This window comes from Anomaloglossus baeobatrachus, chromosome 10, assembly GCF_048569485.1.
Source record: "Anomaloglossus baeobatrachus isolate aAnoBae1 chromosome 10, aAnoBae1.hap1, whole genome shotgun sequence".
NCBI lineage: Eukaryota > Metazoa > Chordata > Amphibia > Anura > Aromobatidae > Anomaloglossus > Anomaloglossus baeobatrachus.
In genome coordinates this window covers 28,384,013-28,453,557 of record NC_134362.1, presented here as the reverse complement: position 1 = coordinate 28,453,557, position 69,545 = coordinate 28,384,013, and the positions used below count along the sequence as shown (strand labels likewise).

The 69,545-nt window shown below is 47.2% G+C and overlaps 1 protein-coding gene across 1 annotated transcript; it reads right to left on the bottom strand.

The window, feature by feature from the left end:
• Positions 1-9,761: 9,761 nt before the first annotated feature.
• TMEM86A (transmembrane protein 86A) lies at positions 9,762-50,764 on the bottom strand. Its single transcript, XM_075325543.1, has 3 exons — positions 50,632-50,764; positions 19,882-20,146; positions 9,762-13,133 (listed from the first exon to the last, which is right to left on the bottom strand). Exons 1-3 carry the CDS (start codon positions 50,650-50,652, stop codon positions 12,706-12,708), a joined length of 714 nt encoding a protein of 237 aa, XP_075181658.1. The 5' UTR covers positions 50,653-50,764; the 3' UTR covers positions 9,762-12,705.
• Positions 50,765-69,545: the final 18,781 nt, after the last annotated feature.

Below are 69,545 nucleotides of genomic sequence, written 5' to 3'. Positions count from 1 at the left end.
TCTGATATAGAAACGTCAGACTTCACAGTGCAGGGATCAGATTTTGCCTCTAAACTAAAAGTGCAGAATAGATTCTGAAAAAAAAGCGACTTACAATTCACACACCATCTGCACGACACCCACTTGTACCGACGCGCGACAGCTGCACAGAAGTACGTCCGACTCCCAGTGAATTCATACAAATTTAATAAATGATGAAATGTCAGCCTGAACTTGGAAAATCTGCCAGGAGCGCAGAGCGGGGGGATAAGGGGCGACCGGGAAATGTGAATTATAGAGAGCAAGGCGAGCAGAGAAGGTGCTGATCAGAGATTTCAAAAGTTCCTTATACGTTTTAATTGCCCGCCAAAGATTCTCAAGCAAGGGAATGGTACAATATTAAAAAAGCTAAAATTCCTGATCAGAATATGGTATATACCCCAATATGGTACCAATAAAAACTGCAGCTCACCACCCAATAAACACGCCCTTATACACCTCAACTTATATAAAAATGGAGACAAGCCAAATTATCATTATTTTGTACTACCTGTAGTACCCGGGCATTGCCCGGGATAGTAACTGTCTCTCTCCGAGTTTCTGTCTGTCTCTGTCTGTCTCTATAGCAGCCTCTCTGTCTGTCTCTATCTCTGTGTCTGTCTATGTCTGTCTGTCTGTCAGTCTTTTTCCCCGTCTGTCTCGTTCAAGGTATGTCTCTTTTCCCGTCTGTCTCTCTCGGTCTGTTTCCCTGTCTGCCTCTGTCTGTCTCTTTGACTGTCTGCCTCAGTCTGTCTGTCTCTCTCTGTCTCTTTCTGTCTCTCTATCCGTCTCCCCACCGACATCTTATTACCTCACACATAATAAGATTCTTATACTAACAATTTATTTTTGTTCCTGTAGCAACCAATCACAGCTCCTATTAATAACCTAATAGCTCATAGCTCCATTGACTTTAATGTAGGCAGATTTTTGGAGCGTAACGGTAAAGCGCGGGGTTCAATTTTCCCTTCCAAACATAGTCTATGACATTCCCTGAGTCACATGGGGTGTCCGTGCAAAATTTCGTGATTGTAAATGCGACGGTGTGGATTCCTTTAGCGGACACACACACACACACACACACACACCTTTATATATCAGATTTTTACATATTTCTGTTACTTTTTTCCCCCCATTGTTTAAATAATCCACACAAAAAAAATAGTATTTCTGTGATCTTAGTGACCTATGGGGTAATTTTTTTTTTACCACTGAATAAACGTTGTAAAACAAAATCCCCCCCCAAAAAAAGATAAAACTGAATTGTGTGGTTTTTTTTTTACTATTTCACCACATTTGGATTCCCTTTGTTTTCTAGTGCATTATAAGGTAAAATGCACAGTGTCATTCAAAACTACCACTCGTCCCGCAAGAAACAAGCCCTCATAAGTCTGTGTGGATGGAAAAAAATAACAAAAATTTACGGCTCTGGGAAGATGAGGAGAAAAAAAAAGAAAATGGGCTGTGATGTGAAGGGGTTAAAAAAAAAAAGGAAAAAGTATTTTTACAAAACTCTACACACCCTTAGGCTTCCTTCACACGTCTGTGTGTCCGGTACATACGTGGGAGGTCAGTTTTCACACGAGACACAGACACATGTAGACCCATTAAAATCAATGGGTTTGCGCACACATGCTGGTTTTTACACGCACGTGTGTCCATGTGGAGCATACACGTGCGCTCCACGCCGCGACATGTTCGTTTTTGTCCGGTAGCATGGATATCACACAGCCTGCATACTGATGTGGTCCGTGTGACACGTACAGGAGTAAACCAGTGTCTGTGCAATAAAATGATTTTCTATACTAACCTGTCTCCAGCGTCGATGTCTCCGGTGCTGCTGTCACTTGCTTCCGGGCCCGCTCATTATGCTCATTGCATATGCACTGCACCGTGGACCCGGAAGCAGCAGCACCATGGACAGGTAAGTATAGAAGATCACACTGTCCGTGTGCTATGTAGATGTCACATGGATAGCACACGCTGAACACACACAAGGACACATATACGCACCTACACCACGGACCATGTAAAACGTGTGCTTTGCAACGACGTGTGAAAGAGGCCCTACATAGTCACTTAGTGTGGGTTCCTTTCAGAGTTTCTTGTTGATGATGGAAACCATATGGGACGTTGCACTTCTGTCCTTATCTCCATTATTCAAGGACACATTGACCTCTGCTAACAATCTCAGGGTCGGGGGGGGCGGTGTATTCAGACCGGTTGTGAGTGATATGACCTTGGCAAATACTGGAATTGCATAATTCTCATTGTCCCGTCAATGTCATCACTGATTAACTCTATTATGGACTATTTCTCATTTCTGTCCGATTCTGGGATAGCTGGGTTACAAGCAATATGGCCTCCATAGAAGTTTCCACAGCTTTCCGAAAGTCTTCAACATGGCTGACACCTGGTAAAAGAATATTATAAACCACAAAGATTAGGGATCAGGAATCTTTATTAGAAATTTCGCATAGATATCACATTAATGAGTTCACGTCCAGCAGGTGACACGTCTGTAACATGGCACGGTCTGTTGTTGCATTATATTTTATGATTTCATCTCTGCGCTGTTCCCGTAGATACCCTGTTACATAGCGGGTACCTACGCGCCCCCAAATTATGGTGTAAACCATAGACATCATCAATCCTGGAAGGAGAAGACCCAATGATCAAAATGAGGAGTATGAGATTACCGAAACAGGGCTGCTCCCTCACAATAACAATGGAGGCGGCCATTTTGTGGGTGGTAATAATAAGATGGATGAAGAATGGGGAGAACTCTGAGGTAAAATATTGCTCAAGCCTTGCTGGCATCACTGGTCTCGTGCTGTTAAAAGTGGTCGGCGGGTCCCAAAGTGGCTGATAATATTATAACCCAACATCAGAAATATGTGAATGTATATTCAAGATGGCTGACAGGATGATGGCCGTGTGCATCGTGTAGAATCAAAACTCCTAACATCCACATCATTTCTACAAAACCATTTTTCAATAAACCTTGATATAATTAGAATAAAATTTCACCACAGTTTTTATTTATTTTTTTTATTCGGTGGATGCTGGCAGCCATTTTTAGTAGTACATTAGTACAATATCTCCCCTGTGATGAATCCTTATTAATTTCTTGCAACATTTTGATTATTGGGGGTAAATCCCAAAAAATACTGTATAGCACAATTAGATTTATTTTTAGAATTTCAAAAATATCTATATTACAGGCGAAAATAGTATATTTAAAAATTCCCATCCACAGAACAGGCCCGTATTAATTAGGCTGTGTGGACCCTAAAGGTGGGGGGTTTGAGATGTGGGCAAAGAGTCTGTTCACACGGAGTCTTTTTGCTGCATTTTTGGAGCAGAATTTTTTATGTTTTTGAGGAGAATTTTGGAGAGTTCCTGTTCAGTTTCTGGGCTGAAAACGCAGGAAAAAAGCAACTACTCCATGTGAACACAACCTAAAACCATGAGTTCCGTATGTAGAAACCATTTCAGGAAATGTTCCTTTATTTTTTTTCCAGGGGGAGATTTTTTTTCTGAAGCGGGGTCTTTCAGGATGTATACATTGAGTTTTTGGAGCAGAAACTTTCCAAAAACACAAGCTCTGATTGGAGACGGAGTCTGTTCGCAGTGTTTGGAACAAAAACTGAACGGTTTCTGCTCCAAAAACTGTATAAAAAAAACAAAACTCAGTATGAACATATCCTTTTTCTCCAAAAACTGGAAAAAAAAAAAACAAACCCAAAAAAACCCAAAACAAATAAGAACCCCAGTGTGAACAAATACAAAAGAAGTGACATGCACTTTATTTTTTTTTTTCACAAGGCGTTTTTTCGAACCCTGAAGTGGAAGTAGGTTATAAAAAAAATCCTCCATATATGTACAGTAAAACGGATTCCCATTGACGTGAATAGGAAGAGTCTTTGAAGCATTTTTTAGGCAACTTTGTAGTGTTTTTTGGATCATAGGATAGAAATTGTAATATTTGTGTTCCGTAAGGTTTTTGTTTTTTTTTCTGCTATTTGGAGCAAAACGCTCTGGAAACCACAAGTTTTTGATTAGAGAGCTTCTGCACTGAAAATTAAGCAAAAACATTAAAAAAAATCAGTGTGAACACACGCTAAATTAGTCAGTCAATGGGGTCAATGAGAGGGTGGATAAAACACTCCCCACATAACCCTTTACCCCCCCGAGGAGTACTCCCAACCATGGAGGTACCATCTGCTCACATGACCCTCCCTTATGGGCCATTGAAAACGGATTGGTGAGGATTTCAGGCATCATTTCACAAACAAAAAATGTCCTGATTATCTCTAAATACGCAAATTATTTCTTTCTGTTCCTGTTGCCTGAGTAGGAGGAACCTAAAACAAGTCTGTGCAGCATGCAGAGGCAGTCAATTGTATAGCATTCAGAACTTCCTGTCGCCATTCGCATGTAGTAAAATGGTGGTCACTCTGACAGGAAGTTAAGTGGTTGCTAGGAAACCTGAAGAATTAACATCCTGAAGAACAGGGAGGGACGCAAATATCAAAAACATGTACGCTTCGAGGAATTGTACAGATTAGTTGTCATGGAGTAAAGCGGAGTATGAAACTCAAGTTATTTTGGTCCGAGCAGCAGAAAATATTGATTGATCGCCGGACCTATTTGTCAGCCCCCTGCGCACCGTCATGGAAGGGGCCAATGTCAACAGATCTGTCACTTTACTATTGGTAGACAGTAACCCTGAGAAGGTTATACAGTATGCGTCAGAGGAAAACGTCACGGACACAAAGCGACACAGCGCCATTCCCATCTACTACATAAAGTGAAATATCACCATAGAAAATCTGATTACTAAGGCAAAGAGAGAAGTGAAACGCAAGAACCACCGCCAGGGCCCCTTACACCTCGTCTTACCCGGGTAAAACTGATTGCTATGTGACAGCCTCATAAAAATTGGTTGCTAGGATGTGTTTGCATAGCAACCAGACTGTCAGATGTTTATACTCAAGGCAGGATTACTAAAGCATTATGTAGATGATCAGAAGCCACAGCCGGCATTATTAATTAGATTTTTTTAAAAATAATATTTATTTGAAAAGAACAGGACAGGAAGTGATGTCATGATATAGTCAATTGTGTCACCACCGCCTCTTTGACAGCTCATACTTATTTATTCTAGATCTCAGCCGGCATTATTAATTAGATTTTTTTCTCAATTTTTTTTTTTTTTTTAATTTCCAAAAGCCAATGGATAGAAAGCAAACCAGGGTTAATGACAGGACATGAGGTCATAATATATATTATAACCATAGCCTTGCCATAGGCTCACGAGAGGGGACGGGCTGTGACTACTTCTCCCTCACGCTCATGAAAAGTAGGTTGTGTCAAATCCCTCTAATCTAATAGGGATGGTCGTTTTATTTGGACCCACAAAAAGGTCCCACTACTAAATTTAAGGAGATCAGTACAATGAATTACACTAGATATTTGGGGGTCCAGAAAAAAAAAAAATAGCATTGGAGTGTAAAGGGAGTTGTCCACATCTAAGGACATTTTTTTTTTTAACTTAAAATTTGGTGCTAAAAATATTTTTTTTTCAATTTGGTTTCATTAAAAATGTTGCACCATTTGGCATTTACATGTTTTCAGTTAAAGTCAACTTTGCTGTGGTCAGTGGTCATAAATCATCAGTGATCACACACCAATAAAAGTTAGAAGCTCACTAACAGATTCTAAGTTGACTCCTTCCTCTGCAAACGACAGACAGTGCAACACTGCGTCTATAAAAGGGTAACCGTGCAAACTTTTTCATGAAACCCAATTACAAAAATGATTTTTGGATACAAATAAATGCATCTAAGTAAGAAAAACAAATTGGCCCCCAAAAGTTGGACAACCCCTTTAAGTCACCCAAACCTAATAAGTAGCAATTTTTTTATGAGCATATACTGTATGCAACCGGTTCTGAATTTGTCAGGACTGTCCCAAGTTTTCAGGAACAGTCCTGGCAAACTAATAGCTTCCTGTTCCCAAAAGGGGGTGGAGCCTACAGTCCCCGCCTACAAGTGGGCGAGTGCAGTTGGCAGTGAAAATGGCTGCAAGTTACCGCATGAGGTTTAATAAGGAGGAAACAGAGGGGACGATGAGGGTGAATGAGGAGAGAGGAGCCTGTAATGTGGAGAGGATGCAGAATTCTGCGCCGGCTGCAGCTGTGACTCCGAGAACTATAGGGTAACTGAATGAGAGAGGACGCAGCGTCTCCCTGCACCGAGCCCCTTCCTTAAGTCAGGGGATTGATGGCGGCTTTTAATAGCTTTTATTTGCACCTCGCTGAAACCTTAGTACCCAGTTAACGGAACATCTCCCACCCAACAGAAACCAGTCCTGACTGGGAAACGTTCCAACGTCTACACTGGAAAGCACTGCTCTGTCTACCAGTATAATCATGGGTCCTCCAGTAATGTCACAGCGGGGTGGTTATGACCGCATTCATGTTTTAACCCTTTGTATGGCCAAGATGGAAAAAGTAAAGGCCCCCGTCAGACATTAATAAACTATCTCTGCAGGAAGATAACCCCTTTAAGACCTTAGTCAACACTACACCTGTTTATGGAGCTAAATGGGGCTGACTTGCAATACCAAACACAACCTGTGGACATAGGTGGCGCTGTTTGTTGGGTTTTTTTTGCAAGACAGCAGCCATGTTTTTTCTGTGGGTGTTTCTCATTGTCGAGTTCACAGCTAAAGTTGTCCACAGGTGTTTTCGCAGTCCCTTGAGATTAATACATAAAACCAGCACCAGATGTCTGTGAGGTGAGAGTGGTACAAATAAAATTCTAATATCTACAACATTTTTGCTTATTGGTAAAGAAATGCTGAATTTAATTGGCCGCATTGTCCATTTTTTTATCTTAATAAAGTTTATTGAAACAGACAGCAGGCCAAGCAGTTATCCATGTAAGTAGGCCTCAATCATTGCAGGTCCCTGGGATATCCGCTCAAGGATGGAGCATATTACACTGTAACTCCAGAATACTTGTTTCAATCAACTTTATTTACAAAAAAAGACAGACAATTGTATAAAAAGGGAAAGTCCATACATTTAAAAAATGTCATTTTGTGACATTTAAACGGGTACCCCAGGGGATGAATTTGGTCAGTCTTTCTGCTGCCATACGTCAGCAACTGGAGTACATTTATGACTCATTTTTTGGCCTCCTACTTAAAGGGTTATTTCCATTTCCAAGATCCTATCCCAATATGTAGTAGTAGTAATAATAATACTAATAGCAAATACCTCCAATTAGAAATGTAGTATAATTCTCCTGATAAGCTATGTCACTCACCTCATGTGCAGGGCATTGCAGGATCTTGGTCAGTTAGGAAATCACTTGCTAGTGGTTGTAGCCATGGATACCTAAGGTCCTGCAATGCCCTGCACATGAGGTAAGCGGCATAGTAAATCAGGATAACTATACTACATTTCTAATTGGAGGTATTTGCTATGTAATATAGTTCTCCTGATAAGCTATGTCACTTACCTCATGCGCAGGGCATTGCAGGACCTTGGGTATCCATTGTCACAGTTAGTTACTTGCTACTGGTTGTAACCATGGATACCTAAGGTTCTGCAATGCCCTGCACATAAGGTAAGCGACATAGTGAATCAGGAGAATAATACTACATAGCAAATACCTCCAATTAGAAATGTAGTATACTATATTTCTAATTGGGGGTATTTGCTAATATTCCTATTGTGTAAGAGGCCAAAAAAAAAAAAAAGTCATAAATGTACTCCAGTCGCTGATGTATGGCAGTAGAAAGACTGACCAAATTCTTTCATGGCGGCAAGGTGGCTCAGTGGTTAGCACTGCAGCCTTGCAGCACTGGGGGTCCTAGGTTTGAATCCCACCAAGGACAACATCTGCAAGGAGTTTGTATGTTCTCCCCATGTTTGTGTGGGTTTCCTCCGGATTCTCTGGTTTCCTCCCACACTCCAAAGACATACAGCTAGGGAATTTAGATTGTGAGCCCCAATGGGGACAGTGTTCCTGATATATGTAAAAGCGCTGCAGAATATGTTAGCGCTATATAAAATAAAGATTTATTCCCTGGGGCACAAAACGGCAGTCTTAATGAATCAGGGGTCTAAGTTTTGGGGGGGATTTCACTTAATTTTTCAGCAAAACTTACGTTTTCTTCCAATGCATTGTAATAGCGGAGATACTCACAAAGTCAGAGATAGCTAACTTATGTCACATGTCTGACAGTGGGGTGGAGCCAAACTATTGTCTGTTTCCAATGGCAACTAGCAGAATTCTGAAAACCGCTCTGAAGGTGAATGGAGAAAACAAGTCAAAATAACTCAAAACTGGTACAAAAAACAATAAAGCAAATTATATACAAAGTTATTCAACTTTTATGTAGTTTTATACCTTAAAGAAAAAACAACTTTCAAAGTGGAATTATGCTATTAAATGCCTTGCAAGTAAAATTCACCAAACGGAGCCATACACCGGCCAATGCAGATGTCCATATTGCCTCATACGCTATAAGGCTATGTGCGCACGTTGCGTAAATACATGCAGTTACGCTGCGCTTTGTAGCGCAGCGTAACTGCATGCGTCCTGCGTCCCCTGCACAGTCTATGGAGATTGTGCAGGGGCCGTGCGCACGTGGCGTTTTAGAGCGCAGCGCTTCGGCTACTGCCGAAACGCTGCGTAAAAAGAAGTGACATGTCACTTCTTCCGTGCGCTTTGCCGGCAGCTCCTGCTCTGTCTATGGGAGGAGCTGCAGGCAGAGCGCATGGAATCGGCGCTCACTACGGACATTTCTGCAGCGATCTAAAGCGCACATGTGCTCTTCAGATCGCTGCAGAAATTTCTGCAGTGAACTGTACGCAACGTGCGCACATAGCCTAAGTGTCCAAACCGTTAGGCCGGAACGGATATTGTTTAATGCAAATTTTCCACTTTTTTTCGTTTACAATTCACAGTTCTACAAAAAAAAAAAAAAAAAAAAAATCTACTCATAACATGAAACAATTGTCCGAACACAGAAAAAACAAAAAAATTATTGCACCAAAAATAGTTTATAAAAACACTAAGATCTAGAAATTATATACTGGGCGTGTGTGTATATATTATTATATATATATATATATTAATGGTCACCTACCTTTTTTTTTTTATTTATTCCTTTAGTGCTCACAGTTTTTACTGTGTAAAGTATGGTTAAAAAAAAATTAAAAATGTATATTATATATATATATATATATATATATATATATATATATATTTTATACATTATATATATATATTTTATACACATTATATATATATTTTATACATATATATATATATATATATATATTTTATACATTATATATATATATTTTATACACATTATATATATATTTTATACATATATATATATATATATATATATATATATATATATATGTATAAAATATATATATAATGTGTATAAAATATATATATATAATGTATAAAATATATATATATATATATATATGTATAAAATATATATATAATGTGTATAAAATATATATATATAATGTATAAAATATATATATATATATATATATTTTATACACATATATATATATATATTTTATACATTATATATATATATATTTTATACACATTATATATATATTTTATACATATATATATATATATATACATATATATATATATATATATATATTTTATACATTTTATATATATATATATATATATATATATATATATATTATACTGTTGAACACTAAACTTTCAATTCATGGGTGCAGGAATTAAGAAAAAAAAAAAAGATTTTGATCTCTAGTAATTTTTACGGATTTTTTGGGGAGGAACTGACTACACCGGTAGATGTGATATTGGCAATGCACAAAGTATACAAATTAGCTCTAGGTGGCACAAAAAAAGGATTGTTTTCTCTAATTTGCATACCTAATAAAAAAGGAAATTTATAGTAAAGGGGTAGTCCACTAATTTTATATTGATGACCCCACATCCCTGTTATATTGGCCATATCTTTACGATCGTAGTAGTCCTTTAAAAAGCAATTCCAGTCTTAAATGGCTTATCAAGGATTCTAAAAACATTGCTGTCCCTCTCTACAGGTTGTGTCTGTGGTTTTGCCGCTCAATGCCAATCATTTCAATTGAGCGAAGCAGCAATACCAGATATAACCTGTGAAGAGGTGGGGCGCTGTTTCTGGAAATAATCATTTTTAATATTAACAGCAATGTTGCAATAAATATTGTTAAAGGGGCTGTCCAGAACTTTTACAATGATGGCCTCCACTTAGGAGAAGTCATCAATATGACACAGCCAATCAGCTGTTCCCGGCAGAAGTCGGATAGGATCATTTGTGGAGCAAAACATCACAGCGCCATCAATTGTATAGTGGTCACAGAGGGTACTGCAGATCCCCTCCCATTCATTCAGATAGAGGTGGGTGTGTAGTACAAGGCTGCGGCCACTATACAGATAATGGTGCTGCTGTTCTGCAACTGATCAGCCGTCACCAGGAACAGCGGATCAGTGTGGATGCCGGCACCAGAACAATGGATTAGTGGGGGTGCCGGCACCAGGATCAGCGGATCAGTGGCAGTGTCGGCACCAGGATCAGCAGGAGTGCCAGCACCAGGATCAGCGGATCAGTGGAGGTGTCGGCACCAGGATCAGTGGGGGTGCCAGCACCAGGATCAGCGGATCAGTGGAGGTGTCGGCACCAGGATCAGCGGGGGTGCCAGCACCAGGATCAGCGGATCAGCGGAGGTGTCGGCACCAGGATCAGCGGGGGTGCCAGCACCAGGATCAGCGGATCAGTGGAGGTGTCGGCACCAGGATCAGTGGGGGTGCCAGCACCAGGATCAGCGGATCAGTGGCGGTGTCGGCACCAGGATCAGCGGGGGTGCCAGCACCAGGATCAGCGGATCAGTGGAGGTGTCGGCACCAGGATCAGTGGGGGTGCCAGCACCAGGATCAGCGGATCAGTGGCGGTGTCGGCACCAGGATCAGCGGGGGTGCCAGCACCAGGATCAGCGGATCAGTGGAGGTGTCGGCACCAGGATCAGTGGGGGTGCCAGCACCAGGATCAGCGGATCAGTGGCGGTGTCGGCACCAGGAACAGCAGGGGTGCCAGCACCAGGATCAGTGGCTGTGTCGGCACCAGGATCAGCAGGAGTGCCAGCACCAGGATCAGTGGGGATGCCAACACCAGGATCAGCGGGGTTACTGGCAACAGGATCAGTGGGGGTGCCGGCACCAGGAATAACAGATCAGTAGGAGTGTCGGCACCAGGATCAGCAGTAGTGCCGGCACCAGGATCAGTGGGGGTGCTGGTACCAAGAACAGCGGATCGGCGGGGGTGGCTGCTGTCGTACCCCATTGATTTGGTACTGATGACCAATCCTAAGGATAGCCCATCAATATAAAAGTACTGAACAGCTCCTTTAAATCAATGTTCAATAAAAAAGTTTCATAATTACAATTTCATTATAAATGTCCTCATCTGGAGTTTATATTTTCGGGATTCTGGGAGTCGCCCACTGCCGAAGGGACGTGACGAATCCAATAAAAGGTCCTGACAACCTGAGCGTCCTTACTCAATTAGCACTGGTATAATACTGCCCCCCATGGATAAAAATTCCAAATAGAATAATACTGTCCCCTTACGCCAAACACTTAGGCAAATTTTCCTTGACTGGAATTGCCCTTTAAGGGGAGTGAGGGGTAGGTAGTCCATAGTGGGTCAGTAGAGGAGATTCATCCAGGAAGAGTTATCCTAGGAGCATTTCCAGGAGGAGCCATTTAGGATGTCCTCTACAATTGCATTGCTTAAAACACCAACCCCCTCCCCTTGTACAATTAAGGGGCAGAATCGGGACCTAATAGAAAGTTCACGAAGTCCGGATTTCCGCCATTAAAGTGTCAGTAAACTGTCTGGGACGTCGTCAATGCCTGGACTTTAGACTTGAGCTTCTCTTACATTTGTGGCACCAGCAGGGCATACGGTTGCTATTAGTCCCATAACCCAAAGAGCCACCAAAATCAATGGCTCCAAACAGATCCAGGTACATGGTGGTCACTTTATCGCTACTTTCCACGTCGGTCTTGTAATGAACGCTGTAGGACGACCACCATTATCCCGGCATAAGTCCCTGCAGGTCCTGACTCACGAGCTACAGTTGATAACCTCGGAAATGGCCAATAACAGCACCAGATTGTCCTATGTAGTGGTCACAGTACAGAGAGCGGGTCAGTCCGAGGCTAGGACCTAACCAGAACTGACCGAGGAGTCGGATCAATACTTATCCAGGATTTCTCAGAAGGCTTCCTTCATATAAATATACAGCGGGTAAATCCTGTACATAGCGAGGGGTGTCCTGGACGCGGAGCCCTCTGAAATACATAGTATACAGTATAAGATGTGCATGAAATACGGGACATAGTGTCGAGAAGCATAGACCCAGCCTCAAGCAATGCAAAGAAGAGCGGGGACCTTCTCGAGGACCACCGCCAGCTATTGTCATTGTAGCCACATTGACCATTAAACCATATTTAAGGGGCAACCGGCGAAGCAGACGTCACTGCTTCAAAGAAGCAAAATCACGATCAATGCACTGGAGACTAATTCATCTCTCGGGTCAGTCAATGATTCACTTTACTTCTTCTTCCTATAATCTTCTTCATCCCTGCACTCCACGGCCGAGAGGGAAATCAGCATCTGGGCCGCGTAATAAGTCGCCATTATGATGGTTCTGGAGCAAGGGACGGGGAAGCAGAATTTATTGACCGCGATGGTCAGGTCAGACACTATGAAGAGCATGGACCCAATGCAGCCCGAGAGTTTGGTCCATGTCCATAAGTCATTGCACAGCTGCATGCCGGCAACGGCACGCCAGGCCATGAAGGCGATGAGAGCTGTATACACGGCCACCAAGTAGGTGAATGGACCTGAGAGATAAGAGTACAATAAAGAGTATAAAAGGCTGGATATAAAGGCCATCACGGCACCGGTCCGGAGGTCCAGCGGCTTCATTCCGAATGCAGAGGAATATAGGATGTGCGTGATGGCAAACATCAGCAAACCTAGAGAAGGAAACGGAAGAAAGGGTTAAAATTATACTTAAGATCACACCAATAAACAGGTCCAGAAATATATAGTCAGTAACACAAAATTTGTCATTTTACCTGTTTACCAAAACACTTTCAATATACAGTTATATAATCAGCAAACACTGTGAGTGCAGACTCTCAGATTTAATTTGAGGGTATTCACGTCCTAATTGGAGTAAGCGTTTAGAAATTACAGCTCTGCAATATGTAGCGGACCAAAAGTAAGTGGACAATTGTCTCAAAAGCTCTGTAATGGGCTGGAAGTCCCACTCCTTCATTAATCCACCATCAACTAAGCAGGTAAAAGGTCTGGAGCTGATTCCAGGTGTGGTATTTGCATTTGGAAGCTGTAGTTGTGAACCCACAACATGCGGTCACAGGAGCGCTCAATGGAGGAGAAACCGAACATCATTGGGCTGAAGAAAAAGAAGAAATCCATCAGAGAGATAGCAGTAATGTTAGAGGCGGCCAAAATCAAGAGTTTGGTATATTCTGAAAAAAAAGAATGAGCACACTGGAGAGCATGGGAACTCAAAGAGGTCTGGATGTCCAAGGAAGACAATGGCGGTGGATGAGCACAGAATACTTCATTAATGAAGGAAAACCCCTTCACAACATCCAACCAAGGGAAAAACACTTAAGAAACTGGGTGTTTCAGGATCTAAGTCCACCATAAAGAGAAGACTTCATGAGAGTAAATACAGAGGGGTCATCACAAGGAGCAAACCATTAATCAGCCCTAAAAATAGAAAGGCCAAATTAGACTTTGCCAAAGAGCATCTGAAGAAGCCGCACAGTTCTGGAAAAGCAGCAGAGGACAGATGAGACTAAGATCAACCTGTACCAGAATGATGGAGGAAGAAAGTCTGGATAAGGCTTGGAGCGCCTCATGACCCAAAGCACAACACATCCACTGTAACACTGTAACCGGGCATGCAGGGCTAACAATGGTCCTGGAACACTAGGGTTTATTGATGATGTGACTGAAGACAGAAGCAGCTGGATGAATTCTGAAGCGTACAGGGTGAGACTTTCTGCTCAGATTCAACCAAATGCAACAAGGCTGGTTGCATGGTGCTTCACCGTACAGATGGACAATGACCCAAAACATCCTGCGAAAGAAAGCAACCCCGGAAATGTTTAAGGCAGAGAAGTGGAATATTCTGCAATGGCCGAGTCAATCACCAGATCTGAACCCCATCGAGCTACATTTCACAGGATTAACACAAACAAGAAACAATTGAAGTTGGCTCCAATAAAAGCCGGCAAAGCATCAAAACTCAGCGATGGCGACGTCCGTGGCTTCCACACTTCAGGCCGTCATTGATTCTCTATGAAGAATTAAAAATGAACATTTTATTTATAGTAAAGCTACTTTGTCCAATTACTTTTGCGCCCCTGAAATGAGGAATCTTTGTAGAAAAATGACTGTAATTCCTAAACATTTCACAGGATATTTTTGTTCAACCCCTTTAATTAAACCTGAAAGTCTATATTTCAATTGCATCTCAGCTGTTTCATTTTTAAACTAAAAATATCGGCCTGCAGAGCTGAAATCACGAAGATTCTGCCACTGTCCAAATATTTCTGGACTTAATTGGATGATTTTCCACAGCATGACTCCTATAAATGAAGACCTGCTGGAAATCAGCTGATCGATGCACAGCGCCCACTGAAGGACACACATGGAATTGCATGACATGTATGATCACAAGTCCTCCGGAGCTGCGCTCTACAAAGCTTCTCTGTTCTGGGTAATAGGGGCCTTCCTTATGCTCTAAAAGGCCATATTGTTAGGGCTTGTTAAGGTGTATCAGAGCTCGATCTTGTAATGAAACTTGCACCTGTGTCACTTAGATGGACGTAAAAGAATGTTTCCATTCACAGACAGCAATAAATCATGATCTTTTATTGCAAAACCGTGAGCAAAAAGTGAAAAATAAACTCAAGAGAAGAACAGAGAAATGTATTGAAATGCATCGTGGGGGGAGGGGCAGGTTTATAAAACGCTCTCTCTATAAAATACCGGGCACAGAGGCCGCCAGCAATTATATTTCCCAATGGCCATTCATATCCCTAAATGGGTGAGGGGTAAAGAAAAAAAAACGTGAGAAAAGGATTTAGTGTCTGAGAGGAGTGAATGAGGCCTTTGTGGCTTCCAGACTATAGGGCTATGTGCAATGCAAATCTCCCAGCGCTGCACAGAGCCACGACGAGCCGAGCTCCAAAGGAGGACACCACCATACAGTATAAAGCCCCTGTATACATTCTGTAATAGACCTGCATTTACCCTATTCCTCTACAGTATAGTCAGGAGGGGTGACACTGGGGATCACAAAGGAGTTTTAAGGGGTAGCTTTCTTCCTAAAACAGCACCACTCCTGTCCATGGAAGTGAATGTGCACAGGTGTGGAGCTTTTCCTGGAAGAAAGCCACCATGTTTTTTGCAATTTTGGACAACCCCTTTAAGTACAATCTCTAATTAGCATCTTTATCAGCCCACACTAAAGAAAGACCCCTATATGGGTCTATACGTAGCGCCAGGACTGTAGATCTCTATGGACGCTGGCAAGACTCCTGGATAATTTGCAGCTAACTCTCCAGATTTAGTTGTTATTATCAGTTTTAATCTAATTATGGTCTAAGATCATAAATACTAATACCTACAAATTGTTTCTAGGGACCCCTTTAAATGACACTATATCATTTATGGCAGAAAAGGCTGAAAATGATGCAGTGATAAACTACTTTTCCCCCCAAAAGTTGCAAAGTGAGGTCTCCTCCACGTCCGTTAGTTACTGCAACTTTTCTAGGGCTATAGTGTGTCTCCGTGTGGAAACTTCACCAGGTAATGCTTTTTGGAAAAAAAGGTATGCAAATGAGCACTGTTCCAGGAGGAAGGAATGAGGCTTTCCAGTGTCTGGAGGTAGCCATCCTACAAGTCAATATCGGCCCATTTTAAAAGGGAAGGTGTCGTAAAAGAAAAAAAAAAAAATCAATAACTGAATAAATATAAAGTGTTAATATAATGTTATGTTTAAATAATATTTATTTTTAATTGAGAAAAATATAAGAAAAAAAATTAAAAGTTTGATATTTCCACTCTTAAACACTAGGGGGAGCAGCTGCTGAAATCCTGCTGTAGAAGTACTGTAGCACTAGCTCACTTTACAGCTGCAGTAAAAGTGGGCAGATTCTGCTCTCCTGTGCGTGATGTCACCTCCCCCTCCTGATCTGGGTGTGTCCAAAGGGATAAGAGAATTAAGTTTAGGATCACAGTGCGGAGCCATTTTGATGGTGACCGCAAAGTGATCCTAATAGGTCTAAAGTGTCACTAAGACCAGCAGCATAGTGCTCCACTGTATTCCACTGCCCCACTGACTGTTTCCCACTGCTCCACTGACTGTTTCCCACTGCCCCTGACTGTTTCCCAATGCCCCACTGACTGTTTCCCAATGCCCCATTGACTGTTTCCCAATGCCCCACTGACTGTATCCCAATGCCCCACTGACTGTTTCCCAATGCCCCACTGACTGTTTCCCAATGCCCCACTGACTGTATTTCTCACGAAAAATGTAATACAAGGAGAGCTCAAAACTGGTTCACAGACTAAAAACTCCTTAATATAAAAAATATCAATTTTATTAACAAAAGCATTTAAAAACACTTCCACATTATATAGAAAATATTAATTGGTGCCATACAAATATTCCAACATATATCCCCCTTATTATTCTAGTCCTATGTGTTACCCCAATTAAGGAGCAAGAACAAATGTCAGTAAGGCGCAGTATACAAGTATATCCCTAAACAGTCCAATAGTCAAGGGTCCTACAGTCAAGATCCCTAAAAGCAGCACTTTTTTTACCCTAAATTAGTCGGTTCTGCACTGAGATATAATTCTGTATATACTGCCACTTCCTATATTAGTGAGGAGGCTGTCAACCTTCTACCCCTAATCGACCCGACGCGTTTCCCCTTCAAATAGAAGGTTCTTCAGGGGTCATCAAAAAGTAGTATATAGAAATACAATTAATTTATACATATAATCGTCGGGTCGATTAGGGGTAGAAGGTTGACAGCCTCCTCACTAATATAGGAAGTGGCAGTATATACAGAATTATATCTCAGTGCAGAACCGACTAATTTAGGGTAAAAAAAGTGCTGCTTTTAGGGATCTTGACTGTAGGACCCTTGACTATTGGACTGTTTAGGGATATACTTGTATACTGCGCCTTACTGACATTTGTTCTTGCTCCTTAATTGGGGTAACACATAGGACTAGAATAATAAGGGGGATATATGTTGGAATCTTTGTATGGCACCAATTAATATTTTCTACCCACTGACTGTATCCCAATGCCCCACTGACAGTATCCCAATGCCCCACTGACTGTTGCAATGCCCTGCGAATGAGGTAAGCGCCAGTGAATCAGGAGAACTATACTACATAGCAAATACCTCCAATTAGAAATATAGTATATTGCACCAACTTAGATCTCGGTTGACCAATGCTGAATTCTGCACTGATGAGCGGCAAAAACACCGAAACAACTGCCTGCAAATAAGTGACTTTTACTTAACTCTGGTTTATTTAATCATCCTGACTTCAAGAAGACCTGTTAAGGATCGGACACTGACGTACAGGGTAGCTTCCTCCAGTAGGTGGCGCTAACAAGCCGTCTTTCTTCCTCCAGTAGGTGGCGCTAACGAGCCGTCTTTCGTCCTCCAGTAGGTGTTGCTAACGAGCCGCCTTTCTTCCTCCGGTAGGTGGCGCTAACGAGACGTCTCTCTTCCTCCGGTAGGTGGCGCTAACGAGACGTCTCTCTTCCTCCGGTAGGTGGCGCTAACGAGCCGCCTTTCTTCCTCCGGTAGGTGGCGCTAACGAGCCGTCTTTCTTCCTCCGGTAGGTGGCGCTAACGAGCCGCCTTTCTTCCTCCGGTAGGTGGCGCTAACGAGCCACCTTTCTTCCTCCAGTAGGTGGCGCTAACGAGCCGCCTTTCTTCCTCCAGTAGGTGGCGCTAACGAGCCGCCTTTCTTCCACCAGTAGGTGGCGCTAACGAGCCGTCTTTCTTCCTCCAGTAGGTGGCACTAACGAGCAGTCTTTCTTCCACCAGTAGGTGGCACTAACGAGCCGCCTTTCTTCCTCCAGTAGGTGGTGCTAACGAGCCGCCTTTCTTCCTCCAGTAGGTGGCGCTAACGAGACGTCTTTCTTCCTCCAGTAGGTGGTGCTAACGAGCCGCCTTTCTTCCTCCAGTAGGTGGCGCTAACGAGCCGTCTTTCTTCCTCCAGTAGGTGGTGCTAACGAGCCGCCTTTCTTCCTCCAGTAGGTGGTGCTAACGAGCCGCCTTTCTTCCTCCAGTAGGTGGTGCTAACGAGCCGCCTTTCTTCCTCCAGTAGGTGGTGCTAACGAGCCGCCTTTCTTCCTCCAGTAGGTGGCGCTAACGAGCTGTCTTTCTTCCACCAGTAGGTGGCGCTAACGAGCCGTCTTTCTTCCTCCAGTAGGTGGCACTAACGAGCAGTCTTTCTTCCACCAGTAGGTGGCGCTAACGAGCCGTCTTTCTTCCTCCAGTAGGTGGCGCTAACGAGCCGTCTTTCTTCCTCCAGTAGGTGGTGCTAACGAGCCGCCTTTCTTCCTCCAGTAGGTGGTGCTAACGAGCCGCCTTTCTTCCTCCAGTAGGTGGCGCTAACGAGCTGTCTTTCTTCCACCAGTAGGTGGCGCTAACGAGCCGTCTTTCTTCCTCCGGTAGGTGGCGCTAACGAGCCGTCTTTCTTCCTCCTGTAGGTGGCGCTAACGAGCCGCCTTTCTTCCTCCAGTAGGTGGTACTAACGAGCCGTCTTTCTTCCTGCAGTAGGTGGTACTAACGAGCCGTCTTTCTTCCTGCAGTAGGTGGTACTAACGAGCCGCCTTTCTTCTTGCAGTAGGTGGTACTAACGAGCCGTCTTTCTTCCTCCAGTAGGTGGTGCTAACGAGCCGCCTTTCTTCCTCCAGTAGGTGGTACTAACGAGCCGTCTTTCTTCCTGCAGTAGGTGGTCCTAACGAGCCGTGTTTCTTCCTCCAGTAGGTGGTGCTAACGAGCCGTCTTTCTTCCTCCCGTAGGTGGCGCTAACGAGCCGTCTTTCTTCCTCCAGTAGGTGGCGCTAACGAGCCGCCTTTCTTCCTCCAGTAGGTGGCGCTAACGAGCCGTCTTTCTTCCTCCGGTAGGTGGTGCTAACGAGTCGCCTTTCTTCCTGTGGTAGGTGGTGCTAACGAGCCGCCTTTCTTCCTCCTGTAGGTGGCACTAACGAGCCGTCTTTCTTCCTCCAGGAGCAGAGAGCTCATTTGCATGCCTTATGACTTATGCTAATTATAGATGTCCAAAACTAATAAACATTGTATTAATGGGCCAATGGCGGTGCTGGAATAAAAAAAACAAAACGTACCCATCTGTCGGACCCCTCTGCTTCCCTTGCCATGCTGGCAGAAGTATGGAAGAGAAGCAGGTTTTTCGTAAGTGGGCCCATTAATAAAAAGACCCCTTTAAATCCGCTAAAATCCCCCTGGCTGATAACAGTATAGTATTTCTGCGTTCTGGGATCGCTCTTGGAATGAGACCCTGACATTCTGGGACGTGTTGGGTTTCGGTTATTGCCGCCCCGGCGTCGCACTGAGAACCATTATATCGTGGTCACGAGAGCAGCGCGTCCGGCGGACAAAAGACGTTTTCCGTGCTTCACTCACCATGAACAAAGTAACCCTGTTCCTGCCATATCAGGAAGGCATCTCCCACCGCCGAGAATATTAATCCTGCAAAGATCCTCTTGGCACTGCGATGGCTGACTAGGAAATTGACCCCGTGGGCCAGAAGGAAAACCCAGAGGCAGAATATAGGTAGACACTTGATGAGCGCGCTGAACCAGGACGGGCTGGAGGTCGGTAACCACAGGACGAAGTACACGCAGGTGGCCTTGAAGAACGGGACCAGCTTCGGGCCCTCACACTTGACCTGTGGGAAGTCAATAAAAAATGACATTACAAAAGCGTAAGATTTTATATCCTCGCCCCCCCCCCCCGGCCCCCACCCTTTTGGAATGGATGGGTGAAACATCTACTTCCCACAATAAATATACTCCCTGGGTCAAGCAATTTTGCAATAATGTTAATTAAAAACGTCTTACCATGTGTCTACAGCTCCTGTACATTCCTATGTGTCTCCATGGTAACAGACTACAAACAAACCTGTGTAGTCTGATCTTATACTCCCGTCTATCTTTCCCTTACTCCTTCCTAACATGCATTGTGTGTTATGGCAAAAACAGAGGTGACAGCAGGGAGAGCAACTGTAGAATCTGACTACACAGGTCTGTTTGTAGTCTGTTACCATGGAGATGCATAGTTCTGCGCAGAGGCTGTAGGCAGAACATGGCAGAAAGTTGTATTTGCCATCATAAGATACATTGGAAAGTCAATATAATCTATAATGTGACTTTCCTGCGCACAAAGCCACAGCCCACCCATGTTATAACCCCATCAATAAGGATACTATACAGAAGACAGCAGGAGCGTCGCGTTCCCCCCCCTGCAAGCGACTTCATCCCGGCTGGATCAGGATGGACTGTGCATTCGGGAAGGATTCCTGTGACGCCATTAATAATTGATTATGGACACAAATGTCATAATGCATCTCACTCGCACTTACTGAAATCAATGGTTGCTGCCTATCCAAGAGCCGCAGCCAAACACAGCGCCGCGCAATAATGACCCCATCAATATCATTAATCCCGAGATTAAAAAAAAAACAAAAAAACACACAAAATAATCTATCTCATCATCATCCTTTAAATAATATCTCAGCTAGAAGGATATTTATCTGATGTGATCATTAAAAGGGTATGTACACTTTTGCAAACAATCATTTTATTGATACACTATCCAAAATGAAAAAATGTGAAGCAATGGTTACAAAATAGTCGTGTCATTTTTTTGTATACAGCACTTATACAGTCCCATATGTCTCCATGGTAACAGACTACAAACATCTGTTACTCTCTTCCATCGTCATCCGCATCCATTGTATGGAATTGATCAGAAGATACAGGAACAGACGACTGTAGGACCATACGACACCGTGTTTGTAGTCTGTATCTATGGGGGACACACAGGTCATGCTCACTACTGCTCCATTAACTGTCTATACGAGTGGTGGTTGCACATGCTCACTACTGCTCAATTCACTGTCTATAGGAGCGATGGTCGCACACGCTCACTACTGCTCCAGTCACTGTCTAAAGGAGTAGTGGTCATTCAGGCTCAGTACCACTCCAGTTACTGTCTATAGGAGTGGTGGTTGCACATGCTTAGTACTGCTCACTTCACTGCCTATAGGAGTTGTGATCACACACGCTCGCTACTGAGCCATTCACTGTCTATAGGAGTGGTGGTTACACATGCTCAGTCCTGCTCCAGTCACTGTCTATAGGAGTGGAGGTCACACATGCTTAGTATTGCTCCATTCACTGTCCGTAGGAGTGGTGGCCATACAAGCTCAGCCCTGTTCCACTGCTCCAGTCACTGTCTATAGGAGCGGTGGTCGCACATGCTCACTACTGCTCCAGTCACTGTCTATAGGAGCGGTGGTCGCACATGCTCAGTCCTGCTCCAGTCACTGTCTATAGGAGCGGTGGTCGCACACGCGCAGTCCTGCTCCAGTCACTGTCTATAGGAGCGGTGGTCGCACACGCGCAGTCCTGCTCCAGTCACTGTCTATAGGAGCGGTGGTCGCACACGCGCAGTCCTGCTCCAGTCACTGTCTATAGGAGCGGTGGTCGCACACGCGCAGTCCTGCTCCAGTCACTGTCTATAGGAGCGGTGGTCGCACATGCTCAGTCCTGCTCCAGTCACTGTCTATAAGAGTGGTGGTCGCACACGCGCAGTCCTGCTCCAGTCACTGTCTACAGGAGGGGTGGTCATTCAGGCTCAGTACCACTCCAGTTACTGTCTATAGGAGTGGTGGTTGCACATGCTTAGTACTGTTCAATTCACTGCCTATAGGAGTTGTGATCACACACGCTCGCTACTAAGCCATTCACTGTCTATAGGAGTGGTGGTCATACATGCTCAGTCCTGCTCCAGTCACTGTCTATAGGAGTGGAGGTCACACATGTTTAGTATTGCTCCATTCACTGTCCATAGGAGTGGTGGCCATACAAGCTCAGTCCTGTTCCACTGCTCCATTCACTGTCTATAGGATTGGTGGTTGTTCACGCTCAGTACCGCTCCAGTCACTGTCCATAGGAGTGGTGGTCGTACACGCACAGTACTGCTCCATTCACTGTCTATAGGAGTGGTGGTTGCACATACTCACTACTGCTCCAGTCACTGTCTATAGGAGTGGTGGTTGCACATACTCACTACTGCTCCAGTCACTGTCTATAAGAGCGGTGGTCGCACACGCTCAGTACTGCTCCATTCATTGTCTATAGGAGAGGTGGTCGCACATGCTCACTATGGCTCCATTCACTATGGGACTATGGGGCCTGAATTCAGCCCAACCTGTATGAAACCACAATAGGACAACAATGTGTTTCATGTCTCTGATCTCATACGATGCCTCTTCTAGCAGATGACATATGGAAGCGCATACACTAGCAGGGAGCGGCACTGCTGTAGACTACCGTGCATCCAGCAAAGCCCAGGACCCCAGACATTTATACAAATTCGGGTCCTCTCCCCATATAATGCAGACCCTCGGCCGTTCTGTCGGCCCTATTTATCTATTTTTCGGCTCTCGTCCGGTATGAGCCTTTTATTTCTTTTCTTTTACATTCTTTGCTCCTGGGATTCTGATTACTTAACATTCCATCTGCTGTAATCCCCCCGACATTTGGTTATAAAGTCACCGAGCGGCTTCACAGCTGGTCCCATAAGCCTTTCATTCTTATAAATCATCCCAGTTGCCAACGGACAGGGTAAATCCTCAAAACTGGGAAAGGGAGGAGCTTACAGGAAAATGGGTGGAGTTAGGACAAACCCATATACATGTACCTGTGCTGGAAGTCAATGTCCTATGAAAACTTCTGCCACTTGTTGTGTTTAAATTTCTCACCATTATTAAGATGTCTGCTTGCTGTCTGTAAAGTTGATGGCAGCAATAAATATCAAAAATGTTGGGATATGGTTAGCCAAAGTAAGTGGGACTAATGAAAAACAGATGAAGGATCAATTTTCAGCTAAGTCACATGATTGTGTGTAAAAAGATGTTAGAGAGGCAGAGTCTCTCAGGAGCAAAGATGGTCGGAGGTCCATCAACTTGCGAACAACTAAAAGGGGGCTTTACACGGTAGCGATATCACTAGCAATTTGTAGCGATAGCGAGCGTGTAAGTACCCGCCCCCGTCGCGCATGCGATTGTTTGTGATCACTGCCGTCGCGAACATTATCGCTACGGCAGCATCACACATACTTACCTGGTCGGCGTCGTCGCTGAGACTGCCGAACAATCCCTCCTTCAAGGGGGAGGGACGTTCGGCATCACAGCGACGTCACCGCGACGTCACTAAGCGGCCGCCCAATCAAAGCGGAGGGGCGGAGATGAGCGGGACGTAACATCCCGCCCACCTCCTTCCTTTCGCATTGCGTCAGGTAAGGAGACGTTCCTCGCTCCTGCGGGGTCACACACAGCGATGTGTGCTGCCGCAGGAGCGACGAACAACATCGATAATTAACCATTACCGATTTTTGGTTTTGGGATGACCTCTACATGGTGAACGATTTTCACCATTTTTGAGGTCGCTTAAGGTCGCTGGTCAGTGTCACACGCTGCGATATTGTTAATGACGCCGGATGTGCGTCACTAACAACTTGACCCCGACGACAAAACATTAACGATATCGTAGCGTGTAAAGCCCCCTTTAGTCTAAAAATTGTGGAACAATTTTAGAAAAATGTTCAACACAAAATTGAAAAGACGGGTGGCACGGTGGCTCAGTGGTCAGCACTGCAGTCTTATGATGGCTCAGTGGTCAGCACTGCAGTCCTGTGGTGGCTCAGTGGTTAGCACTTCAGTCTTATGGTGGCTCAGTGGTCAGCACTGCAGTCCTGTGGTTGCTCAGTGGTTAGCACTGCAGTCTTGTGGTGGCTCAGTGGTCAGCACTGCAGTCTTGTGGTGGCTCAGTGGTTAGCACTGCAGTCTTGCAGCGCTGGGGTCCTGGGTTCAAATCCCACCAAGGACAACATCTGTAAGGAGTTTGTATGTTCTCCCCGTGTTTGCGTGGGTTTCCTCCAGGTTCTCCGGTTTCCTCCCACACTCCAAAGACATACAGATATGGACTCTACATTGTGAGCCCCAATGGGGACAGTGTTGCCAATGTATGTAAAGCGCTGTGGAATTAATAGTGCTATATAAATGAATAAAATTATTATTAATTAATTAATATTCCACTGTTGACACTACGTAATTTAACACAGGATAGCATTCGGCCATGTTATACGCCCATGTGAGCGAACCCTTAAATCTGTCATACTGTGTCCTGCTCCAGAGAAGTGTTTTCCCACAGGCGAGTAGCACAATATAATATTTAGTGAATCAGGCTCAAAGTTTCAGAACTTTTTTGTTATACATTTATTTATATAGAAAGAAGTACAATGTGTTCATGATCAGCTTATCTGGAATATTCGGTGCTGCTGGGAGACTCCGTAGCAAAAAAATGGGGCAAAGGGTTCTGCTAATAAGCAGACATTTGACATCAAGAATGTGTAATTGCTAATGTGAACAGTTTAGCCCATCTGGATGGAATCCAGGCTCCCGAAGCTTCCTCCAGATAAGCAAAACCAGTTTACTGATCCTCAAACAACTATAGCCTGGGCCAGACACAGCTGGTGGCTTCACTGCAACTGGGGGCTGAGGCCGGCTGCTTCCTATGATAGCGCGGCCGGCTGCAAAACGCACAAGTGGCTTGGAATCCGGAGAGTGCACAGGTTTCTCGCCTCCTCCATAAAAAGGTAGCTCTGCTCCAAATCCACCCTGAAAATCACGAACCACCAGTTTCCCCAGGAAAGCCAAAGTGCTCCATAACAGTTACCAGCTGTAACAGTGGACATAGTGCCTCCATAATGACAGTCGCAGTACTACATATTAGTGCCAACCACACTACCCATACACTCCACTGACTCCATAACTACAGAGTCAAGATTTCCTCTGGTAACATCAGCCCAAACACTTCACCCGCCGGGACCTTCATAGCCGAGCAGCACGTCACCAAGCTCAATGCCGAGCCGTACATCACCAAGCACAATGCCGAGCCGTACATCACCAAGCACAATGCTGAGCCGTACATCACCAAGCACAATGCCGAGCCGTACATCACCAAGCACAATGCCGAGCCATACATCACCAAGAACAATGCCGAGCCGTACATCACCAAGCACAATGCTGAGCCGTACATCACCAAGCACAATGCCGAGCCGTACATCACCAAGCACAATGCCGAGCCGTACATCACCAAGCACAATGCCGAGCCGTACATCACCAAGCACAATGCCGAGCCGTACATCACCAAGCACAATGCCGAGCCGTACATCACCAAGTACAATGCCGAGCCGTACATCAAGCACAATGCCGAGCCGTACATCACCAAGCACAATGCAGAGCCGTACATCACCAAGCACAATGCCGAGCCGTACATCACCAAGCACAATGCCGAGCCGTACATCACCAAGCACAATGCCGAGCCGTACATCACCAAGCACAATGCCGAGCCGTACATCACCAAGCACAATGCCGAGCCATACATCACCAAGAACAATGCCGAGCCGTACATCACCAAGTACAATGCTGAGCCGTACATCACCAAGTACAATGCTGAGCCACACATCACCAAGCACAATGCTGAGCCGTACATCACCAAGCACAATGCTGAGCCGTACATCACCAAGCACAATGTCGAGCTGTACACCACCAAGCACAATGTCGAGCTGTACACCACCAAGCACAATGCCGAGCCGTACATCACCAAGCGCAATGCCGAGCTGTACACCACCAAGCACAATGCCGAGACATACATCACCAAGCACAATGTCGAGCTGTACACCACCAAGCACAATGCCGAGACGTACATCACCAAGCACAATGCCGAGCCCTACATCACCAAGCACAATGTCGAGCTGTACACCACCAAGCACAATGTCGAGCTGTACACCACCAAGCACAATGCCGAGCCGTACATCACCAAGCACAATGCCGAGCCGTACATCACCAAGCACAATACCGAGCCGTACATCACCAAGCACAATGCCGAGCCGTATATCACCAAGCACAATATCAAGCTGTACATCACCAAGCACAATGCCGAGCCGTACATCACCAAGCACAATGCTGAACCGTACATCACCAATCACAATGCAGACAGAAGGATCTGCACAAGCCTTACACACAGAAGATCTGGGGTCAGTTCTCCAAGGAGTTTGGAAGAACCTTTTACTGTGTTCATTCAAAAACTGTGTACAAGTGACAAATGTATCTAAAAGAACCGCTGAAGGCAAATGGTGGTCACTAGTGATGAGCTCAGGTGCTCAGTACTCGTAACTAGTGATGAGCGGGCACACTACTATGCTCGGGTGCTCAGTACTCGTAACTAGTGATGAGCGGGCACTACCATGCTCGGGTGCTCAGTACTCGTAACTAGTGATGAGCGGGCACTACCATGCTCGGGTGCTCTGTACTCGTAACTAGTGATGAGCGGACACTACCATGCTCAGGTGCTCAGTACTCGTAACTAGTGATGAGCGGGCAGTACCATGCTCAGGTGCTCAGTACTCGTAACTAGTGATGAGCGGGCACTACCATGCTCGGGTGCTCAGTACTCGTAACTAGTGATGAGCGGGCACTACCATGCTCGGGTGCTCAGTACTCGTAACTAGTGATGAGCGGGCACTACCATGCTCGGGTGCTCAGTACTGGTAACTAGTGATGAGCGGACACTACCATGCTCAGGTGCTCAGTACTCGTAACTAGTGATGAGCGGGCACTACCATGCTCAGGTGCTCAGTACTCGTAACTAGTGATGAGCGGGCACTACCATGCTCGGGTGCTCTGTACTCGTAACTAGTGATGAGCGGGCACTACCATGCTTGGGTGCTCAGTACTGGTAACTAGTGATGAGCGGGCACTACCATGCTCGGGTGATCAGTACTGGTAACTAGTGATGAGCGGGCACTACCATGCTCGGGTGCTCGGTACTCGTAACTAGTGATGAGCAGGCACTACCATGCTCAGTACTCATAACTAGTGATGAGCGGGCACTACCATGCTCGGGTGCTCAGTACTCGTAACTAGTGATGAGCGGGCACTACTATGCTCGGGTGCTCGGTAGATGCCAATAAAAACTACAGATCATTCTGCAGATATCAGGCCCAGATATTTCTCTATCGAAAGAAGAATAAAGAAGTTATAGCTCTAGAAAGGTGAGGAGGGGGGTGGGGGAATATCAAAAGCAAAGATGGGGCCACAGGGACGGTCACTCTGGGGTCCGGATGAACCTGGCGCTGGCGGTCCTGGGTCACATGACGTGATGTGACAATGGCAGATACCGGCTTTGCCCGTATGACAGACGCACCGCTGTGAAATCTGCTTCCAAATCTCTCCAGCAATAGGATGAGTCATTACAGTCACTTGTATCATTAGAGCGAGTATTAAGGGGCTGCAGGTCGCAGACATTATTCCCCGCCTGATACCCATAATCTCATCCTGACATAGGAAATCACATCCGGATAACTGATGGATTTATAGGGTTGTTTAAGGCTTCTTAAAGGAGAAGGGTCATCGTACCAGCTCGTCTCATACACTTCCAGCAGCGGCGGCTGGGATTGCCCTTTATTTTATAATCCTCCTAGCCTGCGGTTATCTACTGTCTATAATGGCATTAGTCATAAAGGAAATCATCGGTCAGAGTCTTCATCACCGCAGGACGGGATGCTGGTCATGGCGTCTGGCCGGACACTTCTGCATCAGTTATCCCTCGTTACCTGTATAATACACGTCAATGGCCTCACAGTGCAGCGCCCCCTACCCTCCGCTCCTGGATCGCTGCGCACCTGCTCCTAGGACAAAGCAGCCGTCCTGAATTGATGAGAAATTAGCAAAGATGTGTAAATTCACTTTAATTTAAAAGATGTTCTGCAGCAACTTTATATACTATTCACCTGGCGAGATTCTCCATCTTCTCGTGCCTACCAGCAAACCTCTCAATACACTATTCTGCTGCTGCAGAACCTCACTCATCATATATAGCACAGATAGTAAAGAACCTCATAATAAACTACTGCGGAACTTCACAGTATAGGATCGAACTGCTACACAACCTCATAATACACTACTCTCATCCTGCAGAACAGCATAATATGCATCTCAGCTGCTGCAGAACACTATAATATGCATCTCAGCTGCTGCAGAACACTATAATATGCATTTCAGCTGCTGCAGAACACTATAATATGCATCTCAGCTGCTGCAGAACACTATAATATGCATCTCAGCTGCTGCAGAACACTATAATATGCATTTCAGCTGCTGCAGAACACTATAATATGCATCTCAGCTGCTGCAGAACACTATAATATGCATCTGAGCTGCTGCAGAACACTATAATATGCATTTCAGCTGCTGCAGAACACTATAATATGCATCTCAGCTGCTGCAGAACACTATAATATGCATCTCAGCTGCTGCAGAACACTATAATATGCATCTCAGCTGCTGCAGAACATATTATGCATCTCAGCTGCTGCAGAACATATTATGCATCTCAGGTGCTGCAGAACATATTATGCATCTCAGGTGCTGCAGAACATCATAATATGCACATCAGTTGATGAAGAACATAAGATGCACCTGTGCTGCTGCAGAACACTATAATATACATCTCAGCTGCTGCAGAATATCATATTATGCATTTGAGCTGCTGCAGATCATATTATACATCTCAGCTGCTACAGAACACTATAATATGCATCTCAGCTGCTGCAGAACACTATAATATGCATCTCAGCTGCTGCAGAACATATTATGCATCTCAGCTGCTGCAGAACATATTATGCATCTCAGCTGCTGCAGAACATATTATGCATCTCAGGTGCTGCAGAACATCATAATATGCACATCAGTTGATGAAGAACATAAGATGCACCTGTGCTGCTGCAGAACACTATAATATACATCTCAGCTGCTGCAGAATATCATATTATGCATTTGAGCTGCTGCAGATCATATTATACATCTCAGCTGCTACAGAACACTATAATATGCATCTCAGCTGCTGCAGAACACTATAATATGCATCTCAGCTGCTGCAGAACATGATAATATGCATCTCAGCTGCTGCAGAACATCATAGTATGCATCGAAGCTGCTGCAGAACCTCATATTATGCATCTCAGCTGCTGAAGAACATCATATTACACCTCAGTTGCTGCAAAATATCCGAATATGCACCTAAGCTGCTGTAAAACATAATATGCATCTCAGCTGCTGCAGAACATCATACGGTATTACACCTCAGCTGCTGCAGACCCTCATTCATATTGGTTTTGGATCCTTTTCTAAAACTGATGAACCCACCTTGCACAAAATTGGCAAAACAGGGTGGTGTAGAGCGGGGAACACAGCACTCTGCTGCCTGCCTATAAACACCGCTGAATGGGCATAGAAGCATCTCCCTGCGGGGCATTCATGGGACGGCATGAAAAATACCAAGAGATTTCACCATCAATGCCCCACAGTGCCCTTTAGCCCTGTTGATGGCTGCACATAGCCGGTGATCCGGACTTCAGCTTCTATACCGGCTATTGCTATTTAATTAAGTCATAAAACCTTTTTAGTGTCAATTAATAGAAAAGTGCAGGAAATCTCCATTATACGATATCCTGCTGTCTGCATCCCTCTATGCAGAGGCACCTATAATAATGCAGAAAGGACGGCGGCTGCAGATCCGCCCGGTAATGCTTCATGCAGCCTGAATAAGTGGATACAAGAAGTAATGTGCACGATATATACCGTATATACCGCCATAAAGAGCCAGACATTACTGAGAGACACACGTCTGATCTACAGCGGCTGCAATGCGGAACAGGAAAGTGATTCCATATCATAAGACGGTATAAGAAGTACTTTAGATGCCTTGAGTGTTTCAGAGAAGCTTCTCCTTAAAGGGAATCTGTCACCAAGTTTTTGCTCCCCCATCTGAGAGCAGCATAATGTAGAGACAGAGCCCCTGATTCCAGTGATGTGTCACTTACTGAGCTGTTTGCTGTCATTTTGATAAAATCAATGTTTTCTCTGCTGCAGATCTAGCAGTTATACAGAGCTCATAAATATACTGGACTACCTGCAGCACAACAAGTAGTCCTGTAATGATAAACTACTGCTGATTAACCTGTGATTTTATCAAAACTACACCGCTTGAATCAGGATTAGTGTTGAGCGGACCAGAACTGTAAAAGTCCAGATCCGCGTAGTTTCAGGGTCCGATCCGGATCCGGCCTGGACCCGGGAATCCGACTGCACGATCCGGGTTCGGGATATATTATTATTATTATTATTTATTTTATTTTTTTTTTCTTCTCTCCCTCTCTTCCTCCCTCTCTCTTTCTCTTGCCGGATCCGCTCCCCATTGACTTACATGGGTCCGGATTCCGGACTTCTTTAACAACCCGCGACGGATCCGCCGGACCCGGATTATGAACAATCCGCTCAACTCTAATCAGGATCTCTGCCCCTACGTTATTCTGCTCTCGGATTAGGTGGCAAAAACCTGGTGACAGATTCCCTTTAAAGGGATTATACCATAGATAAAAAGTATCACCTATCCACTGGACACCGTTCCTGAGAACAGAGCTTTGTAGGGCCCGGTCTTTAATGCTCAACTTCCACTCAATTCACTGTCTATGGGACTGATGGAAAAAATCGAGTGCTCAGAGTCTCCAGGAGTTTCAGCAAGTTATCGATTATCCTATGATAAACATAATTTGGGAACAATCCTTTAACCCCTTGCAACCATCTGTCTTTCCTTTACAGCATAAGGCTTTGTGCCCACGTAGCGTATTTTCATGCAGTTACGCTGCGTCCTGCGTCCCCAGCACAATCTATGAAGATTGTGCCTAATCCATGCCCACGTGGTGTATTAGAACGCAGCGCTTCAGCTGCTGTCGAAGTGCTGCATTCTAAAAAGCAATATGTCACTTCTTTCATGCGCTTTGTATGCAGCCCCCGCTCTGTCTATGGGAGAGGCTGCATCCAGAGCGCATGATATCGGCTTTTCAATACGGACTGTTTCTGCAGCGATTTGAAGCGCACATATGCTGTTCAAATCGCTGCAGAAATTTCTGCAGGGACAGAACGCAACGTGGGCACATAGCCTAAATGCATGGCAGTGGCTGTACAACAGCCGGAATCAGACAAAACTAATTCCAGTTGTTTAAAGAGAACCAACCACCAGGATTTTCATATGTAAACTAAAGTCAGTGCTATACTGGCGTTATCGTGCTGATTCTATACATACCTGTAGTTGTGAGCTCGGATGTATAGTTATAGTTTCTGAAAGACAGGCAAGTAAAGTTTGTGAAATGCACTGTTATCTGATTGATAGCAGCTACAGAATATCTAATAGGTGGGTTGGGTTTTGCTAGTTATTCCCACCCCTGTCTTCTGCCTGTCCTTCCTCCCCCCCCCCGTCCTTCCTCCCCCTTATAATAACAGAGACAAGGGGAGGAAGACCAGGCAGCAGACAGGAGTAGGAATAACTAGCAAAACCCAACCCACTTATTAGATATTCTGTAGCTGCTATCACTCAGATAACAGTGCGTTTCACAAACTTTACTTGCCTGTATTTCAGAAACTATACAGCCGATCTCACAACTAAAGGTATGTATAGAATCAGCATGATAGCGCCAGAGGGAACGCAGCATGTAACTTTTTTTGAGTGGTGGAAACCTTTATTTTTCACTGCGCATGCTCTTTTTTTTTTTTTTTTTTTAAATCACAGAAACTTTATTTTGTTTCTCGGTGGCCGAACGTTCAGCTGAGCGCCCGGCAGCCGGCATGTGAGAGCGCTCAGCTGATCACCCTGCCGCTGGCATGTGAGAGCGCTCAGCTGATCACCCTGCCGCCGGCATGTGAGAGCGCTCAGCTGAGCGCCCGGCCGCCGTCTTGTGAGAGCGCTCAGCTGATCACCCTGCCGCCGGCATGTGAGAGCGCTCAGCTGAGCGCCCGGCCGCCGGCATGTGAGAGCGCTCAGCTGAGCGCCCGGCCACCGTCTTGTGAGAGCGCTCAGCTGAGCGCCCGGCCGCCGTCTTGTGAGAGCGCTCAGCTGATCACCCTGCCGCCGGCATGTGAGAGCGCTCAGCTGAGCGCCCGGCCGCCGTCTTGTGAGAGCGCTCAGCTGATCACCCTGCCGCCGGCATGTGAGAGCGCTCAGCTGAGCGCCCGGCCGCCGGCATGTGAGAGCGCTCAGCTGAGCGCCCGGCCACCGTCTTGTGAGAGCGCTCAGCTGAGCGCCCGGCCGCCATCTTGTGAGAGCGCTCAGCTGAGCGCCCGGCCGCCGTCTTGTGAGAGCGCTCAGCTAAGCGCCCGGCCGCCGGGTGATCAGCTGATCGTTCACAATAGTCTGCTGCCAGTAAAACTGTAAAGAAAAAAAAAAAAAAAAAAAAGCTTTCCGTTGTTTTGTACGATCCGTTGCATCCATCACACAACGCAATGCAACGGATGCCATTCAACGCAAGTGTGAAACTAGCCTTATCAGCGCCCCTGCAACATGATTGGGGTTTTTTCTCCAGCTAATAGAGCTCCCAGGTCTGCCAAATAAGTAAAAATAATGACTCGGAACAATCCAATGTAAAAACAACAAAAGATATTTAACAAAACTCCACCCTAAAAATGGAGGTGATTAGAACCTGAATTTCCTCTGAAGGATTTTTTTTATTTTTTTTGCAAATTTTTAACTAGTTTCTGGGTTTATTAAGAAGAAATAAATAGAATGTTTGTTTTAAAAATAGCGGCCGGCAGTTAAAAAAAGAAATCTATTTTTATCATCCATTTATCTGAAAAAACGTGATGGGTCAAAGAGACTCTGGGAAATGTTAACCCCGAGTAGGAAATTCTTCTTGGTGTTCTAGGACTGATAACACGTGAGCAACAGAGCCCAGGATCTGCCAACAGCTCAGCTTATGAGAGTGTGCATACATAGAAGACCCCCACCTGTAGGGGGAGATAAGGGGCTGCCAGGCAAATCTGGAGAGAGTAAGTATCATGCCAATAAAAACCCTTTTCTATACACTTATGGAAAAACTACAACTCCCAGCATGCTTTGACAGAGGGTGTAAAAAACAAAAAAAAAACAAAAAAAAAAAGGCACATTACATAATATAGTGCCACCTAGTGGTCAAGCACATTCACTCACTGAGCATGTGCTGGTGGTCGCACATGCTCAGTCATTCCCCCACACTCAGATCTCTGCACCTTGATCCTTTGCTAACCCCAGATCAGACCATAGACAGAACTTTCTGGCCCGATCGTCTCTGCAGTAACAAAATACATAGAAAAACTAAGGAGGCCGACTGGGAGCTTACTGGGTCCTATATTACAGCCATAAGAGGGAAAATGGAGATTGACTGGGAACTTAAAGAGCACCATCCACCAGGATTTTCTAATATAACCTAAAGCCAGTGCTATACTGGCACTATCATGCTGATTCTATACATACCTTTAGTTGTGAGATCGGATGTATAGTTTCTGAAATACAGTCAAGTAAAGTTTGTTAAATCCACTGTTATTTGATTGATAGCAGCTACAGAATATCTAATAGGTGGGTCAGGTTTTGCTAGTTATTCCCACCCCTGTCTGCTGCCCGTCCTTCCTCTCCATGTCTCTGTTATTACAGGGGGAGAAAGGATGGGGAGAAAGGCCAGGGGCGGGAATAACTAGCAAAACCTGACCCACCTATTAGATATTCTGTAGCAGCTGTCAATCAAATAACAAACTTTACTTGCCTGTATTTCTGAAAGTATACATCCGATCTCACAACTAAAGGTATGTATAGAATCAGCATGATAGCGCCAGTATAGCACTGGCTTTAGTTTATATGGGAAAATTATGGTGGGTGGTTCTCTTTAAGTAGGTTTTTTGGGCATATGACATTGATAACCTATCCAGACTATAGGTCATCAATATCAGAGGGGTGGAGATCTAACACCTAGAACTCCACGGATCCATCTGTACACACTAAACAGAGCTGTGCCATTAGCTCCATTCATTATTTACAGCTGGCCACCAATATCAGCTGATTAGTAGGGGTGCGGCTTAACAGTATCACATCATTCCTGCAAGGATGACAGATCCTTGGGTAGCTCATCAATATTATATTCCCAGACAACCCCTTTAATGGGGACTATATTTACTTCTTCCGTATGTACTTCTGAATATATTTATACTCGTAGCGATCAAGGGGGAAGGATACAGACTGGTAACTTACCGGGGACTACACTTACTGATATCAGAGTGTGAAGTAGATTGATTGGGGACTAGTGTCATGGATGACAATCATGTGGATTCTGGCCATAGAAGGTCACAGTGTTTGGCTGCGCAAAATGCTCCCTAACTTTCCATTGTTCCTGCTGTCAGTAGTCATTGGTATAGGAAGCTTTCCTGCTGGGTTTTCATCTCTCCCCCTTTTTGACCCAGCAGTAGATGATCAGCAGCTCTGTGGAAGACAATCAGTATTCTCTTGGTGCGTAAATATCCCTTCCTTCCTTGGACCGGTGCTGGTAATATTATTTAGTTCATTCTAGCCCTGGTTGCAAGCAGGTGGCTTGCTCTCATCTGTTGAATCGTTGCTGACACTTTGCTGAACTTCTACCTGAGTCACCTGTGGATAAGTAGTTCATGCACGTTTCCCCTGTGTGTCCCTCTTGTGTCTTCCTTTAGCATTTAGTGGGATGACGAAGAGCTCATCCTACCCATTCCCTATTTAGGGTCCAGCACTAGGGATACCTAGTGTCAGGTATCCAGCTCGGAGCATAGGTGCAGAACCTATCTAGGGTGGTGAGGGACCCCAGAGACCAGCAGTAGGTTTGGTCAGGAGTCGCCATCTCTCCCTTTCCTAGACACAGGGGTCCCCTTACCTTTCGCCGCTCGCTTGGTACTTCCCTATACCTACCATGACATAATAGCTTCAAGAAGGTAAAGAAGCCTCATTGGTATCAGTAAATATAGTCCCCAGACTGGGAAATAGATTAACTAGGCACATAATGGGGACTTTACTTGGAGCTGCCAGAAGGTGAAGAAGCCTGACTGGGGACTTAATGGGAACTATAAATACAGCTACTGACTTGTGATGTATGCAGCATGGTTTGTGAGTTGTAAGCAGAATACAGAGGTCTTATCATACTAACCTTCCTCAAAAATAATCACAGGTAAGGCTACTTTCACACTTGCGTTGAACGGCATCCGTTGCATTGCGTTGTGTGACAGATGCAACGGATGTGTTGCATATAGTGGCACAACGGATGCAATGGATGCTGCAAAACAACGCAATCCGTTTTGGGTTTTTTACAGTTTTACCGTCGGCAGACTATTGTGAACGATCAGCTGATCGCTAACAGTAGTTGGCCGCCGGGTGATCAGCCGATCACTCACAGTAACCGGCCGCCGGGTGATCAGCTGATCACTCACAGTAGCCGGCCGCCGGGTGATCAGCCGATTGCTCACAGTAGCCGGCCGCCGGGTGATCAGCCGATCACTCACAGTAGCCGGACGCCGGGTGATCAGCTGATTGTTCGGTCGCCGACAATGTGTGCGGGGGATGGGAGCGGGGGGGCGGAGTGCGAAGTGTCTGGAGCCGAGCGGGGCCATGGCTGAGGACGTCAGTGCCGCGGGGACTGCATCGCTGGGGGACAGGTGAGTGAGTGTGAGAGTGTGTGTGTGTGTGTGTGTGCGCGATTGTGTGTGTGCGTGTGTATACATACGGAGTGCGGGAGGGGGCGGAGCCGAGCGGGGAAGTGTCGGGCTCCCAGCACACGTAACCAGGGTTCCTTGGTTACCCGATGTGTACCCTGGTAACGGGTGCAGGGAGCCAGAGAGAGCATGCGCAGTGAAATCCAAAAGGATTCCGCTGCTCAAAAAACGTTACATGCTGCGTTCATTCCGCCCGACGCAGCGTCAAAATAACGACGCTGCGTCGCCCAGCGGATGCAACGCTGACACTTGCGTTACAGTGCGTCATCCATACAAGTCTATGGAGAATAGCGCAGTGCGTTAACGGACTGCGCTATTCTCCATAGTGACGGACTCCGCTGAACGCAAGTGTGAAAGTACCCTTAGCAGTGATGCTGACAGGGGCAAAGAGAAAAAAAACACAAACAAAAAAAAAGATGAAAAGTCCAACTTTTGCATTAGCAGATATAACTAAGAAGTACCAGAAAAGAATGTTTTAATAACTTCATAGAACACGGGGACAAAAAAGTAAGAATTTCATTTCGCTGTGAATGTTAATCTGCGGAGAACTGAAGCAGTCACTAAAAAGTCAGAAGGAATTTCCGCCTTAATGACATAAAGCTGCGACTTTTCCCGTCTTCTCTGTGTCAGCAGAAAGCTTTGAGGTTAAATTAACGATTATCAAGTTGTAACGAGTCCAAAACATAAGACTGAGGCATGTGACATTAAAAGAGCGCAAAAGGGACAACCGGGAAAGCGAGGGTCACTGACAGATCCGGGAGCGGTGAAGAAGTGACACAAAAACACATGCGATTGTATAACAATGATGCTTTATTTTCAGACGTTTGTCCTCCGGAGCTGCTCTTCATACTGTAACTAATTGCAACGATAACCGGCCATTCTGGAGGATATGGAGAGCAATCTCTGGTCACCGGGTCACTCCTCTACATACAGATATAGTCATACACTTTCTCGCTTTATCTTTCCCAGCTGCAAATCTGCTGGTTTTTGTATACAGGGTGGTCAGAAAATAATAACATGGTGTAAAGTGAAACTGACTCAGTTGCCTTTAGCAACCAATCAGATTTTACTTTTCATTCTTCACAGACTCTTTGGAAAATGAAAGGTGGAATCTGATTGGTTGCTAAGGGCAACTGAGTCAGTTTCACTTTACACCATGTCATTATTTTCTGTCCACCTACTTTTGGACCACCCTGTGTATTGCAGCCATTATGAGGTTTCTTTGTGCCTTCTGGTCCTTTTGAGGTCAGTGGTTAATAGTAACTGGAATATCTACCATACAAACAGCTATGGGGCTGGTGATGGCTGCACTTCTCTCCCTGCTTGTAGCAACACTGTATACAGCCGTATACGCCGATATTCATCCCTAGCCGTATACGCCGATATTCATCCCTAGCCGTATACGCCGATATTCATCCCTAGCCGTATACGCCGATATTCATCCCTAGCTGTATACGCTGATATTCATCCCTAGCCGTATACGCCGATATTCATCCCTAGCCGTATACGCTGATATTCATTCCTAGCCCTATATGCCGATATCCATCCCTAGCCGTATACGCTGATAATCATCCCTAGCCGTATACGCCGATATTCATCCCTAGCCGTATACGCTGATATTCATCCCTAGCCGTATACGCTGATAATCATCCCTAGCCGTATACGCCGATAATCATCCCTAGCCGTATACGCCGATATTCATCCCTAGCCGTATACGCTGATATTCATCCCTAGCCGTATACGCCGATATTCATCCCTAGCCGTATACGCTGATATTCATTCCTAGCCCTATATGCCGATATCCATCCCTAGCCGTATACGCTGATAATCATCCCTAGCCGTATACGCCGATATTCATCCCTAGCCGTATACGCTGATATTCATCCCTAGCTGTATACGCTGATAATCATCCCTAGCCGTATACGCTGATATTCATTCCTAGCCGTATACGCCGATATTCATCCCTAGCCGTATACGCTGATATTCATCCCTAGCCGTATACGCCGATATTCATCCCTAGCCGTATACGCTGATATTCATCCCTAGCCGTATACGCCGATATTCATCCCTAGCCGTATACGCCGATATTCATCCCTAGCCGTATACGCCGATATTCATCCCTAGCCGTATACGCCGATATTCATCCCTAGCCATATACGCCGATATTCATCCCTAGCCGTATACACTGATATTCATCCCTAGCCGTATACGCCAATATTCATCCCTAGCCATATACGCCGATATTCATCCCTAGCCGTATACGCCGATATTCATCCCTAGCCGCATACGCCGATATTCATCCCTAGCCGTATACGCCGATATTCATCCCTAGCCGTATACGCCGATATTCATCCCTAGCCGCATACGCCGATATTCATCCCTAGCCGTATACGCCGATATTCATCCCTAGCCGTATACGCCGATATTCATCCCTAGCCGTATACGCCGATATTCATCCATAGCCGTATACGCCGATAATCATCCCTATCCGTATACGCCGATATTAATCCCTAGCCGTATACGCCGATATTCATCCCTAGTGGTATACGCCGATAATCATCCCTAGCCGTATACGCCGATAATCATCCCTAGCCGTATATACGCCGATATTCATCCCTAGCCGTATACGCCGATATTCATCCCTAGCCGTATACGCCGATATTCATCCCTAGCCGTATACGCCGATAATCATCCCTAGCTGTATATGCCGATATTCATCCCTAGCCGTATACGCCGATAATCATCCCTAGCTGTATACGCTGATATTCATCCCTAGCCGTATACACTGATATTCATCCCTAGCTGTATACGCCGATATTCATCCCTAGCCGTATACGCCGATAATCATCCCTAGCTGTATACGCTGATATTCATCCCTAGCCGTATACGCTGATATTCATTCCTAGCCGTATAAGCTGCTATTCATCACTAGCTGTATACGCCGATATTCATCACTAGCTATATACACACTGATATTCATCACTAGCTATATACACACTGATATTCATCACTAGCTATATACACACTGATATTCATCACTAGCTAGATACACACTGATATTCATCATTAGCCGTATACGCTGATATTCATCACTAGCTATATACACACTGATATTCATCACTAGCTATATACACACACTGATATTCATCACTAGCTATATACACACACTGATATTCATCACTAGCTAGATACACACTGATATTCATCATTAGCCGTATACGCTGATATTCATCACTAGCTATATACACACTGATATTCATCACTAGCTATATACACACACTGATATTCATCACTAGCTATATACACACACTGATATTCATCACTAGCTAGATACACACTGATATTCATCATTAGCCGTATACGCGGATATTCATCACTAGCTATATACACACACTGATATTCATCACAAGCTCTGTATACACTGATATTCAGTGAGCTCCCCCTAGTGGTAGCTGTCAACACAATAAAGTCCCCAAAACAGAGCTCCCCTATATTGATATATGATAATATAGGATTTTGGATCTAAAAATTACTTGGTAGACCTTAGCTCTTATAAAGCACAGATAACTGAGCTTTATTCTGAGTTTTGCTATGGGGCCCTATGATTTCCATTTACATCCCACTGCTTTGCAGCCATGATGAATGCCTCCAAGACATCGCCCAGGATCTATAGGTTTTCTTAATATAAACGTAGTCTTCTCGCAGGTTCTTGGCCTCTTACCACACTCTAAAAATACTGGTACATTAAATGGCTTCATATCTTATTGCTGGTCTTAAAGGGTTTGTCCACACTGGGTTTTCCAGTGGTCACAAGACCGCTGCAGTCAATCAGAGATCACAGATCAACTGCAGCCTTCTGTATTCCAGCAGATTGGACTTCTGCACTCAGGAATGTGTCCGTTATAAAGAGGTCCCCGGCCACCCACTTTGTAGGGACCACGGCACAGGTCCATCAAGTGATGACTGTGGACAAATCCCCTTTTTCAGGAGTCGTTATCCACATAAAATTCTCACAATATTGGAAAATAAAGGGAATAGCATCCACAAATGCATTAACTCTTCCAGGGTCTCTGTTTTTCCACCGATCATTGGTCAATACCAATGAAGTCACCTCTGCATCCCGATATTGGCTTTCATGGACCCAGGTGTGAACAGATCATTGCTGGAGCCCGAAAAACAGAGAGACCAGTGGTGGACCTGGGCAGGGTGGGCGTAACATCAGCACAGGATTTGGGATATGGATATCACTCTTTTTGTTATTTTGTAAACAGTTTTTGAATAATATTTGAGTATTAGAGCCTGTGTGGTGCATGTCTGTGTACTGCGCTGCAGAATAGGTTGGTGCTATATAAATAATTGAAGAGCATGAAAACGTCTGTACGAGTATAAACCACAAGTATGTGAGAAAGCGATCCAGCAAATGTTCTCTAATGACAAGCAGGGATTTAATGAGCCGGCCCGGCCTCGCATCAGACACAGATATTAATTCACTCTAATGTAGAGCAGGATTGATCCGGGTAAATGAATATTGGCACAATGATCCGGACAGCAACTCAGATTACCCAGACTGTACTGGTGCCAGCAGCGGGGGGGGGGGGGGGGGGGGGGTCGGATAAGCTGCTGCCCCCCGCCCTCCACCCCGGTGACCCTGTGCATCCTATGAGAACCTCTTAGCATTGTGCCGCTATCCCGGCTCTCCGCTTTGGCTATTACTCCCCGCTGCAGTCTTGCCGCATGCTCGGTTTGGCACATTGTCCCAGACTGAGCGCACAGCACATGATAACTTGTTTGTCAGTGATTTCTCCTCGCTCTTTGTCACCAGCTCAGCCTAAAAAAAAAAAAAAAAAAGTCCTCGATACAGCAAGGAAAAGCTTCAGGGAGAAAGGTAGAGGAAGAGGAGGATGAGGGGCGAGCGCCGCGCCGCAGGATCTGTGTCAGGAGCCGGCTCCCAGCACTTTACTGTCATTAACTTAATGCAGCCCATTGCGACAATCTAGGAAAAATGGAAAATGGGACACGACTGAATTGGAGAACGAGGTCTTTATTTAAAGAAGAGGTTCGGTCTCTGCTAATATTGCTTATGATCTCGATGTTTAAAAAACAAAAAGTTTCAAAATCACAAAGATCCCATATGGTCTACATTTTTGTTATGACCACTGTGACCCTCAAGGTCTCACAAAAGCCCCAATAATGGCAGCATTATAAGACCTTGTGCGCACAGTGCGTTTTTTGGTGCAGCTTGGGGGACAAAGATAGAAAAAAAGCCCCTTTTGCAAGACAATGTTTGGGCCCTTTACAGCCCAGCCCTAGATTGTGGCCCAAATCATCACACTTATCTTTATGCCAGCAAAGTCAATGAGAATTCTGAAGTCCTGTGCACATGTTGCTTTCTTTTTTCCTTGCAGATTTGGTGCAGAAAATAATCTGCAGCATGTCACTTGTTGGTGCAATTTTCCTGCATTTTTTAGCACTTCCAGCCATTGACTTCATTAAAAAAAAAAAAACGCATGGCACAAAAAAAATGCACCAAAATGTATTAGATGGTTTTTTGGTGTATTTTTCTGTCTGCACCAAATCTGCAATGTGCGCACATAGCCTTCTGCATGTCCTAATCTAGCACGGTCATAGACCATTTATTAATTAGGCATGAATTAGAGAAGAGTAATTTGATTTGTGCGGCCCTTTTCCGACATACAGTCTGGTCCTTCATGGCATCCATTTGTCACTTCTTTAGGCCCCCTTCACACGAACGTTCATTTTCTGCACGGCCATGTTGAAAGTGCGTATGGCCCATGCGTGTGCTGAGATTTTGGCACACGTGTGCTGTCCCTATGCTCTCCATGTGACATCCATATAGCACACGGATAACTGGAATTTCTATACTTACCTGTCCGTGGTGCTGATGTCTCCGGTGCTGCTGCTTCTGGGTCTGCAGTGCAGTGAATATTCATGAGCATAATGAGCAGGCCCAGAAGCAAGTGACAGCAGCGCTGAAGATAGGTGAGTATAGAAAATCATTTTATTTCAAAGACACGTGTTTTCTCCGGTACGTGTCACACCATTGTGTGGTCCGTGTGATATCAGTGCTACCGGAGAAAAACGGACATGTCGCCATGCGGGACACACAAACACACAGTGCTCCATACAGACACACAGTCCTTGTGAAAAAACTCATGAAGAATCAGACTGGATGCAGAACCGCTCATCCCTTGTATGAATGTTTGGTCATGGAGGATGGATGTTGATCAAGGACATGTTTTCATGATTTGAGCTTCTAAGGGTACGTGTCCACGATCAGGGTACACACCATTTTGGATGCAGTGCGTTGTACAGTACAAGCACAGAGGATGGGATTTCTAGAAATCTCCTGCCCACTGTGCTTTTGTTTTCCTCGCAGCAAAAACTGACCTGCGGTGCGACTTTCTGAACCGCAGCATGTCAATTCTTTGCTGCAGAGACGCAACCGTTCTCCGCAGGGACAACAGAGCGAGAGACCGCAACTGCCCGAGCCCGGATTTTGAGCAGGAGTAGCTGCGGTCTCCTGCAGAGGACACTGGCGGCCGCGCAGGTCAGAACCCACTGCATCATGGACACAGCGGGTCCTAAGGCTTCATACGTATATACATGTGCCGCCATATTGTGCATGCTTAATAACAGAACAATTGGGACTTTAAGTTCTCTTCCCCTCTCTCAACCAAGACCCGTGTCATAACGTTTCCCAATAAGCCCACTGTTCCAATCCATGCGGACACCAAATATGTGGGACTGAATCTGAAAATTCAGGACACTCCCGGCAAAATTTTCATTTTTTTTTCATGTTGGAATCTTCATAAAACTCAAAGAAAAAGTTGTAGCATTCGGAAATCTAGAATGGAAACCGCAGACTCATGACTGTGTATTACGGTTCCTTGTAGAGCGCCTTAATACGGCTGCGTGTAAAGGACACTTATTGTTCTAGGTTTTAGGAGTCCAGTGGGCGGTCCCATCACTGATAAATGCTTATCTCTGTAGTAACTCCGCCCCCTGGACTCATTAGCCGAGAAACATCAGGATTATCTTACATGTATACTAATAATATTTATTCATTTATATAGCGCTAACATATTCCACAGCGCTTTACATACAACAGCAACACTGTCCCCATTGGGGCTCACAATCTAGGTTCCCTGTATGTTTCTGGAGTGTGAGAGGAAACCCACGCAAACACAAGGAGAACATACAAACTCATTGCAGATGGTGTCCTTGGTGGGATTTGAATCCAGAACCCCAGCACTGCAAGACTGCAGTGCTAACCACTGAGCCACCATACAGTGCTAACCACTGAGCCACCATACAGTGCTAACCACTGAGCCACCGTGCCGCCCATATACGAAATTTTTTCTCCCAAAACCCTATATTGATCTGCTCAGCTCCACGCGTAACATGCCGCCTCCAGATCAGATAGCATTCTAGATCAATTAATCACAAGCAGAAATGTCCGCCCCAGTCTTTATAAAGAGGTTCTGCAGCAACTGCGATGAGTATTTTAAGAAATAATGGCCACCTGCTGTATATTAAAAGAATATTAGAGGTCACGAGCAGTCACAATGCCCTGGAAGGCACAAAGGTTCCAAATTCTGATAATCCTACTTAATAGAGGCCAATTATAGCCACATTTCTACAGGTTTTATATATTGGCAAGAAAGGTGTAAAAATGATAAAATAAGCATAACTGACCCATTCAATGCCCCATTGCTCCAGGGGAGGCGCTCCTGTGGTCCTCTCAAGTCCTGCTGTGATGACATGACCATCATTCATGTGACCGCTGCAGCCAATCACTGGTCTTAGCATGACACTACGGTATTGTAAGGTCTGTAACCACTGAAGCTGATGAAACTGCCTGGCAATTATGGGGTTAAAGATTGATGGGTGACAACAAAGGATAGGTAGGTAATATGTAGGGTACAGATTATCATTACAAGGGGTGGTGATAATTAGGGGGCACCCCAATAGGAAGCTGCACACACTGCAGTATATAATATAGATATATAATTTGGGGTGATCGGGTTTAACAGAAACCCCTACAGGGGAGCAGCATCATGGTCCTGGTGTAGTATATAACCAGAGGAGCCCCCCACAAGGGGAATCCCAGGGAGGGGGTCACAAGCCATTCAGAACCTTCATTTTTAGGGTTTCATCAGTACAGGAAAATACCGCCACACCGTCAATATGGCAATACTCTACATCATTATTACAGCATATATTATAGAGGATTAACCCCGCACACACACGCACACACACACCCAACCCCCCCCCCCACACATACACACACACACACAACCCCCCCCCCCACCCACCCCCCACACACACACACAACCCCCCCACACACACACAACCCCCCCCCCACACACACACACACACACAACCCCCCCACACACACACACCACACACACACCACACACACACACACACACAACCCCCCCACACACACAACCCCCCCCCCACACACACACACACACAACCCCCCCACCCCCACACACACACACACACACATGGAGCAGCACGAGTTATCATTATAATATGCATCAATGGTGGTGGCTGTGATTTAGGGGTGTCAGATCCCCCACTACAGATGGAGCACCACCACACTAACATTATAATATATAGTAGTAGCTGTGATTTGGGAGGGAGGGTGTCAGGGCCCCACTACAGGTGCAGCCGCACCACATTAGCATTGCTTTACAGTAATGGTAGGAGTGGCTTTGCGTTGGGAGAGGTCCCTCTACAGATGGAGCAGCATACATTACTATACTGTACATTATTGGGGGTTGTCATTTATGAGGTTGTTAGCCCCCCACTACAGATGGAGTAGCATATGTTATCATTAAGGTGGAAACTGTGATCCCGGGGTGCAGACCCCTACTACCGATGAAGCAGCATACAATATTACTAGTTTATGAGGTTGTTAGCCCCCCCCACTACATATGGAGCAGAATACATTATCATTAGGTGGGGGCTGTCATCTGGGGGTGCAGACCCCTCTACAGATGGAGCAGAATACATTATCATTAGGGTGGGGGGTGTGATCTGGGGGTGCAGACCCCTCTACAGATGGAGCAGAATACATGATCATTAGGGTGGGGGCTGTGATCTGGGGGTGCAGACCCCTCTACAGATGGAGCAGCATACATTATCATTAGGTGGGGGCTGTGATCTGGGGGTGCAGACCCCTCTACAGATGGAGCAGCATACATTATCATTAGGTGGGGGCTGTGATCTGGGGGTGCAGACCCCTCTACAGATGGAGCAGCATACATTATCATTAGGTGGGGGCTGTGATCTGGGGGTGCAGACCCCTCTACAGATGGAGCAGCATACATTATCATTAGGGTGGGGGCTGTGATCTGGGGGTGCAGACCCCTCTACAGATGCAGCAGTATACATTATCATTAGGGTGCAGCCTGTGATCTGGGGGTGCAGACCCCTCTACAGATACAGCAGCGTACATTATCATTAGGTGGGGGCTGTGATCTGGGGGTGCAGACCCCTCTACAGATGGAGCAGCATACATTATCATTAGGATGGAGGCTGTGATCTGGGGTTGCAGACCCCTCTACAGATGGAGCAGTATACATTATCATTAGGGTGCAGCCTGTGATCTGGGGGTGCAGACCCCTCTACAGATACAGCAGCGTACATTATCATTAGGTGGGGGCTGTGATCTGGGGGTGCAGACCCCCTTTACAGATGGAGCCAAATACATTATCATTAGGATAGAGGCTGCAATCTTGGGGTACAAACCCCACTACAGATGGAGCAGAATACATTATCATTATGATGGAGGCAGTGATCTGGGGGTGCAGACCCCTCTACAGGTGGAGCAGCATACATTAGGTGGGGGCTGTGATCTGTGGTGCAGACCCCTCTACAGATGGAGCAGAATACATGATCATTAGGGTGGGGGCTGTGATCTGGGGGTGCAGACCCCAGTACAGATGGAGCAGCCTATATTATCATTAGGATGGGGGCTGTGATCTGGGGGTGCAGAGCTCACTACAGATGGAGCAGCATACATTATGATTAGGTGGATGCTTTGATCTGGGGGTGCAGACTCCTCTACAGATGGAGCAGCATACATTATCATTAGGTGGGGGCTGTGATCTGGGGGTGCAGACCCCTCTACAGATGGAGCAGCATACATTATCACTGGGCTGCAGGCTGTGATCTGGGGGTGCAGACCCCTCTACAGATACAGCAGCGTACATTATCATTAGGTGGGGGCTGTGATCTGGGGGTGCAGACCCCACTACACATGGAGCAGAATACATTATCATTAGGGTGGGGGCTGTGATCTGGGGGTGCAGACCCCTCTACAGATGTTGCAGAATACATTATCACTGGGCTGCAGGCTGTGATCTGGGGGTGCAGACCCCTCTACAGATGTAGCAGCATACATTATCACTGGGCTGCAGGCTGTGATCTGGGGGTGCAGACCCCTCTACAGATGCAGCAGCATACATTATCATTAGGTGGGGGCTGTGATCTGGGGTGCAGACCCCTCTACAGATACAGCAGCGTACATTATCATTAGGTGGGGGCTGTGATCTGGGGGTGCAGACCCCACTACACATGGAGCAGAATACATTATCATTAGGGTGGGGGCTGTGATCTGGGGGTGCAGACCCCTCTACAGATGGAGCAGAATACATTATAATTAGGGTGGGTCTGTGATCTGGGGGTGCAAACCCCACTACAGATGGAGCAGCATACATTATCATTAGGCTGGAGGTAGTGATCTGGGGGTGCAGACCCCTCTACAGGTGGAGCAGCATACATTATCATTAGGGTGGGGGCTGTGATCTGGGGGTGCAGACCCCTCTACAGATGGAATAGCATACATTATCATTAGGTGGGGGCTGTGATCTGGGGGTGCAGACCCCTCTACAGATGGAGCAGCATACATTATCATTAGGTGGGGGCTGTGATCTGTGGTGCAGACCCCTCTACAGATGGAGCAGCATACATTATCATAGGTGGGGGCTGTGATCTGGGGGTGCAGACCCCACTACAGATGGAGCAGAATACATTATCATTACATTGATGCTTTGATCTGGGGGTGCAGACCACTCTACAGATGGAGCAGAATACATTATCATTACGTGGGGGCTGTGATCTGGGGGTGCAGACCCCACTACAGATGGAGCAGAATACATTATCATTACATTGATGCTTTGATCTGGGGGTGCAGACCCCTCTACAGGTGGAGCAGCATACATTATCATTAGGTGGATGCTTTGATCTGGGGGTGCAGACCCCTCTACAGATGGAGCAGAATACATTATCATTACGTGGGGGCTGTGATCTGGGGGTGCAGACCCCTCTACAGGTGGAGCAGCATACATTATCATTAGGTGGATGCTTTGATCTGGGGGTGCAGACCCCTCTACAGGTGGAGCAGCATACATTATCATTAGGTGGATGCTTTGATCTGGGGGTGCAGACCCCTCTACAGATGGAGCAGAATACATTATCATTACGTGGGGGCTGTGATCTGGGGGTGCAGACCCCTCTACAGATGGAGCAGAATACATTATAATTAGGGTGGGTCTGTGATCTGGGGGTGCAAACCCCACTACAGATGGAGCAGCATACATTATCATTAGGCTGGAGGTAGTGATCTGGGGGTGCAGACCCCTCTACAGGTGGAGCAGCATACATTATCATTAGGGTGGGGGCTGTGATCTGGGGGTGCAGATCCCTCCACAGATGGAATAGCATACATTATCATTAGGTGGATGCTTTGATCTGGGGGTGCAGACCCCTCTACAGATGCAGCAGCATACATTATCATTAGGTGGGGGCTGTGATCTGGGGTGCAGACCCCTCTACAGATGCAGCAGCATACATTATCATTAGGTGGATGCTTTGATCTGGGGGTGCAGACCCCTCTACAGATGGAGCAGAATACATTATCATTACATTGATGCTTTGATCTGGGGGTGCAGACCCCTCTACAGGTGGAGCAGAATACATTATCATTAGGTGGATGCTTTGATCTGGGGGTGCAGACCCCTCTACAGATGGAGCAGAATACATTATCATTACGTGGGGGCTGTGATCTGGGGGTGCAGACCCCTCTACAGGTGGAGCAGCATACATTATCATTAGGTGGATGCTTTGATCTGGGGGTGCAGACCCCTCTACAGATGCAGCAGCATACATTATCATTAGGTGGGGGCTGTGATCTGGGGTGCAGACCCCTCTACAGATGCAGCAGCATACATTATCATTAGGTGGATGCTTTGATCTGGGGGTGCAGACCCCTCTACAGATGGAGCAGAATACATTATCATTAGGTGGGGGCTGTGATCTGGGGGTGCAGACCCCTCTACAGATGCAGCAGCATACATTATCATTAGGTGGGGGCTGTGATCTGGGGTGCACACCCCTCTACAGATGCAGCAGCATACATTATCATTAGGTGGGGGCTGTGATCTGGGGTGCAGACCCCTCTACAGATGCAGCAGCATACATTATCATTAGGTGGGGGCTGTGATCTGGGGTGCAGACCCCTCTACAGATGCAGCAGCATACATTATCATTAGGTGGGGGCTGTGATCTGGGGTGCAGACCCCTCTACAGATGCAGCAGCATACATTATCATTAGGTGGGGGCTGTGATCTGGGGTGCAGACCCCTATACAGATGCAGCATACATTATCATTACGTGGGGGCTGTGATCTGGGGGTGCAGACCCCTCTACAGATGCAGCATACATTATCATTACGTGGGGGCTGTGATCTGGGGGTGCAGACCCCTCTACAGATGCAGCAGCATACATTATCATTAGGTGGGGGCTGTGATCTGGGGTGCAGACCCCTCTACAGATGCAGCAGCGTACATTATCATTAGGTGGAGGCTGTGATCTGGGGTGCAGACCCCTCTACAGATGCAGCAGCATACATTATCATTAGGTGGGGGCTGTGATCTGGGGTGCAGACCCCTCTACAGATGCAGCAGCATACATTATCATTAGGTGGGGGCTGTGATCTGGGGGTGCAGACCCCTCTACAGATGGAGCAGAATACATTATCATTAGGTGGGGGCTGTGATCTGGGGGTGCAGACCCCTCTACAGATGCAGCAGAATACATTATCATTAGGTGGGGGCTGTGATCTGGGGTGCAGACCCCTCTACAGATGCAGCAGCATACATTATCATTAGGTGGGGGCTGTGATCTGGGGTGCAGACCCCTCTACAGATGCAGCAGCATACATTATCATTAGGTGGGGGCTGTGATCTGGGGTGCAGACCCCTCTACAGATGCAGCAGCATACATTATCATTAGGTGGGGGCTGTGATCTGGGGTGCAGACCCCTCTACAGATGGAGCAGCATACATTATCATTAGGTGGGGGCTGTGATCTGGGGTGCAGACCCCTCTACAGATGGAGCAGCATACATTATCATTAGGTGGGGGCTGTGATCTGGGGTGCAGACCCCTCTACAGATGCAGCAGCATACATTATCATTAGGTGGGGGCTGTGATCTGGGGTGCAGACCCCTCTACAGATGGAGCAGCATACATTATCATTAGGTTGGGGCTGTGATCTGGGGGTGCAGACCCCTCTACAGATGGAGCAGCATACATTATCATTAGGTGGGGGCTGTGATCTGGGGGTGCAGACCCCTCTACAGATGGAGCAGCATACATTATCATTAGGTGGGGGCTGTGATCTGGGGGTGCAGACCCCTCTACAGATGGAGCAGCATACATTATCATTAGGTGGGGGCTGTGATCTGGGGGTGCAGACCCCTCTACAGATGCAGCAGCATACATTATCATTAGGTGGGGGCTGTGATCTGGGGGTGCAGACCCCTCTACAGATGCAGCAGCGTACATTATCATTAGGTGGGGGCTGTGATCTGGGGTGCAGACCCCTCTACAGATGCAGCAGCATACATTATCATTAGGTGGGGGCTGTGATCTGGGGTGCAGACCCCTCTACAGATGCAGCAGCATACATTATCATTAGGTGGGGGCTGTGATCTGGGGTGCAGACCCCTCTACAGATGCAGCAGCGTACATTATCATTAGGTGGGGGCTGTGATCTGGGGTGCAGACCCCTCTACAGATGCAGCAGCATACATTATCATTAGGTGGGGGCTGTGATCTGGGGTGCAGACCCCTCTACAGATGCAGCAGCGTACATTATCATTAGGTGGGGGCTGTGATCTGGGGTGCAGACCCCTCTACAGATGCAGCAGCATACATGATCCTGAGTCACGTGTCCTGTGTTTTCATCTTGTGACACAATACACATCAGTGGGAGGATTTCTCCACAACCTGCACCCACTGTAAACACTGCAGATGTAACGGTGCCAGCGATCGTGGCGATCACACAACCCTCCGGCATCGCACACAACAGCCGTGACTGACACAACACTAATCAGCGGCACATATGGCAGGAGCCCATGACATGCCCCTCTCCGGGCACACTGCGGGCATACTCACCACAGTAACCGGTGACACCATGGCTGCAGTGCTGGATCCCTGCGACTCGATCCCTCTCGGTGGATCCCTCCAGATCCGCGTTACAATGTATCACTGCGACCACCGCTGATTGTTATTGTATCTTCTTTCAGAATGCTGTGACGTCAGAGCGGGGCGGAGCTAGGTCTCAGAGTGGGGGGAGGAGCCTGCTGCAGGTTTCCAGCTGCAGAGCTCAGGCTTAACCCCTCCGGTACCGCAGGGCTGTCCTGCAGCTGCTCTCCCAGCTGAGTGCAGTGGTGAGGACTGAGGAGACATCACAGCAGCATAGTATTGCAAGGTTTATCAGATCTGCCTCCCCCATAGGAGATGAATACTGGTCCTCTGCACCCTGCTTCCCCCTAGGAGATGAATACTGGCCCTCTGCACCCTGCCTCCCCCATAGGAGATGAATACTGGCCCTCTGCACCCTGCCTCCCCCATAGGAGATGAGTACTGGTGTTCTGCACCCTGCTCCCCCATAGGAGATGAATACTGGCCCTCTGCACCCTGTTTCCCCCATAGGAGATGAGTACTGGTCCTCTGCACCCTGCCTCCCCCATAGGAGATGAATACTGGCCCTCTGCACCCTGTTTCCCCCATAGGAGATGAATACTGGTCCTCTGCACCCTGCCTCCCCCATAGGAGATGAATACTGGTGCTCTGCACCCTGCCTCCCCCATAGGAGATGAGTACTGGTGCTCTGCACCCTGCCTCCCCCATAGGAGATGAGTACTGGTGCTCTGCACCCTGCCTCCCCCATAGGAGATGAGTACTAGTGCTCTGCACCCTGCCTCCCCCATAGGAGATGAGTACTGGTGCTCTGCACCCTGCCTCCCCCATAGGAGATGAATACTGGTCCTCTGCACCCTGCCTCCCCCATAGGAGATGAATACTGGTGCTCTGCACCCTGCCTCCCCCATAGGAGATGAATACTGGTCCTCTGCACCCTGCCTCCCCCATAGGAGATGAATACTGGTGCTCTGCACCCTGCCTCCCCCATAGGAGATGAATACTGGTCCTCTGCACCCTGCCGCCCCCATAGGAGATGAGTACTGGTGCTCTGCATCCTGCCTCCCTCATAGGAGATGAGTACTGGTGCTCTGCACCCTGCCTCCCCCATAGGAGATGAGTACTGGTCCTCTGCACCCTGCCTCCCCCATAGGAGATGAGTACTGGTGCTCTGCACCCTGCCTCCCCCATAGGAGATGAGTACTGGTGCTCTGCACCCTGCCTCCCCCATAGGAGATGAGTACTGGTGCTCTGCACCCTGCCTCCCCCATAGGAGATGAATACTGGTCCTCTGCACCCTGCCTCCCCCATAGGAGATGAATACTGGTGCTCTGCACCCTGCCTCCCCCATAGGAGATGAATACTGGTCCTCTGCACCCTGCCTCCCCCATAGGAGATGAATACTGGTGCTCTGCACCCTGCCTCCCCCATAGGAGATGAATACTGGTCCTCTGCACCCTGCCGCCCCCATAGGAGATGAGTACTGGTGCTCTGCATCCTGCCTCCCTCATAGGAGATGAGTACTGGTGCTCTGCACCCTGCCTCCCCCATAGGAGATGAGTACTGGTCCTCTGCACCCTGCCTCCCCCATAGGAGATGAGTACTGGTGCTCTGCACCCTGCCTCCCCCATAGGAGATGAATACTGGTCCTCTGCACCCTATCTCCCTCATAGGAGATGAGTACTGGTGCTCTACATCCTGCCTTCCCCATAGGAGATGAATACTGGTCCTCTGCACCCTGCTTCCCCCATAGGAGATGAATACTGGTCCTCTACACCCTGCCGCCCCCATAGGAGATGAGTACTGGTCCTCTGCACCCTGCTTCCCCCATAGGAGATGAATACTGGTGCTCTGCACCCTGCCTCCCCCATAGGAGATGAATACTGGTCCTCTGCACCCTGCTTCCCCCATAGGAGATGAATACTGGTCCTCTGCACCCTGCTTCCCCCATAGGAGATGAATACTGGTGCTCTGCACCCTGCCTCCCCCATAGGAGATGAATACTGGTCCTCTGCACCCTGCTTCCCCCATAGGAGATGAATACTGGTGCTCTGCACCCTGCCTCCCCCATAGGAGATGAATACTGGTCCTCTGCACCCTGCTTCCCCCATAGGAGATGAATACTGGTCCTCTGCACCCTGCCTCTCCTATAGAAGATGACTACTGGTGCTCTGCACCCTGCCTCCCCCATAAGAGATGACTACTGGTGCTCTGCACCCTGCCTCCCCCATAAGAGATGAATACTGGTCTTCTGCACCATGCCTCCTCCATAGGAGATGAGTACTGATCCTCTGCACCCTGCCTCCCACATAGGAGATGAGTACTGGTCCTCTGCACCCTGCCTCCCCCATAGGAGATGAGTACTGGTGCTCTGCACCCTGCCTCCCCCATAGGAGATGAATACTGGTCCTCTGCACCCTGCCTCCCCCATAGCAGATGAATACTGGTGCTCTGCACCCTGCCTCCCCCATAGGAGATGAATACTGGTCCTCTGCACCCTGCCTCCCTCATAGGAGATGAGTACTGGTGCTCTGCACCCTGCCTCCCCCATAGGAGATGAGTACTGGTGCTCTGCACCCTGCCTCCCCCATAGGAGATGAGTACTGGTCCTCTGCACCCTGCCTCCCTCATAGGAGATGAGTACTGGTGCTCTGCACCCTGCCTCCCCCATAGGAGATGAGTACTGGTCCTCTGCACCCTGCCTCCCCCATAGGAGATGAGTACTGGTGCTCTGCACCCTGCCTCCCCCATAGGAGATGAGTACTGGTGCTCTGCACCCTGCCTCCCCCATAGGAGATGAGTACTGGTGCTCTGCACCCTGCCTCCCCCATAGGAGATGAGTACTGGTCCTCTGCACCCTGCCTCCCTCATAGGACATGAGTACTGGTGCTCTGCACCCTGCCTCCCCCATAGGAGATGAGTACTGGTCCTCTGCACCCTGCCTCCCCCATAGGAGATGAGTACTGGTGCTCTGCATCCTGCCTTCCCCATAGGAGATGAATACTGGTCCTCTGCACCCTGCTTCCCCCATAGGAGATGAATACTGGTCCTCTACACCCTGCCGCCCCCATAGGAGATGAGTACTGGTCCTCTGCACCCTGCTTCCCCCATAGGAGATGAATACTGGTGCTCTGCACCCTGCCTCCCCCATAGGAGATGAATACTGGTCCTCTGCACCCTGCTTCCCCCATAGGAGATGAATACTGGTCCTCTGCACCCTGCTTCCCCCATAGGAGATGAATACTGGTGCTCTGCACCCTGCCTCCCCCATAGGAGATGAATACTGGTCCTCTGCACCGTGCTTCCCCCATAGGAGATGAATACTGGTGCTCTGCACCCTGCCTCCCCCATAGGAGATGAATACTGGTCCTCTGCACCCTGCTTCCCCCATAGGAGATGAATACTGGTCCTCTGCACCCTGCCTCTCCTATAGAAGATGACTACTGGTGCTCTGCACCCTGCCTCCCCCATAAGAGATGACTACTGGTCTTCTGCACCCTGCCTCCTCCATAGGAGATGAGTACTGATCCTCTGCACCCTGCCTCCCACATAGGAGATGAGTACTGGTCCTCTGCACCCTGCCTCCCCCATAGGAGATGAGTACTGGTCCTCTGCACCCTGCCTCCCCCCATAGGAGATGAGTACTGGTCCTCTGCACCCTGCCTCCCCAATAGGAGATGAGTACTGGTCCTCTGCACCCTGCCTCCCCCCATAGGAGATGAATACTGGTCCTCTGCACCCTGCCTCCCCAATAGGAGATGAGTACTGGTCCTCTGCACCCTGCCTCCCCCCATAGGAGATGAGTACTGGTCCTCTGCACCCTGCCTCCCCCATAGGAGATGAGTACTGGTCCTCTGCACCCTGCCTCCCCTATAGAAGATGAGTACTGGTCCTCTGCACCCTGCCTCCCCCATAGGAGATGAATACTGGTCCTCTGCACCCTGCCCATCCCCATAGGAGATGAATACTGGTCCTCTGCACCCTGCCTCCCCCATAGGAGATGAATACTGGTCCTCTGCACCCTGCCCATCCCCATAGGAGATGAATACTGGTCCTCTGCACCCTGCCTCCCCCATAGGAGATGAGTACTGGTCCTCTGCACCCTGCCTCTCCCATAGGAGATGAATACTGGTCCTCTGCACCCTGACTCCCCCATAGGAGATGAGTACTGGTCCTCTGCACCCTATCTCCCCCATAGGAGATGAATACTGGTCCTCTGCACCCTCACCCCCCATAGGAGATGAATATTGGTCCTCTGCGCCCTGCCTCCCCCATAGGAGATGAGTACTGGTCCTCTGCACCCTGACTCCCCATAGGAGATGAGTACTGGTCCTCTGCGCCCTCACCCCCCATAGGAGATGAGTACTGGTCCTCTGCACCCTGCCTCTCCATAGGAGATGAATACTGGTCCTCTGCACCCTGTCTCCCCCATAGGAGATGAATACTGGTCCTCTGCACCAGCCCTGCTCCCCCTGGTGGGTGCCTGTGGATCCCAGTGGGAGACCTGGATGGTGACTACACAGGCTCCTGTACACATGATGTGACAAACCCCATGAAGTGACTCCTTTGTGACTGACGCGTCTGTTTGTGTTTTCAGCTTTTATTGTTTTGTTGATGTTTTAACCTTTTTATTGATGTTTTTATTGTTCATTGTATTATTTTTATAGTTGCTGATCTCTGTGTGCTGAGTGATCACTGCAGCCACTAGCGGATGAATGTACCGGAAGAAGGGTCCACAAAGGGTTAAAGGGTTATTCCCAGGCCCAAAATGTATCACCGAACAAAAGAAGCGAGCATGAGTGACTGATCGATTGGGGTCTGACTGTTACCCCAAAATATCCCATATCAGGGCTCTACACCCAGAATGGCCACCGCACAGCACTGCAGCAACAATGGCCACCGCACAGCACTGCAGCGACAATGATCGCCGCACAGCACTGCAGCAACAATGGCCACTGCACAGCACTGCAGCGACAATGGCCACCGCACAGCACTGCAGAGACAATGCCACCACACAGCACTGCAGAGACAATGGCCACCAAACAGCACAGCAGAGACAATGGCCACTGCACAGCACTGCAGAGACAATGGCCACCGCACAGCACTGCAAAAACAATGGCCACCAAACAGCACTGCAAAAACAATGGCCACCAAACAGCACTGCAGCAACAATGGCCACCGCACAGCACTGCAGAGACAATGGCCACCACACAGCATTGCAGAGACAATGCCACCACACAGCACTGCAGAGACAATGGCCACCCCACAGCACTGCAGAGACAATGGCCACCAAACAGCACTGCAAAGACAATGGCCACCAAACAGCACTGCAGCAACAATGGCCACCGCACAGCACTGCAGAGACAATGGCCACCACACAGCATTGCAGAGACAATGCCACCACACAGCACTGCAGAGACAATGGCCACCCCACAGCACTGCAGAGACAATGGCCACCAAACAGCACTGCAAAGACAATGGCCACCAAACAGCACTGCAGCAACAATGGCCACCGCACAGCACTGCGGAGACAATGGCCACCGCACAGCACTGCAGAGACAATGGCCACCGCACAGCACTGCAGCGACAATGGCCACCGCACAGCACTGCAGAGACAATGGCCACCGCACAGCACTGCAGCGACAATGGCCACCACACAGCACTTCAGAGACAATGGCCACCGCACAGCACTTCAGAGACAATGGCCACCGCACAGCACTTCAGAGACAATGGCCACCGCACAGCACTGCAGCGACAATGGCCACCGCACAGCACTGCAGAGACAATGGCCACCGCACAGCACTGCAGAGACAATGGCCACCGCACAGCACTGCAGAGACAATGGCCACCGCACAGCACTGCAGAGACAATGGCCACCAAACAGCACTGCAAAGACAATGGCCACCAAACAGCACTGCAGCAACAATGGCCACCGCACAGCACTGCAGAGACAATGGCCACCACACAGCATTGCAGAGACAATGCCACCACACAGCACTGCAGAGACAATGGCCACCGCACAGCACTGCAGAGACAATGGCCACCGCACAGCACTGCAGAGACAATGGCCACCAAACAGCACTGCAGAGACAATGGCCACCACACAGCACTGCAGAGACAATGGCCACCACACAGCACTGCAGAGACAATGGCCACCAAACAGCACTGCAGAGACAATGGCCACCAAACAGCACTGCAAAGACAATGGCCACCAAACAGCACTGCAGCAACAATGGCCACCGCACAGCACTGCAGAGACAATGGCCACCACACAGCATTGCAGAGACAATGCCACCACACAGCACTGCAGAGACAATGGCCACCGCACAGCACTGCAGAGACAATGGCCACCGCACAGCACTGCAGAGACAATGGCCACCGCACAGCACTGCAGAGACAATGGCCACCGCACAGCACTGCAGAGACAATGGCCACCGCACAGCACTGCAGAGACAATGGTCACCGCACAGCACTGCAGAGACAATGGCCACCGCACAGCACTGCAGAGACAATGCCACCACACAGCACTGCAGAGACAATGGCCACATCACAGCACTGCAGAGACAATGGCCACCGCACAGCACTGCAGAGACAATGGCCACCGCACAGCACTGCAGAGACAATGGCCACCGCACAGCACTGCAGAGACAATGTCCACCGCACAGCACTGCAGAGACAATGGCCACCGCACAGCACTGCAGAGACAATGCCACCACACAGCACTGCAGAGACAATGGCCACAACACAGCACTGCAGAGACAATGGCCACCAAACAGCACTGCAGAGACAATGGTCACCACACAGCACTGCAGAGACAATGGCCACCAAACAGCACTGCAGCAACAATGGCCACCGCACAGCACTGCAGAGACAATGGCCACCACACAGCATTGCAGAGACAATGCCACCACACAGCACTGCAGAGACAATGGCCACCAAACAGCACAGCAGAGACAATGGCCACCAAACAGCACTGCAGAGACAATGGCCACCGCACAGCACTGCAGAGGCAATGCCACCACACAGCACTGCAGAGACAATGGCCACCGCACAGCACTGCAGAGACAATGGCCACCGCACAGCACTGCAGAGACAATGGCCACCGCACAGAACTGCAGAGACAATGGCCACCGCACAGCACTGCAGAGACAATGGCCACCGCACAGCACTGCAGAGACAATGGCCACCGCACAGCACTGCAGAGACAATGGCCACCACACAGCATTGCAGAGACAATGCCACCACACAGCACTGCAGAGACAATGGCCACAACACAGCACTGCAGAGACAATGGCCACCAAACAGCACAGCAGAGACAATGGCCACTGCACAGCACTGCAGAGACAATGGCCACCGCACAGCACTGCAGAGACAATGGCCACCGCACAGCACTGCAGAGACAATGGCCACCGCACAGCACTGCAGAGACAATGGCCACCGCACAGCACTGCAGAGACAATGGCCACCGCACAGCACTGCAGAGACAATGGCCACCACACAGCACTGCAGAGACAATGGCCACCGCACAGCACTGCAGAGACAATGGCCACCACTATTCTGCTGGTGCAGACATACATACATCACATTACTGATCCTGGGTTATATCCTGTATTATTATATTGTACAATATTTACATTGCATGTATTTGCTGTGCTACAGGCAACCTCCGAATTTAAGAAATATCATGTCCTGAAGCTCAATGCCCTCAGACACACCAAGAGGAACTTATCCTTGTAATGTAAAGAGCTGCAAAACCTGCGCTCATCTAGAGACCAAAGACCGGATACAGATCCCTAACACTAGGAAGGACATTCATATGTTCCTCTTCCAACGTGGTGTACTTGATCCTGTGCACTATATGTCCTATTGGGGGTCTTTATGTTGGAGAAATAGGACAGAGAATGAGAGCAAGGATGAGATCTCACCGGCGCACAATTACAGACAAAAAAAACCCATTTACCTGTGGCCAAACATTTCTGTGCTTCAGGACACAACATAAACCACATGAAAGTTGTCATATTAAAAAGCAACTTCAGATCACAGAATCATCGCAGGGTCCGGGAATACAAATTCATTACAATGTATAACTCTGTCCACACAGGAATAAATCTGTCAGGAGGATTTATGACCCACTACAGAACTGAGTCTGCTCCAGAGGCTGCGAGGGCACCAGACCTCTGATCCTACATGGATATTGGGATAATAAAACTCACACCACTAATCAAAACTAATTAAGGATTCACTTTCTAAGCTTTGAGTTTGTTTATTTAAATGTCCATGTATTATATCGCCTCTGCTCTGTGTATATATTTGTGTTTCTTCAGATATTTTGTTATACCTGATGAAGGGACCTGAGAAGTCTCGAAAGCTCGCTCTGTAACATCATTCATTTTATTTTAGTTAGCCATTAAAAGGTATCACAACAACAAGATTATAATTTTGTTTCTCTAACTGAGAGCAATCAATAATTACTGATCCTGTACTGCTCCTGAGTTACATCCTGTATTATACTCCAGAGCTGCACTCACTATTCTGCTGCTGCAGTCACTGTATACATACATTACATTACTTATCCTGTACTGCTCCTGAGTTACATCCTGTATTATACTCCAGAGCTGCACTCACTATTCTGCTGGTGCAGTCACTGTGTACATACATTACATTACTGATCCTGTACTGCTCCTGAGTTACATCCTGTATTATACTCCAGAGCTGCACTCACTATTCTGCTGCTGCAGTCACTGTATACATACATTACATTACTTATCCTGTACTGCTCCTGAGTTACATCCTGTATTATACTCCAGAGCTGCACTCACTATTCTGCTGCTGCAGTCTCTGTATACATACATTACATTACTGATCCTGTACTGCTCCTGAGTTACATCCTGTATTATACTCCAGAGCTGCACTCACTATTCTGCTGCTGCAGTCTCTGTATACATACATTACATTACTGATCCTGTACTGCTCCTGAGTTACATCCTGTATTATACTCCAGAGCTGCACTCACTATTCTGCTGGTGCAGTCACTGTGTACATACATTACATTACTTATCCTGTACTGATCCTGAGTTACCTCCTGTATTATACTCCAGAGCTGCACTCACTATTCTGCTGGTGCAGTCACTGTGTACATATATTACATTACTTATCCTGTACTGATCCTGAGTTACATCCTGTATTATACTCCAGAGCTGCACTCACTATTCTGCTGGTGGAGTCACTGTGTACATACATTATATTACTTATCCTGTACTGCTCCTGAGTTACATCCTGTATTATACTCCAGAGCTGCATTCACTATTCTGCTGGTGCAGTCACTGTGTACATATATTACATTACTGATCCTGTACTGACCCTGAGTTACATCCTATATTATACTCCAGAGCTGCACTCACTATTCTGCTGGTGCAGTCACTGTGTACATACATTACATTACTGATCCTGTACTTACCCTGAGTTACATCCTGTATTATACTCCAGAGCTGCACTCACTATTCTTCTGGTGCAGTCACTGTGTACATATATTACATTACTGATCCTGTACTTACCCTGAGTTACATCCTATATTATACTCCAGAGCTGCACTCACTATTCTGCTGGTGGAGTCACTATGTACATACATTACATTACTGATCCTGTACTGATCCTGAGTTACCTCCTGTATTATACTCCAGAGCTGCACTCACTATTCTGCTGGTGCAGTCACTGTGTACATACATTACATTACTTATCCTGTACTGATCCTGAATTACATCCTGTATTATACTCCAGAGCTGCACTCACTATTCTATAAGTAGTCACTGTACAACTTGCATAACAGGGTAAATTTGGTACCTTCTAAAAAACTCAATACAAATACATTAATGTCTAAACCGCTGACAACAAACGTGAGTACACCCCTAAGTGAAAATGGTCAATTTGTGCCCAAAGTGTCAATATTTTGTGCGGCCACCATTATTTTCCAGCACTGCCATAACTCTCTTGGGCCTGGAGGTCACTAGAGCTTCACAGGAGCCGCTGGATCCTCTTCCATCCTCAATGATAACATCACGGAGCTGGTGGATGTCAGACACTATTCGCTCCTCCACCTTCCATTTGAGAAGGCCCCACAGATGGTCAATAGGGTTTAGATCTGGAGACGCTCGGTCGGTCGAGCACCTTTACCCTCAGTTTCTTTAGCGAGGCAGTGGTCATCTTGGAGGTGTTTGGGGTCCTTATTATGTTGGAATATGATGGGAGGGGATCATGCTCTGCTTCACTATGTCACAGGACATGTTGGCATTCATGGTTTTCTCAATGAGCTGTAACCCCCCACAGCCAGCAGCACTCATGCAGCCTAAAACCATGACACTCCACCACCATGCCTGACTGTAGGCAGAACACACTTGTTTTTGTTCTCCTCACCTGGTTGCCGTCACACACACTTGGCACCATCTGAACCAAATAAATTTATCTTGGTCTCATCTGACCACCGGACGGTTCCAGTAATCCATGTCCGTAGTCTGCTTGTCTACATCAAACTGTTTGCTGCTTTCCTGTGCACCATCTTTGGAAGAGGCTTCCTTCTGGGAAGAAAGCCAAGCAGACAAATATGATGCAGTTTGTGGCGTATGGTGTGAGCACTGACAGGTGGAGCCAACCCCTGTAACCTCTGCAGTGTGCAGTGCATGGCCTGAGCACTGACAGGCGGACCCCCCACCCCTGTAACCTCTGCAGTGTGTGATGTATGGTCTGAGCACTGACAGGTGGACCCCCTCACCTCTGTAACCTCTGCAGTGTGCGGTGTATGGTGTGAGCACTGACAGGCGGATCCCCCACCCCTGTTACCTCTGCAGTGTGTGGTGTATGGTCTGAGCACTGACAGGTGGACCCCCCAGCCCTGTAAACTCTGCAGTGTGTGGTGTGTGGTCTGAGCACTGACAGGCGGACCCCCCACCCCTGTTACCTCTGCAGTGTGTGGTGTATGGTCTGAGCACTGACAGGTGGACCCCCCCCCACCCCTGTAACCTCTGCAGTGTGTGGTGTATGGCCTGAGCACAGACAGGTTGACCCCCCACCCCTGTAACCTCTGCAGTGTGCGACGTATGGTCTGAGCTCTGATAGGTGGACCCCCACCCCTGTAACCTCTGCAGTGTGCAGTGTATGATCTGAGCACTGACAGGCGGATCCCCCACCCCTGTTACCTCTGCAGTGTGTGGTGTATGGTCTGAGCACTGACAGGTGGACCCCCCAGCCCTGTAAACTCTGCAGTGTGTGGTGTGTGGTCTGAGCACTGACAGGCGGACCCCCCACCCCTGTAACCTCTGCAGTGTGCAGTGTATGATCTGAGCACTGACAGGTGGACCCCCCACCCCTGTAACCTCTGCAGAGTGCAGTGTATGATCTGAGCACTGACAGGTGGACCCCCCACCCCTGTAACCTCTGCAGTGTGCAGTGTATGATCTGAGCACTGACAGGTGGACCCCCCACCTCTGTAACCTCTGCAGTGTGCAGTGTATGATCTGAGCACTGACAGGTGGACCCCCCACCCCGTAACCTCTGCAGTGTGCAGTGTATGGTCTGAGCACTGACAGGCGGACCCCCCACCCCTGTAACCTCTGCAGTGTGCAGTGCATGATCTGAGCACTGACAGGTGGACCCCCCACCCCTGTAACCTCTGCAGTGTATGATCTGAGCACTGACAGGTGGACCCCCCACCCCTGTAACCTCTGCAGTGTGCGGCGTATGATCTGAGCTCTGACAGGTGGACCCCCCACCCCTGTTACCTCTGCAGTGTGCGACGTATGGTCTGAGCTCTGATAGGTGGACCCCCACCCCTGTAACCTCTGCAGTGTGCAGTGTATGATCTGAGCACTGACAGGTGGACCCCCCACCCCTGTAACCTCTGCAGTGTGCAGTGTATGATCTGAGCACTGACAGGTGGACCCCCCACCCCTGTAACCTCTGCAGTGTGCGGCGTATGATCTGAGCTCTGACAGGTGGACCCCCCACCCCTGTAACCTCTGCAGTGTGCGACGTATGGTCTGAGCTCTGACAGGTGGACCCCCACCCCTGTAACCTCTGCAGTGTGCGGCGTATGATCTGAGCTCTGACAGGTGGACCCCCACCCCTGTAACCTCTGCAGTGTGCAGTGTATGGTCTGAGCACTGACAGGTGGACCCCCCACCCCTGTAACCTCTGCAGTGTGCAGTGTATGGTCTGAGCACTGACAGGTGGACCCCCACCCCTGTAACCTCTGCAGTGTGCAGTGTATGGTCTGAGCACTGACAGGTGGACCCCCAACCCTGTAACCTCTGCAGTGTGCGGTGTATGGTCTGAGCACTGACAGGTGGACCCCCCACCCCTGTAACCTCTGCAGTGTGCGGTCTATGATCTGAGCACTGACAGGAGGACCCCCCTCCCCTGTAACCTCTGCAGTGTGCGGTGTATGATCTGAGCACTGACAGGAGGACCCCCCTCCCCTGTAACCTCTGCAGTGTGCGGTCTATGATCTGAGCACTGACAGGAGGACCCCCCTCCCCTGTAACCTCTGCAGTGTGCAGTGTATGATCTGAGCACTGACAGGAGGACCCCCCACCCCTGTAACCTCTGCAGTGTGCGGTCTATGATCTGAGCACTGACAGGAGGACCCCCCTCCCCTGTAACCTCTGCAGTGTGCAGTGTATGGTCTGAGCACTGACAGGAGGACCCCCCATCCCTGTAACCTCTGCAGTGTTTAGTGTATGATCTGAGCACTGACAGGAGGACCCCCCCCCCCACCCCTGTAACCTCTGCAGTGTGCGGCGTATGGTCTGAGCACTGACAGGTGGACCCCCCACCCCTGTAACCTCTGCAGTGTGCGGTCTATGGTCTGAGCACTGACAGGAGGACCCCCCTCCCCTGTAACCTCTGCAGTAATGCTGGCAGCACTCGTCAATGCCTCTCACTTTCTCAATTTATGCCCAAAATCAGATACAATAGTTAACATGACCAAGTAAGAAAACTGAATACTAAAAGACATAAACACATGACACATTGCCTCCTTCTGCTGCCTCAGCATCTGCAGATGTACAGTAAATACCGGCATTTATTGAGCTGCTCAAACTGGACGTGAATTGATAATTAGGAAGCTGGGGGATGGTCCGACCGCTCTAAAAATATACGTCCTTCATTCTTTGTCTGTGTTCTTGGCCAAAAATACTTGAACATTATTGCATGTTTGTCCTTGTACAAAGAGCAAAGTGTCAGGCCGTCCGCTTAATGGATTGCCAGTAAAAAAAGGAGCCGGTGCTTAGATTTAAGAGGGCTAGGGACAATTAATGCAAAACTCTCCCAAAAAATGGAGTGCAACTTACTAAGTTATATTTTGTGCCACCTCCTCGGTAGAAATCAGAGTGGCTCATACACAGGAGAACGTGTCTTGCAAGTACCTGCCTTACCCCTTTATTGGATGAGTTATAAACAGTATCGGTGAATTCAAAAGGGTCAGTGGGTGCTCTCGTCCACTCGCCTTGCTGTCTTCAGAAAGACCGACCGGACTAGGGCTCTTCCCCCTGAACACTCGCACTCCTTCCCCTTGGGTAGAACACTACTCAGAAACACAAGGTGAGGGAACCACACATTGGTAAGACTTTATTGGGTCACCAACAGGCAAAAAACATTTTGTATATTCCTAGCAAGAACACAAGATGGTACAAGCAACAGAGTCTCACCCTTTCACTGGCCCACCAGGGATTAGAATCTTCGTGACTTTAGGATTTCCAAGACCAACTATCTTAATTAGCAGCCCCCTTTTTGGCAGGCACCCACTAAGACGAGATAGCAGCAATCTTAGGAAGCTGACTGAGCCCAGCAAGGTATGTAGCCAGGTGACCAAATTTTCCCAATCTAGGTTCTCCAAGTAAATTTGCGGGCTCAGTAGCAGTTCTTTAATCCTCCGGCTGCATCCATAGCTCCTAGGCTGAAGTCTTGTACAATATCAAAAGTGACACGATCTGTGGTGGGGGAAACAAGGGCGCAATAGGGTCTTACCCGATATTTAGGGTGTAAGAAAAAGAAGAGATGCACTCACCTGGTCTGGTTGTGATAGTCACAACTCCTATGACAGCGTATGGGAGTGCTGAGCTGGTTCCAGCTGCGGCCCCGTCAGAAGTGGTTGCTGTAAAAACGGGCATGAAAGAAGACGGGTTTTCCAGCCGCGCTATGAACCACACCGTTGAAGATTCTTTAAGATATTTTTATTGAGTCAATTCCAACGCGTTTCAAAGGCAAACTGCCTTCTTCCTCAGGGAATAAAAATATACCGATACAGAAAAAAACAGGGTTTAAATAGAGACTGCACAGAGAGGCCATATTGCTGAAAATGACCTCATTGCCCCATGACTCATAGACACGAGGAGTGAATCTACGTCATGATTAGAAAAAAAGGGGGGGGGGGAGGAGGGGAGGAGGGATGAAAAAAGAAAAAAAAAAGCATTTTTTTATTTATTTATTTAAAATATTAAATATTATTTTAATATTATTAAAGTAAAAAAAAAAAAAAAAAAAAAAAAAATAAAATAAAAAAAAAATAAAAATAAAAAAATGCTTTTTTCTTTTTTCATCCCTCCTCCCCTCCTCCCCCCCCCCCTTTTTTTCTAATCATGACGTAGATTCACTCCTCGTGTCTATGAGTCATGGGGCAATGAGGTCATTTTCAGCAATATGGCCTCTCTGTGCAGTCTCTATTTAAACCCTGTTTTTTTCTGTATCGGTATATTTTTATTCCCTGAGAAAGAAGGCAGTTTGCCTTTGAAACGCGTTGGAATTGACTCAATAAAAATATCTTAAAGAATCTTCAACGGTGTGGTTCATAGCGCGGCTGGAAAACCCGTCTTCTTTCATGCCCGTTTTTACAATATCAAAAGTGAAGAAGTTCTGTGATCCTCCAGCTGCACTCGTAGCTTCTAGGCTGAAGTCTTATACAATATCCGAAGTGAAGCAGTTCTGTGATCCTCCAGCTGCACTCGTAGCTCCTAGGCTGAAGTCTTATACAATATCTGAAGTGAAGCAGTTCTGTGATCCTCCAGCTGCACTCGTAGCTTCTAGGCTGAAGTCTTATACAATATCTGAAGTGAAGCAGTTCTGTGATCCTCCAGCTGCACTCGTAGCTCCTAGGCTGAAGTCTTATACAATATCTGAAGTGAAGCAGTTCTGTGATCCTCCAGCTGCACTCGTAGCTTCTAGGCTGAAGTCTTATACAATATCTGAAGTGAAGCAGTTCTGTGATCCTCCAGCTCCAGCCGTAGCTCCTAGGCTGAAGTCTTATACAATATCCGAAGTGAAGCAGTTCTGTGATCCTCCAGCTGCACTCGTAGCTTCTAGGCTGAAGTCTTGTAGAATATCCAAAGGGAAGCAGTTCTGTGATCCTCCAACTGGAACGACAGATCCTAGGCTGAGGTCATGTAAAATATTCACCCAGTGACAAAAGCAAAGGCCCTTTTATACACCTCAGTTCTCATTTCAGGATATTGTGTCTTACATGATTGGTTGGCGATGGCTGCTCTCACAATGCAAATGCATAATTTTCCTTTGAATTATGTAGTCAAAGGGGCTGAAGCAATGGACATATAACAGACAATCCACATTTACCAGACAATAGGGCTCTGATCAGTCTGACATGAGACAATGGCCAACTTCTCTTGATTTACCAAACAAAGGAACCAAAAATCTGGCATAATTAAGAACAGTTCACCCCAAATACAAATGGCCAGTCGCTGTGCTGTGACAGTATCTAAAACCCATATTAAATGTTGTATTGGGTATGCAAGATTTTTTATATATATATATATATATATATATATATATATATATATATATATATACAGTTAGGTCCAGAAATATTTGGACAGTGACACAATTTTCGCGAGTTGGGCTCTGCATGCCACCACATTGGATTTGAAATGAAACCTCTACAACAGAATTCAAGTGCAGATTGTAACGTTTAATTTGAAGGTTTGAACAAAAATATCTGATAGAAATTGTAGGAATTGTACACATTTCTTTACAAACACTCCACATTTTAGGAGGTCAAAAGTAATTGGACAAATAAACCAAACCCCAAAAAAATGTTTTTATTTTCAATATTTTGTTGCGAATCCTTTGGAGGCAATCACTGCCTTAAGTCTGGAACCCATGGACATCACCAAACGCTGGGTTTCCTCCTTCTTAATGCTTTGCCAGGCCTTTACAGCCGCTGCCTTCAGGTCTTGCTTGTTTGTGGGTCTTTCCGTCTAAAGTCTGGATTTGAGCAAGTGAAATGCATGCTCAATTGGGTTAAGATCTGGTGATTGACTTGGCCATTGCAGAATGTTCCACTTTTTTGCACTCATGAACTCCTGGGTAGCTTTGGCTGTATGCTTGGGGTCATTGTCCATCTGTACTATGAAGCGCCGTCCAATCAACTTTGCAGCATTTGGCTGAATCTGGGCTGAAAGTATATCCCGGTACACTTCAGAATTCATCCGGCTACTCTTGTCTGCTGTTATGTCATCAATAAACACAAGTGACCCAGTGCCATTGAAAGCCATGCATGCCCATGCCATCACGTTGCCTCCACCATGTTTTACAGAGGATGTGGTGTGCCTTGGATCATGTGCCGTTCCCTTTCTTCTCCAAACTTTTTTCTTCCCATCATTCTGGTACAGGTTGATCTTGGTCTCATCTGTCCATAGAATACTTTTCCAGAACTGAGCTGGCTTCATGAGGTGTTTTTCAGCAAATTTAACTCTGGCCTGTCTATTTTTGGAATTGATGAATTGTTTGCATCTAGATGTGAACCCTTTGTATTTACTTTCATGGAGTCTTCTATTTACTGTTGACTTAGAGACAGATACATCTACTTCACTGAGAGTGTTCTGGACTTCAGTTGATGTTGTGAACGGGTTCTTCTTCACCAAAGAAAGTATGCGGCGATCATCCACCACTGTTGTCATCCGTGGACGCCCAGGCCTTTTTGAGTTCCCAAGCTCACCAGTCAATTCCTTTTTTCTCAGAATGTACCCGACTATTGATTTTGCTACTCCAAGCATGTCTGCTTTCTCTCTGATGGATTTTTTCTTTTTTTTCAGCCTCAGGATGTTCTGCTTCACCTCAATTGAGAGTTCCTTAGACCGCATGTTGTCTGGTCACAGCAACAGCTTCCAAATGCAAAACCACACACCTGTAATCAACTCCAGACCTTTTAACTACTTCATTGATTACAGGTTAACGAGGGAGACGCCTTCAGAGTTAATTGCAGCCCTTAGAGTCCCTTGTCCAATTACTTTTGGTCCTTTGAAAAAGTGGAGGCTATGCATTACAGAGCTATGATTCCTAAACCCTTTCTCCGATTTGGATGTGAAAACTCTCATATTGCAGCTGGGAGTGTGCACTTTCAGCCCATATTATATATATAATTGTATTTCTGAACATGTTTTTGTAAACAGCTAAAATAACAAAACTTGTGTCACTGTCCAAATATTTCTGGACCTAACTGTATATATATATATATATATATATATAATATATATATTAGCTTGATTAAATTCCCCAAATACTAAGTCATCCGCAATCGATCAGGTAGGGGAGAACGTATGGATATCTGTGGAGGAATTGGATTGCTTGGAGCCGCAGCAATACCTGGAAAAGAGCTCTGGAGCCAGGTTCTTTGGAGGATGATCATGAATTGAACAGAGGTGCATATGCTCGACCTATGGACTATTCACTATCTATTGGAATGCTGGAAATAGAGAACCATTGTACTTGTTATTGGGATCAATGGGAGTCCTGGTGTTTAGACTCCCACAGAGAGCAGTGGGTTATCCCCTATCAAATGGATTAGGGGTAAATTACTGTCTATGACAATGATCTCCAAGCCACATTCAGGTCTGAGAGAGGGTTAGGAGCCACATCCGAAGCCCTCCTGTAGCGCTGGTGTCCCTGCGCTCCTCGCTCTCCTCCTCCCGCACTACTCACCGCCGCAGCCATCTCTCACATGTGTCCCGGCGTCTCCTCTCTCCTCCACGTGTGCGCTCCTTGCTTCCTCCTCCCGGGGCCTGTGTGCGCGTTGCAGTTCCTCCGGAGTGTCCCTGAGGTGCGTGCCACTGCTCTTTTCTTAAAGGGCTAGCACGTCACTCCCAGGAAGTGCCTATCAGCCTACCGCGGAGAGGCACTGGGTACATAAGGCTCTCTCCCACTAGGGGAGGTGCCTGAGCAGCATGTTTAGTTGGTTAGTGTTTGCCCTAGCCAGCTAGTTGTCAGGTTCCCTTGCCTGCTGTGCTTTTGTTACAGTATACTACACCCCTGTCTGTGTGTCCTGGCCGTGCTTCCAGCCTCAGCTACCCCGGTGGCCTTGCTATACCAGAGACTGTGTCTGTCCAACCCAGCTGTGCCTCCTGAATAAGTTACGCCTGTGGCCTTGCTACACCAGAGTCTGTTCCTGTCCAACCCAGCCATGCCTCCAGCCTCAGCTACCCCGGTGGCCTTGCTATACCAGAGTCTGTGCCTGTCCAACCCGGCCATGCCTCCAGCCTCAGCTACCCTGGTGGCCTTGCTATACCAGAGACTGTGCCGGTCCATCCCGGCCATGGCTCCAGCCTCAGCTACCCCGGTGGCCTTGCTATACCAGAGACTGTGCCTGTCCATCCTGGCCGTGCCTCCAACTTCAGCTACCCCTGTGACCTTGCCATACCAGAGACTGTGCCTGTCCAAACCCGGCCATGCCTCTAGCCTCAGCTACCCCGGTGGCCTTGCTATACCAAAGCCTGTGCCTGTCCAACCCAGCCATGTCTCCAGCCTCAGTTACCCCGGTGGCCTTGCTATACCAGAGACTGTGCCTGTCCAACCTGGCCATGCCTCCAGCTTCAGCTATCCTGGTGGCCTTG

What these genes read in the sequence shown, in the direction of transcription:
- TMEM86A (XM_075325543.1), bottom strand. Translation starts at nt 50,652, where the DNA reads ATGGTGTCACCGGTTACTGTG. An exon ending in TGGTGTCACCGGTTACTGTG is followed by an intron (nt 20,147 to 50,631) that starts GTGAGTATGCCC and finishes GACTTCCCACAG; the next exon opens with GTCAAGTGTGAGGGCCCGAA. An exon ending in ACAGGGTTACTTTGTTCATG is followed by an intron (nt 13,134 to 19,881) that starts GTGAGTGAAGCA and finishes TTCCTTCTCTAG; the next exon opens with GTTTGCTGATGTTTGCCATC.